The sequence below is a fragment of the Suncus etruscus genome, chromosome 11, assembly GCF_024139225.1.
Source record: "Suncus etruscus isolate mSunEtr1 chromosome 11, mSunEtr1.pri.cur, whole genome shotgun sequence".
Taxonomy (NCBI): domain Eukaryota; kingdom Metazoa; phylum Chordata; class Mammalia; order Eulipotyphla; family Soricidae; genus Suncus; species Suncus etruscus.
In genome coordinates, this window is record NC_064858.1 from 20,229,385 (window position 1) to 20,301,275 (window position 71,891).

Sequence of the window (71,891 nt, forward strand, 5' to 3'; positions counted from 1 at the left end):
TACTCCTGACTCTATGCTCAGAAATCGCTCTTGGTAAGCTTGGGGGACCATATGGGATGCCGGGATTGGAACCACCATCCTTCTGCATGCAAGGCAAATGCCTTACCTCCATGCTATCTCTTTGGCCCCATTCTGTGTTATTTTTTAATTAACACTGTGCCCTTAGCCATGCACAGTTATGTGGGTTATGGTGGATTTACCTCTGGGTATGTCTAATTGAGAGGGTAAATGCTCTGAATCCAGAGCAGAATAATTTATGAATTAAAGATAATGGTAAAGATCAGAGGGCTGAATTGGATAGTTTCTCACATATTTTTCTTCTTAATGTTCTTAAACCTTGTGATTGTAGAATATTCCTTATTCTTTAGAAATACTTATTTAAGGGGTGAGCCTCATGTGATTTATGACATGTAAGTGAGTGAGAGCATTTGAGAGTATCAGTGTAAAAAGTATATATGACTATGAGTATGAGTACATATGTGTGTACTCAAGTAAGTATGTAAGTATGTAGAGGGTAAAGTTATCATTGGGATTGTATATGTGAGAGTATAGGTATGTGAGACTACGTGAGTATGAGAGCCTTTATGGGGGGCATATGTTTCACTGAATTGTGTATGTGAATGTGAATAAAGAACATATGTGAAGGGCTGATGTTGCACTTATACTGGAATTACTAAGATGTCACATCTTAATAGTCTGCAGTGTGGAGCTTTGGACAATATGGTGATAGCCTTTTTGCTGTGGCTGTGGCACCATCTCAGTGACAGCATTTACTTTTTTCACTAGTACTCTTATTCCTAGAAATTGAGTCCAAAAATACTCGTGGAAATGTAAAAATGCTGTGGAATGTGCTACTCATTCTGCTGTGATTTGTAATACTGGAGATTATAAATCAAGTGGTCCATATTGGAGGAGAAAGTGTCTGCTTACTCACATGAAATTATGTTTAGGATGTGTCTAAGACAAGAACTACTTAGATTTTCAACTTGTTGCTCCTGTGCACTGATTGGGAATCCACCTACAACCCATACATAGGAAAAAAAAATAGAATAAACCATTATTGTGAATGTTGGTACTGTCCAGAGTAACATTTGAGGGTTTCTTTCTATGTTGTAGCTCATAGGTTAAAGGGAAACCAAAGCAAGTGAAATCTCATTGTTTTCAATTTCATCGTGGAAATTCTGGGAATATTAGCAAACTCTTACTATGCAAAAAAGTCAGAATCCTAGCCTATGTTTTAGGTGAAAGAGGAATTTGCTTGATAATGGTCTTGATCAGTAGGAAACTTGAAGAGAATATGACCTTTTTGAAAAAATGACAATGAATGCTTCTGTGAACTTTATTTCCTTGTTACCTTAATACCCACAAAATACAGTGATGTTCCTTAGGGAACTCAGGTGACCCTGTCTTGCAGGACAGGGCTTGGTGCCATCTGTGACCATGACCAGATGGCCTGAGGAGTTTCCTGTCTATTAGGAGCTTGTCATCAACCACAAGGCTGGCAGCCACGAAGTCTGTGGCATCTATTCATGAAGTACGACCTGAGCTTACTCATGGTCACTGTGATAGAAGGGAACATGCCCTTCTAGCAGTGCTTTGTGAGGCTGTGCAGGTTTGTCAGAGGGATCTTCTCCACCATAGGTCAGGACTCATTTCTTCAGGGTGTTGCTTATCTGGACATGGGGTGCTCTTGGCATGGTAAGGAATCCCTAGGTTCTGTGTTCAGGATGTTTCTACTGTGCATTGTTATGATTCTCTAACCAAAGATAAGGAGTTTCTGATTTGTGGGGCTGACTTTGGGGTTTGTTTGATCTGTGAATCATGTCATGTCCAGGTGATGCTATGGATGAGATGGAGCCTTGGAGAGGCCACCTGCCCTCATGGCAGCTGTAGTGTGTGACTTTAAACCGTATTGGAAAATTTGTGGACAGCCTAGAATGTATTCTTTTTGTTTTACTTAAGGTATCTTTAATTGTGTGATAGGTAAAACAGAAGCTTGTATACTTTGAAATATCTTTTATTTTCCTATTACTCATTCTAAACTTTCAAATATCTTAACAAAACATAGTTTGTGAGCATACTTTTCAGTCAAAAAGTTATACTTTATATATGTTCATTCTTTTATACCTGAGATTACAGATTTTTCTCAAAGACTATTTATAGTATTATAGTTATGCATGTTTGAGAGTAGATGAAGCAGAGGAAGTAAAAGACCAGATCTTTCCTTTCCTCTCAGTAAGAACAACTTGGAGCTTTCAGTGTCTGTTACTCTTTTTGTTTTTTTCAGGAGAGGCACTTCTAGCTCTGCTATTGGACTCAGGGAACCCTATTGCTTATTGGACATCAAACCCAGGTTAGCCACTTGCAAATCAAATGCCCTCATTGCTATCTTACTTCTCTGACCTGGGTCTGTATATTCTAAATTATACTTTTCCTCCTCTCCTTTCTTTTTCTCTCTTCTCCTCCCCTTTAACTCTCCTCTCCGATCCCCTCTCCTTTCCTCTCCTCCTCTCTGCTATTTCCTTCTTTCTTTCCTTTTCTTTCTTTTTTAAAATTTTTATTGAGATCAATGTGAATTATGTCTTTCACAATTATATTTAAGGTATGTAATGACAGTTATTTAGGGCCATTCCCACCACCAGTGTTGACTTCCTTATCACAATTTTTCTCAGCATGCATCACATATCTCCACCCATAGCCTCCTGGACTGCTAGTGTAACAGATGCCTTTTGAGTATAGCTTGTTGTGGTTCAGGTCTCTTGATTCTATTGCCATTATTTTGGATTGTGTATTTAGTTCTGATCATTTTTTATTTCCACTCAGTACTCATGATATTGCTTTGCCCCTGGTACCATACACTTTTATTTTCTCTGTTTAAAGGAAGACATTGAAATAGAAGGCAGAAGAAAATAATTCACGTACTATGGTTCTGATAAAAAATAAAAGGAAACAGGATTGGAGCCCCTATCTAGAAGCTACAAATATACATTTTAAAAAAGGGGAGGCTGTTTTGATAAGTGTTTTTTTGTTTTGCATAGGCGCATCAAGTACTGGGGGAAAATTAGAAAGAAAATTCACTGGTTTAAGAGATACAGGATGTCTCCACATTTGACTCATATTATCACATAACTGACTACATGCTTCAGACATGTTGATTGTCAAACTCCAAGGTTTAATGATTGTACCAGAAAATGTTCTGCTCAGTAGTGGTTGTCAAATTGAGTCCTCTGTAATTAGAGATTTTGTTTTTTTTCACAGATTCAAGGTGAACTCTAGGTTAGAATTTATGGTTCCAGATGTTCTGTCTCAGTCACGGTTGTTGTAATCAGTCTTCTGTATTTCGTGATCTTGATTTTTGCACAGATAAAAGGACAGAGTGACTTCTGATTTTATCTCACCATTAGGTAATGAATTGGGGCAGCCTGCCCTTAGATCAAGTTCATGCGTTTCCTCATCTACAGATTTTCATATGAACCTACCCTGAGCAAGTTGGTGCCAAAGCAGTATTAGGGACTCCCCCAGTGGGTGTTTAATTCCTGGTTCTGCTTCAGGAACTGTGCCAGTTCTAAGGTCGGGATCTGGGATTTGATGTAAGGGTTGACATATGATCACATGAAGTCTAAGTCAAGTTCCTATGACATATGTTCAGGGTGAAAGGTGCCCCAGTATTTTAAAAGTTATGGTTTCTTATCCCTAGTAGATAAGAACTTGTTTCTATACATAAGATTTTCCCATTTTAGTGTGCCTACACATAAAGGAATGATGCCATATTATATTGTTGGTGCATTTGAAGGTAAAAGATGACAAGCTATACAATTCCTGTGCCCTGGTTTTGACCTGACATTTAATCTCAAGCAAGACTATTATTCTATAATTTCATACTAAGCAGAACCAAAACAGACAAAAAGGAAAATTAAAATAAAAATGGATGGAGGAGACCTTTATATTTGGAAATAAATATACAATAAATAAATATATTATTTGTAAATAATATACACTAAGAGGTATACTATTAAGAAATTAAGATACAAATAAAATATAGATATTCCCATTAAGTCTTTTAAGATATTCTGGGGGCATGAGATCCAGGGCACATTTTTTTTCACAATGAAGACAAATTGAGTTTTAGGTCATAGTAGACTCTGACTCTGAGAAACGGCTTGCAACAGTAAGGGATCAGGTAGTATACTAGAGTTAGGGATCCCTTTGGAGTTGAGTACAGTAGCATGCAATAATACACATTGGGGGAGGGGAGAAAAGGGCAGCATGGAATGCATCAGCAGGAGTGATATTTGCAGCTTCTTGCCAGGGTGACAGATGTGGGGCTGAGATGGTGTCCTTTCACTTTGGGAGCTGGGTGGCAGCTTACTGGGGCAAGGGGAAAGTCTCAGTTCCTAAAGAGTTAAGAACTAAGGGTTAAGAAGGTTAAATAGGGAGTATAAGAGTATAGAAGTAAGGGGATAGAAGGAGTTCTGAATGGAGGCAGGGGAAGAGGGATAATATATAACGGGCTATAAGCAATATAGGCATGGATTTTCTACATTATAGATTAGGCAAACATAGAGGATTACACTCATAGCATATTAGAGATCTATTATTAGGATGTAGTTGGAGGCCTAAGCCTTATAGGATGGGCCAGAGTGCTTAAATATAATTGAATTAATAAAAATATAAATAAAAATATATTAAAAGAAAGAAGAAAGAAAAATAGATACATAAATAAATTAGGCCAGCACACTGGAGGAAAAAGGTTTTCCAATTCTACGCACTTCATCAATGGCAGGGGTGAACTTTGTTAAATGAAGCCTTCAGCATTAGATTTTGCATGGAGAATTTGGAATAAATATAATTTTCACATCTAGAATTCTAAGCAATATGATAGTGAGCACTATGAGAAGTGTATCCTCTGTAGTATTATCCACCGTGCCTTGTGCATCAAGGTTCCTTTACTGAAAGTAAACTGACAGCATAAGAATTATGATATAATGGTAACATAGATTGAATTGAAAAAGGATAAAAAAGTAGAAGAGAAATAAAATTACAAGAAAAAGAAATAAAATAAGATGAAATAAGAAAAGAGAAGGGATAATGGTAATTTACAAAATCATACTCAATAAGTGGGAAGCAAATGTCTCTGTGATATGAAAAGCAGACAGATACATCACCCTAAAAGAGAATAATGGGGCAATATACTTAATGATCAAGGATGCAAAGATCTTCAAAATATACTAGCAAGTAGAATACAGCACTTAATCAAAGAGATTATAAACATGACCATGTAAGATTCATCCCTAGAAGCATAATTAGTTTAACATATGCAAACCAATCAACAATGTTAGAGTGGCAATTATCGTTTGCATGGGCCCACCAAAGTATGGGGGACATGGAAAGGAAAAACTTTGGCCTAAATATGAGACCCTACCCCTGAAGTTTCCTGACATAAGACCAATTCTAGGCTCCAGGCAAACTAGTTTGTCCAATCCAGGTCATTGTCTGTAGTGCCCATACAGTTTTATTTTTCACACAGTCTCTGTTGTTGGTATGATGTTTCTGTATTAAAGATCCTGGAATCTGTATATACATTGAAGTCAGGATGGTGCGGAGCAGCGTCTAATTTCAACTCACAATTAAAGGGTAATGAAGAAAACCCTGTCCAGTACGCAGGTCGTTGTTTTTGTTTAAATCTTCTCAGTGTTAAGGGAAAACTCTTTTGAGTAAATCGATGTCAGAGCAACAGTAGGGTCTTCCCTGGTAGAGGATTGCTTCTTTCAAACTTTTAAAGAGGACCTACTGTTTATCTTTTTCAGGATATTACAGGAAATTGAAGAAATAAAAACATTATCAATTACTTTGAAGCAAATATCTCTGTGATATGAAAAGCAGACAGATACATCACACTAAAAGAGAATAATGGGACAATATACTTGATGATCAAGGATGCAAAGATCTTCAAAATATACTAGCAAGTAGAATACAGCACTTAATCAAAGAGATTATAAACATGACCATGTAAGAGTCATTCCAAGAAGCATAATTAGTTTAACATATGCAAACCAATCATATCAGTAAAAAGAGAATTCATATGATCATGTCAACATACAATTATATCAAAACATGAGCATAGTGAATGCTTTTGCTAAAGCGTTTGACAAGGTACAGTACCCATTCATGATAAAAATTTACAACAACATGGGAAATGAAGAAACTGTTTTCTTTCAAAGACATTTACCACAAGCCCATAGCAAACATTATACTCAATAAGGAAAAGCTCAATGCTTTTTCTCTAAGATCTGGCACAATGCAAGTTTGCCCACTCTTGCCGCTTCTATTCTATTTAATATAGTATTGGAAGTACTTGCCATAGTAATCCATCAAGGAAACATTATCAAGGGCATCCCAGATAATAAAGGTAGAAGTCAAGCTCTATTTGTGGATTACATAATATTATATTTAGAAAATATCAAAAACTACAAAAATGTTTATAGACATAATAGATTTATGTAATAAAGTGGAAAGCTACAAAATATGAAAAAATCCATAGCTTTCTTATTTAGAAAAAACAAGAGAGAATAAAGAGGTATTAAAAACTATTCCATTCATAATTATGCCTCAGGAAATCCAGTATCTAGGAATTCACTTGATCAAAGAGGTAAAAGATATATACCAAAAAAACTACAAAATACTATTTAAAGAAATAAAAGGAAACAAAAGGACATGGAATCATATTCCTGCTCATGGATTGGGAAGATTAACATAATTAAAATATCAATATTCCACAAAACATTGTACAGAATTACATAGTTTTTATAAATCTATGACCTTTTTTTAAAGAAATATATCAAACACTCCTAAAATTCATATGGAACAATGAAACATCACAAATACCTAAAGTAATTAACAATTGATGTTTGGAAAACTTGTCAGCTACATGCATAAAAATAAACTCTATTTTATTTTTATTGTTCTAATTTTTGGGTCACACTCAGCAGTGCTCAGGGGGTATTCCTAGCTCTGTGTTCAGAAATGGTCCCTAGAAGGCTCATGGGACCAAAGGGGATGCCAGGAATAGAAATAGTGGTACATCTACACAATGAAATACTACACATGTACTATGAAAAAATGAAGTCATAAAAATTTGCTTATATATTGATGTTTATGGAAAGCATCATGCTGAGTGAATGAATCAGAGGGAGAGGAACAGGCATAGAATAATCATACTCATTTTAGGACAAGAAAAATTATATAGTAATTATAAACAAAGATAATATGACAAGGGGCACTAGGACTAGTCCATGGTAGGAAGCCTACACAAAGGAAGAGGTGGGTGGGGTGTAGTTAGGACAGAAAGGAACTATTATGATAATGATAACTGGAAATTATCACTCTGAACAAGAACTGGGTACTGAAAGTAGGTGACGTGTAACAACAGAGTAAGTAAGAAAAAAGAACAGTAGATGAAGGAGAAGGAGAAGAAGAAGAAGAAGAAGAAGAAGAAGAAGAAGAAGAAGAAGAAGAAGAAGAAGAAGAAGAAGAAGAAGAAGAAGAAGAAGAAGAATACATGGATGTACATGGAATCTATTATGCTGAGTGAAGTAAGTCAGAGGGAGAGAGGAAGATGCAGAATGGTTTCACTCATCTATGGGCTTTAAGAAAAATGAAAAACATTTTTAACAGTATCTCAGAGACAAGAGAGATGAGGGCTGGTAGGTGCAGCTCATGACATGAAGCTCATCACATAGAGTGATGAGTGCAGTTGGAGAGATGACTACACTGAAAACTATTATACAATGTGAATGAATGAGGGAAGTAGAAAGCCTGTCTCAAGTACAGGTGTGGGGGAGTGGGGAGGAGGGAGATCCGGGAAATTGGTGGTGGGAATGTTGCACTGGTGAAGGGGGAGTTCTTTACATGACTGTAATCATACAAATATAATCATGTTTGTAATCATGGTATTTAAATAAAGATAATTATAAAAAAAGAAGAGGAAGAAGAAGGAAGAAGAAGGAAGAAGGAGGAGGAGGAGGAGGAGGAGAAGAAGAAGAAGAAGAAGAAGAAGAAGAGGAAGAAGAAGAGGAAGAAGAGGAAGAAGAATACATGGATGTACATGGAATCTATTATGCTGAGTGAAGTAAGTCAGAGGGAGAGAGGAAGATGCAGAATGGTTTCACTCATCTATGGGCTTTAAGAAAAATGAAAAACATTTTTAACAGTATCTCAGAGACAAGAGAGATGAGGGCTGGTAGGTGCAGCTCATGACATGAAGCTCATCACATAGAGTGATGAGTGCAGTTGGAGAGATGACTACACTGAAAACTATTATACAATGTGAATGAATGAGGGAAGTAGAAAGCCTGTCTCAAGTACAGGTGTGGGGGAGTGGGGAGGAGGGAGATCCGGGAAATTGGTGGTGGGAATGTTGCACTGGTGAAGGGGGAGTTCTTTACATGACTGTAATCATACAAATATAATCATGTTTGTAATCATGGTATTTAAATAAAGATAATTATAAAAAAGAAGAGGAAGAAGAAGAAGGAAGAAGGAGGAGGAGGAGGAGGAGGAGAAGAAGAAGAAGAAGAAGAAGAAGAAGAAGAAGAAGAAGAAGAAGAAGAAGAAGAAGAAGAAGAAGAAGAAGAAGAAGAAGAAGAAAAGATGAAGAGGAGGTCTGCCATACAGGCAGGCAGAAGGGAATTGGGGACATTGGTGGCAGGAAATGTGCAGTGATTATAGGATGGTGTTGAAAGTTTTATGACTGAAACTTATCATGAACAACTTTGTAAATGGTGATTCTATTAAAACAAATAAGAAAAAAAGGTTCACTTTGAAAAGATGTGAAAACAGCAACACTCATATGGACAGAGCTCTGAAGGAGTGTATGAAGGACATTTCAGACAAAACCATAATGCTATGGCTGCAGATTCATCTAACTGCTTTCAGATTTGAAAGGCTGGATTGGGTTTTCTTCTTAATTGTCAAGAACTAGACTTTGGGGAATATGAAGCTGATCTAATTTCTGCCATAAGAAAAATAATCATGGCTCTGATTTTATTGAGATACTACTTTTCTGTGCTGATTTAGGACATCAGGAAGAAACATTCCAAGATGAGGTGTACAGAAGGGCAGAGTTTTGGAGAGTACAGGTTCCACATTCCCAATTGAAAATCTCCAAATCAGGAGTTGAGTCATGACCTGTCTTCCTTGCAGTAAACCTACCACCAACAAAAAGACCTGCATCAAGCCTATGGTCCAACAGAGCAGCTGATGTGGCTGCTGTCACTGCACTTAGCCAGGAATAGATAAGCAGCTACAGTTACATGGCCCAGTAACCGTCATGCAGGCTAGACCTGGCCCCACATCCCCATGTATACATACCACAAAAATGAGCCCTTTGGGTCCATTCAGTTTATCCATCCAACCCTGCAAGGAGAAGGCATCAGTTGACCTAATGGCATCTCAAACAGCACTGTCCAGTCTTCCCCACCCCAACAATAGTAATAAGGGAATGCTGAACCCATAACCTCAAGACCCTCAAGACAATGGAATGCCAGGTGCCATTTTCACTCTGTTTGGCATGAAACACTTCATTCCTGCACCCTAAGAGTACCATGGGTCACACTGCACAACTGTCTGGGTCTTGTGACTCAACAATGTTCTGATCATTCACTGTTTCTCACTGCCTGTAACTAACTTAGCTCCCATAAGGAATATCTCAGATGGGATGCACACAATATGACACATTTCCTGCCACTGATAAGCACTGATGTGGCAACCATGAGCAGTCCTAGGCACATGTACCATATGTTGTACTGCATGGTGATTCTATGTGGTACAGAGAAATATGGGCACGTCAGAGGGAATATAGTAGGGACACATCAGAGGACATCTTTTGCTAAGTAGACCCACTAAGAGAATTGTGGGTTTATTTGCAGGAGCCCAGATGTGCTGCCAGGGAAATAGTATAGTGGATGCTTGTGGTCACTCAGGATAGGGCCTCTCTCAATGAGCCTTGGCCAGCCACTAGGGCTCCTAATACTCAATTTTATGACCCCACACCTCACAGAGAGCTTCATGAAAATTGAATGCACTCAACACACTTCTTTGAAAAGATAAAAAAGAGCTAAAGCTCAGGTAACACAAACCACACACCCTGCATTTTATCTCCAGCACTGCCTTGACCCATAATGCCACAAAAAGGAACATGGAGGTGAAAAGAGGTAAATAATAAACAACTATTATTAGGGGCAAAGTGCTTGTCTTGCGTGTGGATTGTAATATGGATATTTATCTCTGGCACCCTATTTGGTCCCCAAATTTTGCCAGAAAAGGTCTTGATTACAGAGCCTGAAAAAAAAAAAAAAACCCTGAGCACTGCCAAGTGTTATCCCCAAACATAAACAAAGCAAAATAAAAATCACCATTATTCCCAAACTAAGGGTTTTGATGAGTTTTGTGTTCATTCTGGCTGAAAGTATAATGCTGCCCTCCCAGAGAAATGCCTCCCTTGTCCATTTACATGTAGTGCTAATGATCAGCTCTGGGTGGAACCTGGAACAGTCTTAGCATAGGCACAGGGGTGGAGATTGTGGAATGCTGTAGGCACACTTACTGGGATAGGTTCCTGCCATGTGGCTCCCTCAATGGAAGGCCTGACAATGACCATGTTGAGATTCCTACCATCTACCTGCACTATCTCTGCTAGAGCTTTGGTTTTAGGTATAGGTGTTGGGAAGATCACCCAGCAAGTTAGGGTGATTTAATCAATAATGGCATCATCTAATCATCTGCAAGAACGGAATTCAATGTTACCATACTAGACTGGAGACAGACACATGTATCTGACACATGTTATCCTAGGATTCAGTAATCAGGATGTCTTGGTGCCCACGGTGGAACATAGACTTACCTATATGACTATGCAGACAAAAGGCTGCCCCCCCACCATGCCCCCATGCACAACATAGCTTCCCAGAAAATCCTACTTAGTCCACACCAACAGGCTCAGCAGCACACAGCAGCTGCAGATGATTCCTTCCTCTCCAGGGGTTCCCAGGACCCCACAGCACATCCTGAATACAGGTAAGTGGATGTGAGCATTGAGTTGAAGGGGCAGCCCAGCTATTTAATGCCCAGTTGAAAACATTTTTGCTATAATTTACTTTTAAATTCTTAAAATTCCCTTTGGTGCCTATGCTCACACAAGTGACTTTTGCAGATATGCAATTGCTCCAATCAACGCATGGCACACATCTAGAAGATTTGTTTAGTGGCTATATAAATTGGTAATAATTTTCCAAGCTTCCCCAGGAAGTGCAGGATACAATGAACAGTATGACAAGTGGAGTGATGATGATACTGAAGTAACTTGAACCCATGATCTACTAGAAGGATCTAATAGTTGTCCCTAAAGAGGCGTCTACAGAGGTATCTCACAGTGATCTAACAGAGAGCTCTACCAAGAATCTAACAAAGGGATAAAAAAGTGACCAAAAACTGATCTACAATTGCTCTAATTGAAAGATTGACCAGTGTAATTGTCAAGCACCTCTGCTCCCCAAAATACATGTATGTGAGTCATGCAAGGTTGTATTATCAGCCCCATCTCTTCAGATATTTATAAGAGCTATGCTAAAAATGCTGAACTTTGTTAATAAGCTAACAACAGTCCTGCACATCACAATTTATGAGTCTTAGCCAGCAGTTATATTTGGTTCATTGCCAGCTACAGGAAGATGTTGGTGTATTTTCATGATGTGCTATGCACTCAATCTTTGTATGCACACAGAGCTCTGCAAACTCTTCCGAACACAGTCTCCCAGGACAAAGTTGAGTAACCAAGTTCCTGACAGAAACTTGGCTCTGCACTGTTACAGAGAAACTCCCTGGTATGGAGAGCAGGAACTGAGTGTGATCCAGAACATTTGGGATTTCCCTGGCATTTATATCCAACTGTGATTTTCACTTGGAACAGAATAGAGGTCTATAAGCCAGGAAGCATGAAAAATCCTTTGATCTCACATCTTCAGGATGGAAAAGAGATGGCAGGATGATTTAGAAGCCCTGTTTGGGGGCCTGATTTTGTGTTCGGGGGCTAAGATGGTGGGGATGGAAATAAGACCTCCTCCATGCAAAGTCTCATGCACCCTGAATCTCTCTCTGATTTTATGCTGAGCTCTTTTGAGATTCTATGCTGATCCTGTGTTCTCTGGACCTATGTTGAGTCTCAGACCCTATGCTGAGATCTGAGACACCTCATCCCCACATCGTTCACATATTAAGGATATTGGGGTCTATAACAATGATGAGTAGCCCCATTCTGTCCTGTGTCCTCACCCAAAGTCTTTTCTAAGCAGAGCCACAGCAGGAGTCATATGTTCCAGGAGACACTGGCTTGCACATAGATTGTGTGTGCCTCTGTAGGGACATAGGACCTCCTTTCTTCAGCTTGAAGAGAACGTCTGGGCTCCAGAAAGCTCTTCTATATCCACGATGCAAACCCTCAGTTATCAGAGACATCTTATCACTAGCAACTCCCCCTGCTTCCTTCTCTGTCTTGGAAATTTGATAACAAATGACAGAGCTGTTAGAGGATCTTCTAACAAGTAGTCCACCGTAAAGTGATTCCTAAGCTTACAGGAGAAATATGCAAGAGCACAGGACTGGTTATATGTACCTAGGACTGCTCATGATCACTGAATCATTTTTTTAAAAGACAGCTTAAAAACAAGCAACAAGAAGGGGCCAGAATAATAATACAGTGGACAAGGCACTTGTCTTTCACACAGCTCATCCAGGTTTGATTCTTTGCATTTCATATGGTCTCTCAAGTACCACCAGGAATGATTTCAGAGTGTGAAGCTAGAAGTAATATCCTGAAAATAACCACGTGTGGTTCAAAAACAAAACAAATAAATCAAAAAACCAACACTGAGAAAATCTGGTGTTGAGTGAGGTAAAACTAAAAAGCAGACATAGGGCACACCTCAGGAGGAGGGGTAGAGGTGGGGCACTATGGGCAAAGGCACAAGAACAGCAGGAAACAGCCTGCTGTGGAGACAAATGCCACCATTTATCTGTCTATCTATTTGCCCTATCAAAGTGTTCTTCCTGTTCTCATTACTATAACTCCTTCAAACCTCTGTCTGTCCCTACAGTGGCCTTGTCATGATAACTCCATGGACTGTTCCAGCTAGAAACTGGGAACTGTCATCTATCCTATTTCATCAGAGGGGGAGGGACTCCATGGTCACAAAACAATGAAATTGAGCAGGGCAGTGCTGAGCTCGTGAAGATGCAAGAAACATGCCATGTGAACACTCCTGCAGTCTGTTTAAACAACCGTTCCTGAGGGTCAGACAACTCTTATACCATTCTCCCATCACACACAGCAGGCATGTGGGGATGAAATGGAAAGAGGTTTAGTGAATCCCCTTTTTTAAGTCTTGTTCCCAGGTCTTGCATCCTCACTCAGCCTACAGGGTCAGCCAGACCCCCAAGGTCACTTAGTCCATGGAGACAATGATTGTATTTGAGGTTGGAGATGGAATAGGCTGTGAAGATGTGGACAAAGGCTTCCAGACTGGGAACCTGGCTGGCCATGTGCAGGAGCTGCTGTGTGGCGGACATTAAGCTGCATAGCATTTCTGCAGCAGAGACTAGTCAGGGGTTATTCAGACAACCAGTGCTGCCTCATAATCCCAGACTTTGCCGTGGAGCCTGGCTATAGCTGGCTGCGAGATACAGAAAGTACTTACTTGGCAAAGGGATCCCTACACCAAGCCTTGTGTTAATTGCCTGCAGCTTACTGGGCTCCTGACCATTCCAGAGTCAGAAAAATAGCTTTGCTTACTCATTCATTAAAAACCAACTGAATGGACACCTAGATGCTAAAGGCAATACCAACCAGACTTGTCCTTATTTTTAACTAAAAAAAAAATATTTGGATTTTAGGGTCACAGCTAACAGTGCTCAGAACTTACTCATAGATATAAGCTCAGGAATCACTCCTGGTGGGGCATGAGCGGACTATACATGGTGCTTGGACAAAACTAATGTTAGTTAAATACAAGGCAAGAATTACTCTGTCTTTTGTACTATCACTCTAACCCAAACTCCTAATATTTTTTTTAAACATGATGAAATTCATTTAAGTTTAATGGAGAAGCATAGGCAGATCAGAATAGTCAGTAAATTTCAATTAAAATGACATGTAAACTTGTATATACTGGCTATTTTAATACTGGCAATGTTAAATTTTACGTGTGTTGCTATGCATTAGTCTTAAATTTTGAATGAAAGTCAAGTAAGATAGTGTATTGTAGGTGTTAGAACTGAGATCCTTGGGTAGAGGTAGGTTAGCTGATGCCCCTGTGCCTGGATTATCATTACAAGTCAAACAAAAGCTCAGTGTCCTGGCTGGCCCCTCATAGCTGCCTTTCTGGAGCTCCCTACAGCAAAGGCCACCAGATCCAAGAAGACACAATTGCACTGAGGTGTGAGTTGGGCACTGTCATCGAAGTGGTGTACAGTGACAATCTAGAATCTCCCCCAGTACAGAAGTGACCTGGGATGGAATTAAATTCCATGTGCACATTACAAATTAGAGCACTGGGGCTAAAAGTTAGTACAGTGGGTAAGGTGCTTGCTGTGTGCATGGATGACTTCATATGGTCCCTTGAGCCTGTTTTCCATCTACTTACTCCTTTATTTGTGTATCCTCAAAGAGCTCCCAGAATGAGAAATTAATTCCCTTTTCCATATCCCCTTGTGGGGGGAGATCTTGGTAATATTTATCCGCAGCAAATGATTCACACAAACAGGAGGCTAAAGGGATAAAAAGGTTGGGTGCAGAGGGTCCTTTGTCAGCCTACTACCAGCTCCAAAAAAACACCTGGAGCCAGGCAGTAAACTCTGCCAAAAGATCCTGAACACCTCGCTCCTCAACTATTTATTCGGCTCTCTACAGCGCCCCCACCTGGAAGGTCAAGATGGGACAACAGGCAAAGAATAATCTTATGGAAATGTTTTTGTATACAACAATTCCTCATGCTTCAAGTTGCCCTTTCTCTGCTTTCCCTGAAGACATTAGATAAGATCACCCACCCCCAACACCCAGGGATCTACAACCCATTGGGAACAAGACATATCCCTTCAAGAAGAGCCAGAATTAACACTGGGAAGCAGGAGTCATGCAAAAGACTCAGCTGTGCTCCTAGCATTGCCCCTTCATCATCCCAAAGACCCTTCACCAGTTTCTTCAAACTGCCTGAAACCTCACCATCACCATCCATACCATCATCTTCCAAAATGGTAGGAATCATAGAGAAACCATGTGGGCAGAAAGACAAAACATAGCCGAGATGCTCTTTATAAAATGTAGATTCAGTTCCACTCTGACAAAACCCAGTGGGACAAGATCGTCAGCCTTCTGAACTCTGCTGGTGCCACACTGTCCCCTCAGCCTGAGGAAGAATGAGGGATCTGTTTTCTGTGGCTAAAGCCAGCATTGTCCCACTCCCCATAGTCAAACGAGCTGTTATCAGTAAAGCTGGCTTCCACCCCTTTAACATCTGACATGGGTCTGCTCAATCTCCTGGTAACAAATGTCACCTATGGATTCCCATGTACCATTCCAATGTTACACACTCCCCAGTGTGACCAGTCCCTCTTACCTCCCCCCAGTCCTTTACTGGAATGCTTCACACCTTTGTGCCTGAGCAGAATCTAACCAGCCCCTCCTCCATTGTCAAGGATTTCCTCTCTCCTGGACAGGTTACTACAGATTCTTCCCACTCAAGGTCCCCTTCTTATAACCAGAACTTAAATTCCTCACCTCTTCTGTCCATTTTGTTTTGGGGAGCTTGATCAACCTGTTTCCTTCTCCCAATGATTTTGCAACCTGTTTTTCCTTCTTTTTACAACAGCCTAGAATAATGACTATATGTGGGTTCTTAGGTAATTGCAAGTTAATACAGATTCTGCCTAGCTGTAGAAGCAATAAAACAAGATTCAAATACAGCTCTGTTCCCCAGAGCAGTGAGCGGTCAAAGAGACTGAAAGAGATTCTTACAAGGAGATGGTACAAAAAGGCTAGAAAGTGGAGACCCCCATCAACTTAAGGAAAATCTCCCTTGCCCCACTCCAAAGTCACAACCCCATAAGAATACCTGGGTTGAAATCCAGCAGGACAGAAAACAAAAGGTCACAATCCTACAAAACACATAAAACCCATCTGAGGGTCCAGGGTTCAGGTCCCTTTGTGTTGTAAGTCAGCCCCTGAAGAGGTTGACTGACAGAGGATGGAGCATGAGGTCTTTCCCCTCCAGCTCAGAGCACGTGTCTGCTACCCTGTCCAGCCGACGGTTCTGAGGTGAAACGGTGGGTAAACAGCTCGCAGACAGTCAGGCTGTGGAAATATTAGCTTTATTCTGTGGACAAGACTGAAGTCCAAAGACTCAGCCTCAGTTTCAGCCAAAAAGCCCCTCGCCTTCCACAGACCCTTGTTTTTATCCCCCAGAATCAGGTACCACCCAGTGGTGGGATCAGATACCACCCAATGGTGGAAGCAGAATCAGGTACCACCCTAGGGTGGGGGAGAATGCCAGGTCACACCCTAGGGTAGGGCAAATCACCGATCAGGGTAGGGTCAGTAACATAATAATCCCATAAAATGTTTACATACACAACAATACTTAAACTTACTCCAAGGGGAAAGTTACACTGCAGCAAAAAGACATTTTAAAGATGATATTCAGAGACAACTCATAAACCTATTTGGATCAAGGAGGATGAAAAATGGATAGCTGGATATCTTCTCCTAAGAAAAAGGGGTTATGCCTATGTTTCTACAAATGACAACCCTCCCAAGAAATTTTGGGTTCCATTACGCCTTGTTAGAAATCAGGATAGCACAAATGATCAGGTTCACACTATAAACTCCCCTTCAGAGCAAAAACAGAATACTCCAGACACTAACAGCAGTAATATTGCTGAGGTCTCTGGGGCAGGGAACAAGGATTTAGCCATCACACACCATACATTGAGTGAGACTGATGGTAATGATAAACCCTTACACTCCGAGATGCAAAAGGAAAGACAAAAAACACAACAGCAACAAAAACAACAACAAAACAATAATAACAAGAAAGAAAAATATAGGGGGAAGGAGGGCTGATGTGGCAAGATTTTGTGGGTTCTTTGTTTTGTTTTCTTTTGCATAGGCACAGTAAGTACTGGGTGTTGTGTATGTAAACATTTCCATGGGATTATTATGTTACTGATCCTACCCTGATTGGTGATTCTGCCCTACCCTAGGGTGTGACCTGGAATTTTGCTCCCACCATAGGGTAGTACCTAATTATGATGTATAAAAGCAAGGGTCTGTGGAAGGCTGGGGTTTTTCTCTGGAGCTGATTTTTGGGATTTTGTCTTCAGCCTTATCGACAGAATAAAGCTGGTATCTTCTGAAGCCTGACTGCCTGTTAGCTTTATACCTGCCACATTCACCTCAGAACCGCTGGCTGAACAGGGTTGCAGACAGTGGTCCGAGCTGGAGGAGAAAGACCTCATCCTCCATCCCTCCATCAGTCAACCCCATCAAGGGTTGTTTTGCAACATAATGATGTCTGAACAGACTGAACCTGCACCCTCAATAACTGTAAGTGAAATGTTTTTTTTTTTTTTTTTGGGTCACACATGGCAGTGCTCAGGAGTTACTCCTGGCTCTATGCTCAGAAATAGCTCCTGGCAGGCACGGGGGCCCATATGGGACACTGGGATTCGAACCAACCACCTTTGGTCCTGGATCGGCTGCTTGCAAGGCAAACGCCACTGTGCTATCTCTCCGGGCCCAAGTGAAATGTTTTATTGGAAATTTCCTCTGCTGACCATTAGATGGTTTCTTTGTTAGTCATGTGGATTCTGCCAACTTTTTTGCATACGCTTTGGTTTTCTATATTAGTCAAGCGAATTATTCTGTCTTGTTTTGAACTAATTGGTTTGGATCTAAGGAAAATCATTGACTTTGGATGGTTGTGGTCTATGTTTTAAATGAAATTATGCTCTTATACTTGCTTCTCCTGCATTGTCTCTACTAGTCATAGTTTGTAGAATTTCTGTGCTGTCTAAATTGTTATTGTGAGCATAGTTATTGGCTGGTGTTTAGGAAATAGAAAGTGTAGAAATAGTGAGGCTAAATCCAGTATGGATAATAAGAAAATCTATCTGACAAAAATTCAGTCTAAGGTGCAGGTTGACGAATCCAGCCCCACCATAAAAAATATAGGTATTTTTCCTGGAAGAAAAACAACTCCGAATAATAATTTGAATCCAAATATTAACACGAATGACCAACCTCCAGTGCTAACTCCACAAGTTAACCCTGATTCTAGTGAATTGCATGACAGTAGTGACTCAGACAATGATCAACCTTTGGTGCTAACTCCACGAGTAAGACCTGATTCTATTCACAAAATTGAATCGCACAACAGTGCAGATTCAGACAATGAATCACACACATGGCCACAGAGTAATTTTGCTAATCTGGCCTCATCCCCTTTACATGGAGTAAATGTTTCTAACTATGTACCCTTTCAGATGGAAGAATTAGATTGGCTTAGAAAAGCGTGTAAAGATTATGGTCCAACATCACCATACAGTGTGGAGTTACTAAGACTTTAGAGTCATAACTCTATCTTGGACTTTGTATGATTTTAAAGCAATTGCTGATTTATGTCTGTCATCTAAACAGCGAACTGAATGGGAAATGTTCTATTTAGAAGGTGTAAAAGCCAAATTATATAGCCCAGATGGTATGAAAAAACAAGTGGCAGGGGTTACTCTATTGAGCCGGCCTGCGGCCTCAGTTTATTTGCGGGTCGTGGAAAGGGCCTTCACCTGTGAAGAGAATGAGAGAGAAAGGGGGACCACCAACGCAAAAATTCTGATCAAGGTGGCATTTATTTTCAGAACTAACAAAGCTTATATAGTAAGAAATCACAAAGGGAGGGTCATGTGTGCAATGCTTTACATTCTTTCCAAACATTCCACGTTAGCCCATACCTAGCACAACCTTAACAGCTCCTGTGTTGAAGTTGTCCAGAACATCCCATTAGGGAGTACCTAGATGCCATCAGCGAATTTTTCAGGCTAGCAATTAGTGGTCTGCATTGTTTCATGGCCATCTGACATGTATTCAAGTTACAGTTCAACTGGAGGACAGGCTTGCAGCATAATGACTGCTGTAGTCTAAAATGGCTGTGCTTATGTCAAGCTTCTGTAAGGAAGCACTGACTCCCAACATTGTATCATATGAATTATTGATGGCAGAAAATCAATTTGCAAATATTCAGACACAAATTACTTTACCTAAAGAAATCTTAAATTTAATTAGGGATATTGCATTGGCTTCATGGGAAAAATTGATTCTAACAGCATTAGTAGAGGAAACTTTTTTAAAATGGAGTCAGCATGGTGGTACTAAAGGTAAGGTGTCTGCCTTGCCAGCACTAGCCTAGGACAGACCGCAGTTCAATATCCCGGTGTCCCATATGGTTCCCCAAGCCAGGAGCGAGCTATGCACTCAGAAGTAACCCCTGAGCATCACCGGGTGTGGCCCAAAAACCAAAAAAAAAAACAAAAAAAAATTACCCAAGGCCCTTATGAGACATTTGTAGAGTTTGTGGGTAAGCTTAAAGATGTGCTGAACTTAAAAATCAAAGATGAGGAGGTGAGAAACTTCCTAGTAAAATCTTTGGCTTATTATAATGCAAATCCGGTCTGTAGATTAGTATTGAATACATTAAATGAAAAAGCAGATGTGAATGATTTCCTTTATGCCTGTCGGAATGTCTATGGGGAACCCCAACACCCACCCCACTTAGACTCAATAGAAACCTTTGCAGTTAACAAGGGAACGATGCCATACTCCCCTCAGGGACAAAGCACTTTCCGTAAACCAGAGTTTTGCCTAAAATATGGAAAAGGCCGTCATTGGGTGAAAGAATGTAGATCCAGAAACCTCATTGATAATAATCTGAGGAGAGGTTTCAACACAAACCCTAGAAGGTAAATCAACTGTTATCATTGTGGGAAGCCCGGGCATGTCCAAAGACATTGCAGGCTCCTTTTAAATTCAATTCCTCAGGTACACGCAGACACAATGCAGGGAAACGCCCACAGGGCCTCCCCCCAGACTCTATCAAATCAGGGGCAAACTCCTCAAACCATAATTCTTCCAAGCCCAGCCCAAGAAAATTCATCACGATAAGGGAATAACTCATGCTAAATCAGGGAGCGCCGGATTAGACATATTATGCCCAGAGGACATTACAATTTATCCGGAAGCATGCTGTTACATGTTAGAAACTGGCATTGTGTGCCCACCACCCCCAGATACTATGGGTTTGATTCTTGGCAGAATTTCCCTCAACATAAAGGGTATATCAATAACCACTGGTGTCATTGACTCGGACTCTGGGCATTATAACAATAATGTCTTTTTTTTTCTTAAAACGCATAGATCAGTGAGATTATTTTGTCTCTCTTTCTGGCTTATTTCACTCAGCACAACAATTTTCATGTACATCCATGTATAGGAAAAACTTGTGACTTCATCTATACTGATAAAGATTCTACCACATTTTCTTTAGCCGTTCTTCTGTTGAAGGGCATCTTGGTTGTTTCCAGACTCTGGCTATTGTAAGTAGTGCTGCAATGAATATAGGTGTGAGGAAGTAATTTTTGTAGTGCATTTTTGTGTCCCTAGATTATTTTCCTAGGTGTAGTATAGCTGAATTATATAGGAGCTCAATTTCCAGTTCTTTGAGGATCTCCATATTATTCTCCATAAAGGCTGAACTAGGTAGCATTCCCACCAGCAATGAATGAGAGTTCCTTTCTCCCCACATCCCTGCCAGTACTGATTGTTCTTGTTCTTTGTGATGTGTGTGAGATGGTACCTCATTGTTGTTTTGATTATCATCTCCCTGATGATTAGTGATGTGGAGCATTTTTTCATGTGCCTTTTGGCTATTTGTATTTCTTCTTTGACAAAGTGTTGGTTCATTTCTTCTCCCCATTTTTTGATGAGGTTAGATGTTTTGTTTTTCTTGTTAATTTCTGTCTATACCTTGTATATTTTTACATAGCTCCTTGTCTTATGGGCATTGGGTGAATAGAGAAATTATTCTGCGAGTGGGTTTTGTATCCTAGGGACTATTTCCTTTGAGGTACAGAAGCTTCTCAGCTTAATATAGTCCCATCTGTTTATCTGTCCTTCCACTTGATTGCAGAGTGCTGTTTCCTCCTTAAAGGTACCTTTAGTCTCAATGTCGTGAAGTATTTTATGTACATGCTATTCTATATACCTTATGGTATTGGGTCTGATGTCAAGGTCTTTAATCCATTTGAATTTGACTTTTGTACACACACCATTTTATTGTATTTTTATGTCTTATCTTTAAAGAAGAAAAGCTTACTTGGGTCTGAGTGATAGCACAGCATTAGGGCATTTGCCTTGCATACTGCTGTCCAGGACAGACCTGGGATTGAACCCAGCATCCCAAATGGTTTCTAGAGCCAGGAGTAATTTCTGAGTGCATAGCCAAGGGTAATCTCTGAGCATCACTGGGTGTGGTCCAGAAACCAAAAGAAAAAACAAAGTGTATTAAACCTCCTACTATTGTATTAATAACTTTATTGGAGATACAATGCTTTTCACAATTATTCTTGCTTCTGAACATTTTCTTCTTTCTTTTTTCTGCTCTTCCGTGGGTTTTTTTTTTTAGTTTTTCTATTTTCTTTCAAACCTTTCAAGAAGAACTACTACCAATCCTAGCCAGGCTTTTCCATAAAATTGAAAAAAAACAGGAACACTCCCAAACACGTTTTATGAAGCCAACATCACCTTGATACCAAAACCAGACAGAGATGCTGCCAGAAAAGAAAATTGCAGACCAATATCCCTGATGAATACAGATGCAAAGATCTTCAACAAAATTCTGGCAAATAGGATCTTATGCATCATCAAGAAGATCATACACTACAATCAAGTAGGCTTCATCCCAGAAATGCAAGGATGGTTTAACATCCATAAATCTTTCAACATAATACAAAACATCAATAACAAGAAAAATAAAAATTGGGGCTGGCAAGGTGGCACTAGAAGTAAGGTGTCTGCCTTGCAAGTGCTAGCCAAGGAAGAACCATGGTTCGATTCCCCTGGCATCCCATATTGTCCCCCCCAAGCCAGGGGAAATTTCTGAGTGCTTAGCCAGGAGTAACCCCTTAGCATCAAATGGGTGTGGCCCGAAAAACCAAACACCAATTAAAAAAAAAGAAAAGAAAAGGCTGACTGAAACCCAAACACAATCATGTATGTAATCAAGGTGCTTAAATTAAAAAAAGAAAAGAAAAGAAAAGAAAAAGAAAAATCACATGATCATATCAATAGATGTAGAGAAAGCATTTAATAAGGTCCAACATCCATTCTTGAGCAAAACTCTCAGCAAAATGGGAATGAAAGGAACCTTTCTCAATATAGTTAAGGCCATATACCACAAGCCAGTGACAAATATTATCCTCAATGGAGAAAAACTAAAAGCCTTTCCTCTAAATTCTGGCACAAGACAAGGCTGTCCCCTCTCACCACTCCTCTTCAACACAGTACAGGAGGTACTTGCTATAGCGATTAGGCAAGAAAAAGATATCAAGGGAATCCAGATAGGAAAGGAAGAAGTCAAGCTCTCACTGTTTGCAGATGACATGATACTCTACTTAGAAAACCCTAAAGACTCGACCAAAAAGCTTCTAGAAACAATAGATTCATATAGCAAGGTGTCAGGCTACAAAATTAACACACAAAAATCAATGGCCTTTTTATACACCAATAATGATAGGGAAGAGATGGATGTTAAGAAGGCATTCCTATTTTCTTTCTATTTTTCAATAACTTTGTTTTCCCTTATCTTGAAACAAATGTATTATAATCGGTAATGTCAACTTTGTGATGCATGTTTTTTAAATAAAAAAGTATGTATACTTTCAATCAAGTATTTTTCAATTAGCAATAATTGAGTCTTTCATAAAAGTCATTGGCTATAATACATTCACTGCTCAAAGCTAGACAAATATTTTAATGTTTAACTACTTAAAATGCATTAAAAGTTTTTTTGGGGGGGGGATTTGGATCACAGCCAGCAGCGTTCAGGGGTTCCTCCTGGCTCTACACTCAGAAATCACTCCTGGCATGCACAGGGGACCATTTTAGATGCTGGGCTTCGAACCACAGTCCTACTACATGCAAGGCAAATGCCTTACCACCATGCTATCTCTCCAGTTCTATACGTTTATTTTTTATGAAGTAAAATACATTTTTATTAATAAAAAATATTTTGAAATTGCCCAAAAAAAAAGGAATTCCTGGAACTTGAAAGCTTGCTTTTGAGCAACAACATAGGGAAATATTTCAGTCAACACAGGAAGTATCAGAACATGGCTCCCTGTATAAAGTAGTGTCTGGACAACAAGTGCGTCTGAGCAGCAGCACCAGCTCCATTGCCCTGATACAGAATTTCTTTCTCCTTCGGATGAGGAGTATATAGCTCTGCCAAAGCAAGTGTCTTTCTCTGTCTCTCTCTCTTTTTCTCCCCACTACTCTCCTCTTTCTCCTCTCTCCTATCTTTGCCTGAATCTCTCTCCTCTCTCTTATTTATATAATCTTATTTTATGTGCAGTGACTCTATTCCTACCCAGAATCTTTGCCCACATGTCCACATCACCCCCTGTGTGAACTGTGTGTCTGCAAGCACAGAAAGCAAGAACTTCCAACCTGGCCAGTCTATTTCAGACCTCAAAACCAATTGCCAGGGAGCAGTTTTTACATTTTAGGAGTTTAAATGTGTGCCTGCAATGACCTCTTTTATAAATGACATTTTAATTCTGTCACAAACATGAAGGAGGTTTATTTTTATTTCCTTTCTTTTTTTGGAGTCAAGTGAACAAATTACTTCAATAACTAGGTTGATCTAAAGAACCTGGATGCAGTGATTTTCGCCTTCTTTAATCCTCAGTATGACAAATATAAGGCAAGTATTATGGCTGCTGTATTTTCTCTCCAGCTGCATAATTTCACTCTTAATTTTTTGTTTTATGGTCACACTCAGCAATGTTGAGGGCTTAATCCTGACTCTATGCTCAAGAGTTAATCCTGGAAGTGCTCAGAGGACACTCTATGGTGGTGGGGATTGATCCTGTGTCTACCACATGCAAAGTTAAGTTACTAACATTCTGGCCTGTAATTTCATTTTATTTTTCGTTTTATTTTTGTTTCTGGGCCACAGCCGGCAATGTTTAGAGGCTATTTCTGTATCTGGGCTCAAAAAACACTACTGGTAGTTTTAAGGGACTATATAGGATGCTGGGGATAGAATCGGGTTTGGCCAAGTGCAACATAAATGACCTACCTGCTGTGCTATTGCTCCAACTGATGTAATTTTATTTTTAAATAACTGCAGTGGAAGAGAAATTTCAGGACTGAAAGGCAGATTCTAGAAAACAAAACTTTTTAATGCATAGTTATCTAAAGAATAGCTCAATGATTTAAAAAAAATTTACAGTATTATTTTAAAATCAGTTTGTAGATTGAAAAAGGGGTGGCAAGCTATTACCTGGCTATTACCTGAGGGTATATTATTTCTGTTCAAGTACAAATAACGGACACTGCAGTTCATGAAAATGTCAGCCAGACACTGGTCATAGTCACCATCATGTATGACACTTAGTCACAGACACTGTCATATATACATGGGTTGTATATAAAGGGGATGAACTGCTATGTATGACACTTGATTACAAAGACTTCATAGATACACATGGCCATAGACATTATTACTTATGAAAATCACAATGTCATATAGAGATATGAGATAGAGGTATTATCTGGTGAGATGTGGTCATAGACACTGCTTTTTATAGATAGTGGGTTACAGAAACTCAGTCACACTGCCTTAAGCATTCAGTCACCCTGGAGCATTGATATCTGTACAAACATACTCATATCACTCAATATAGAAGGGTTGAAGGCACCTGATATACAGTGGTAAATCTGTGTTAATTTCAGTCTGGAAAATCCAGAAAAATTTATGTGAGTGAAAGGGGAAGACTATGAAGAACACAACAGAGTGGGTTCATGGAACCCAGGAGTGGGGCCTCCTGGCACAGGGGCACATGGCAATGCTGGATGTTGAAAATGTGCTTCCAGTACCTCCACTATTCTCCTACTGGTCATAATTACTATACCTGGATTAATATCAATGGATTGTAAATGCTAGATAACTCACAATCTGCCCTTACTAATTGAGGCCATAAGGACTCTTAGCCTATCTTTGCCCTGGAAACTTCAATGCTGAGCAGATTTTTCTATATAGCTCAGAGTCAGGGCATTGGCTAGGGTGACTAGTCTACCACAGATCCTGTCTCCAGCCCTACTTACTAAGGAATAGAGTCCTGTACTCTCTAAGCACCCACGTCACATATACGCACAAGCTGTGTAGCAGCCAGCAGACAAAATGAGGTTGACTACGGTATCCACTGGGATCACATCTGTCACGACCACTGGAGAAGCCTTTCCTGGAGTAAAGCAGCCCTTTCCCAATCTATGGAGGAGAAAGAACAGGACTAGGCCAAGACACCATGAACTATGACCACTCTATGTATGGAGTGAACATGGGCCTATGAAGGTTTCTGCCCCTCAACCCCATAGTGCAACACTTTCAGAAAAACAGATCCTGAGTCCTTCCTAAGACTCAGAAAATATGTTGTAAAAGTCTTAAAAATAATAATGCACCTTTATACACCATGTAGTAAGATTCACTCTGAGCACAATACCATATAACTAAGGCAGACAGAAAGAGTGACAGTTGGGTTCTCTTTGTTAGTCAGTAGTGCCATTTCTGCATCCATGACAGTACCACGATAAAAGCACAGCCACTGTTTTACTCCATGGCTGCACATTTCTTCCAGTCAGTCACCACAACACAATATAAACACCTATAGACTGCTAAGATTACAATAAGAAAGCAAAGGATAACTCCACCATCCTTAGTGACCAAAGATCCTAGTTCTAAAGAGCCAATCAATATCACCCAGTTTCATAGACTCTCTTAGAAGGACTTTAGAGAGAGGAAATGTTGAGGATTTTTAAGAAATTTAAAGAAACCATGGAACCAAGACTCAAGAGGATATAAAAGTAGAAATGATAAATGAGATGAAATAAATAAAAGCACTTCATAGGAAAAATGAAAATTTCATTGGAAGGCTTTATGAGAAAAATAGGAACTGCAGTGGACAAAATTGGTAGCTCAAAGATGAGCTGTATAACACCTGCAGACAATAGAATAGATGAAAAAAAAGTCTTAAAATAAATGAATGACTGACAAGAATTTGTGGCTGAATTCAAGAGGAACAACAAAATAATCAGAGGGCCAAGAAAAGCATGCCAGAGGGCCACAAGAACATTCCCTATAAAGAATCAACAGTCAAGACATCATTGTTGATATTTTTTCACGGAGAGCACATGAATGTATACATAATACATATCTACAGATGTATACATATATATACTAGAATATGCCTATATGCCAATATACTAGTATATGTATATATAGGAATTTTATTCTCCAAAGAACAAATACACAAAATTCTCCAATGCACATTGAACACCCTCCAAGATAGACCACATATTGGAACAAAAAACATACTTCCATAAAATCATGAGCTTATAAATTCTATCAATTATCTGTTCAGACCATAAAATAAACTCTGTTCAGACTCACTAAAATAGAAAGGAGCTACAAACAAAAATGGACAGATAACTATAATACCCAGAAATTAAATAGTAGGTCAGAAAGGAAATAAAAAAATTTCTAGAAACATACAAGAATGAGAATAGAAGTGACCAGAATTTCTAGGACACAACAAAATCTATGTAAAGAAAGTCTGTAGCTTTGAAAGCTTTCATCAAGGAGAAAAGAGCCCATATAAATAAACTGACTGCAAAGCTTAAGAAATTGAAAAAATGAGGAGGGGGCTGTTGGTGAGAAGGCCGAGCTTCTTGGTCTTCCCTGTGCTTGGCCGGGGGGCCTTTGGCTTAGAGCCATGCTGTTCCCCATGCTGCCGGGGCTTCTGGTCCCAGAGGGAGGAGGCTGGTTCCCTGGTTGTCCTGGAGGTCGGAGATTTGCTGGCCTGCTCCCCACCCCCACACCATTTGTGTGGGGTAGGGCTTCTGGAAGGCCTGGTGTCCCCTTTGGACTGCTCCCTGGCACCCACCTTGCTGGCTCCCTGGCCAGGATCTGGGGAGGCCCTGGATTTCCGGGATTTGGGGGCTGTTGGTGGGGAGGAAAAGCCCTGTGGTCTCCCCTGGGCTTGGCCGAGGGGTGTTTGGCTTGGAGCTGTTCTGTTCCCCATGCTGATGAGGTTTCCAGTCCCAAAGGGAGGGGTCTGATTCCCTGGTTGTGCTAGGGACTGAAGTTTGCCAGCATGCTCCTCACCCCCACCCCCACACCATTTGTGTAGGATAGGGCTTCGGGAGAGCCTGGAGTTTCCTTTGGGCTGCTCCCCTGCACCCATTTTGCTGGCTCCCTGGGGCAGGGCCGAGGGAAGACCTGGGATTCCGGGAGGAGGGGGAGCTGTAGGTGGGGAAAGGAAAGCCCCATAGTCTCCCTTGGGCTTGGCCAGAGGGCATTTAGCCTAGGGCCATGCTGTTCCCCATGCTGCAGGGGCTTCTGATCCCGGGGGGGGGGGGGCTGGTTCCCTGGCTGTGCTAGAGGCCGGGGGTTTGCCGGCCTGCTCTCCATCTCCACCCCATTTGTGCAGGGTGGGACTTTGGGGAAGCCTTTGGAGGTGGAGGAGGAGGAGGTGGTGGAGCAGGTGGTGGAGAAGAAGGAAGAGGAGGAAAATAAGGATGTGGAAGTGGATGAGGTGAAGGAAGAGGAGGTGAAGGAGGATAAGGAGGAGGAGATAGAGGAGGTAGATGAGGAAGTGGACGAGGAGAAGGTAGAGTACGAGGAGGGGGGGAGGTGGAAGAGGAGGAGGAGAATGAGTAGGTAAAGGAGGAGGAGTGGAGGAGGTGAGGAGGAGGAGGAGGTAGATTAGAAGGAAGTGAAGGAGGAGGTAGAGAGGAGGAAGTGGAGGAGAATGAAGATGTGAAGAATGAGGAGGTGGAGGAGATGTGGGGGAGGAGAAGGAGTTGGAGGAGGAGGAGAAGAAAAGAAGATGAGGGAAGAAGAGGAGGAAAAGAAGGAGAGGAGGAAGAGGACTACCATTGAGGTAGGCAGAATGAGGGTAGGAGGAAATTGGGGACATTAGTGGCAGAAAATGTGCAGTGGTTAAGGGATGGTATTGAATAATTCATGACTAAAACTTATCAAGAACAACTTTGTAAATGGTGATTTGATTAAAACAATGAAAGAAAAAAGGTTCATTTTGAGGTGATGTGAAAACAGCAACTCTCATATGGAGAGAGCTCTGAAGTAGAGTATAAATATTTGGGACAGAACCATGATGCTGTGGCTGCAGACTCACCTAACTGCTTTCAGGTTTGAGACCCTGGAATGGGTTTTTTCCTTAACTATCAATAACTAGACTTTGGGGGAATATGAAGTTGATCTAATTTCTTTCATAAGAAAAATCTTCATGGCTCTGATATTAATTGTGATGCCACTTGCCTGTGCTGGCTCAGGACATCAGGAAGAGCCATCCAAGTTGAGGTAGGCAGAGAGCATAAGGGCAGAGTTTTGGAGTGCACAAGTTCCACATTCTCAATGGCAACTTTCCAAATCATAAATTGAATCATGACATGACTTTCTGGCAGTAAAACCTACCACCAACAAAAGTGCCTGCATCAGGCCTATGGTCTACCAGAGCAGCTGATGTGGCTACTGTCACTACATTCAGCCAAGCCCCTTCACAGGAGTAGATAAGAAACTGCAGTTATATGGCCAGTAACCTTTATCCAGACTAGCCTGGACCCACACCTACATAAATACCTACCACAATAATGAGCCCTTTGGGTCCATTCAGGTTATCCACCCAACCCTGCAAGAAGAAAGCATCAATTACTTGGTGGCATGTGGAACAACACAGTCCAGTTTTACCCCACCCCAAAAATAATAATGAGATGATAAACCCAGAACCTCAAAACAATGGGATGCCAGGTTCCATTTGCACCTTGTTTGGCATAAAACTGTTCTTCCTTGCACCCTAGGAGGGTCACACAACACACAAAACATACAGCTGTTCCTTGCTGTCTCCCAGAACACAGTTGAGCATCCAATCTGGGTTCCTGACAGAAACTTGGCTCTGCACTGTTACTGAGAAACTCCCTGGTATGGGGAGCAGAACCTGAGTGTGGTCAAGAACATTTGGGATTTCCCTGGCATTTATACCCACCTGTGCTTTTTACGTGGAACAGAATAGAGGCCTATAAACCAGGAAGAATGAAAAATCCTTTGATCCCACATTTTCAGGGTGAAGAAGAGATGGCAAGATGATGTGGGATCCCTGTTTGGGGGCCTGATTTTGTATTCAGGGCTAAGGTGATGGGGATGGAAATAAGACATCTCTCTGGTTTTATGCTGAGTCTCTTTAAGCTCCTATACTGATCCCCTGGTCTCTGGTCCTATGCTGAGTCTCAGACCCTATGCTGAGGTCTGAGATCTGAGACACTTTGGCCCCACATAATCCACATCTTAAGGATATTGGGGATCATAAGAATAATGAGTGGTCCCACCTCTGTCCTGTGTCCGCATCCAAAGCCTTTTCTAAGCAGAGCCACAGCAGAAGTCATATGCTCCAGGAGACACTGGCTTGCACATGAATCATGTGTGCCCCTGCAGGGACACCTCTAGAGAAGGGGTAAAAGTGGGGCACTATATGGGCAGAGATACAAGGAGAGCAGAAAAGATCCTGCAGAGGAGGCAAATGCCACCATCCGTCTGTTCATCCATTTGTCTGCCCTAGCAAAGCATTCCTCCTGTTCTCATTACTCTTCAACCCTCTATCTGTCCCTAGCCCATGATCTTGTCATGGATAACTCCATGGATTGTTCCAGCTAGAAACTGGAAACTGTCATCTATCCTATCTCACAAGGGAGGGGAATCCACAGTCACAAAGCAATAAAAACTGAGCAGGGCAGTGCTGAGTTCCTGAAGATGCAAGATACATGCCATGTAAGCATTCCTGAAGACCATTTAAACGACTGTTCCTGAATGTCAGACAACCCTCATCCCCTCTCCCCCCATATGCAGCAGGCATACGGGGATGAAATGGAAAGAGGTTTAGTGAGCTCCTTTTCTATATCTTGTTCCCAGGTCTTGTGTCCTCACTCACCCTACAAGGCTGGCCAGTCCCCCAAATTTACTTACGTCTTGGAGGCAATGATTTTCTGGGGATCCACAGGACATGGGCACACCACCTCAACTATGTGCTTAAGGTTGCAGTTGGAATAGACAGTGGTGATATGAACGAAGGCCTCCAGACTGGGCATCTGGCTGGCCATGTGCAGGAGTTGCTGTGTGGCTATGACATTAAACTGCACAGCATTTCTGTAGCAGAGACAAGGCAGGGGTTACTCAATCCACCAGGCTGCCTCAAAGCCCCAGACTCTGTCTTGTGGCCTAGCTACAGCTAGCTGGCTGAAGAGATGCAGGAAGCATGTACTTGGCACAGTGATCCCTGCACTAGGCCTTGTGCTAATTGCCCGCAGCTTACTGGGTTCCTGACCATCCCAGAGTTAGAAACTATAGCTTTGCTTACTCATTCATTAAAAACCAACTGAATAGACACCTAGATGCTAAAGATAATGCCAACCAGACTTGTCCTTTTTTTTAACTAAAAAGAAATATTTGTATTTTAGAGTCACACCTAGCAGTGCCCAGGGCTTACTCATGGATCTGAGTTCAGGAATCACTCCTGGTGGTGATGAGGGGACTAAATATGGTGCCTGGACAAAACTAATGTTAGTTAAATGCAAGGCAAGAAGTACTCTGTCTATTGTACTATCTCTCTGACCCAAACTCCTAATAATTTTTAAAAACATGATGAAATGTACTTAAGTTTAATGGAGAAGCATTGGCAGATCAGAATAGCCAGTAAAATTCAATTAAAAGTGACATGTAAACTTGTATATACTGGATATTTTAATACTTGATGTTAATCTTTCTGTGTGTAGCTCTGCATTAGTCTAAATTTTGAATGAAAGTCAAGTAAGATAGTATACTTATAGGTGTTAGAACTGAGATCCTTGGGTAGAAGTGGGGTTAGCTGATGCCCTGTGCCTGGATGGCAACTAAACATTACAAGTCAAACAAAAGCTCAGTGTCCTGGGCTAGACACTCATAACTAACTTTTTGGAGCTTCTTAAAGAAAAGGCCACCAGATTCAGAAAGCAGAAATACACTGAGGTGTGAGTTGATGACGTGACAATCGTCATCAATCAATCAAACAATCAAACAATCAAACAATCGACAATCAAAGTGATGACGTGACAATCGGGGAACTTTCCCAGAAGAGAAGTGACCTGGAATGGAATAAAATTCCATGTGCACATTACAAATTAGAGCACTGGGGCTGTAGAGATGGTACAGTGGGTAGGGTGTTTGCTGTGCACATGGATGATATCATATGGTCCCTTGAACCCTGCTAGAGTGAGCCCTGAGCACAGAGCCAGGAATTAGCTGAGACATAAATATCTGTTCCTACTTATAATAAAGTTGTTCCCAAAAAGTGGCACTTGATGATTTTTGAATCTGGAAGCTCTCTGCTTGCCTGGAATTTGACTTCACCAGCCTCCATTACAGGTGTGTGTGTGTGTGTGTGTGTGTGTGTGTGTGTGTGTGTGTGTGTGTGTGAGTTTAGGTAGTGATCACCTCCAGTTTGGAAGAAACTTGAGAAAGGGTGGAATAAACTTGGGGTTCAGGTCAAGTCTGGAGAGTTCCCTGAAAGCAGTTCACTGGAGTCCAAAAGAGTGTGTCCTTGGCATAGAGACATCAGGTCCCTACAGCTGTCCCATCCAGCCTGCAGTTGTGCCCACTTGCCTTAAGGAATCCTTAAGCCTTGTCCAGTAACACCCACCTTAGAGCTGAGCATCTGGTCCGCCCTTTGCTGCAGCGTCTGACCAGCCTTGGGCCTCACCAGGATGTAGATGACTCTAAGGCCAGGGCACATGCACAGAAGTTCTCCAGAAGCAACTTACCCAGGAAGCCAGTGACCCCAGTGATGAGGATGGACTTGCCCTTATAGAAGTTTTCTATAAAGGGCTGGAACAATGGCGCAGTGATAGGGCATTTGCCTTGCATATGCTTGACCCAGGACAGATTGCTGTTCTATCTTCTGAATCCCGTATGGTCCCCCAAGCCAGGAGCAATTTCTGAGAGCATAGTCAGGAGCAACCCCTGATTTGTTGTGACCCAAAATAAAAACAAAAGAAGGTAGGAATGATGGACATGACTGCACACACAGGTCTCAGAGCACTGAAAGGAAGAATCTCTGGGTAGAGAAGTTATGGACATGGCCAGCCCACCACAGAATCCCATCATGGGTGTCCCAATCATGGGGTGATTTGGGGAAAACAGTGCAACTAAGTGAGAAAGCTTAATCTGGCTCAATGGTGCAGCCCCCCAGAGACCTCATCCAGGCTGGGGACCACAACAGTTATTCACGGTTCACGAAGGGGATTCCGGACTGAAAGAAAAGAGGGATTGGGAAGACAAGGAGACTCAAGGCGAAAAGTTCCGATCAAGAGTCCGTTTATTTGGGGAGGGGGGATAGCCTTTTATAGTCAGGCCAAACAAAGAGAAAGGGGCAAGGCATTCTTGGAATAATTGTAATTTCCACAGGCACATCATGTTTTTTTCAAAATTAACAAGGCTGTACATCATGAAGCTGGCATTCATCAATCATGAGGCCCAAGTTGTTAGAGCAACAAAGTATAAGATCTAATCTCTGCCCAGGCCCACCAGCCTCTATCTTTATGGGAACATCTTGGTGCCTGTGGTTGACTCCCCTAGCTTTGAGGTGTGCAGCGACTCCCCTTTTCTTTAGGTCCAAGGGCAAAGGCCACATCTTGCTAGCTGCTCAGGCTGGTAGCTTGTGCTAATTGTCATGTAGGCACTTTTGCTCAGACTTTCAGAGACTCCATTTTGATTTTAGAATAAAGGACTTTTAGTTATGCCAAACAGTCTCCAACAAATTCCCCCTTTTTTATTTATTTCAAAGATGGGTGGAAACCCTGTCTTAGGCTACCTGATGTGCTCTCAGTGTCAGCACCCCAAAGTAAGGCTATGGCTCGGGGAGCACGCAAGAAATTCTTGCATGAGTGCATATAGGCTAGGTCGCCCTACCCCTTTAAGAGCCAATGCAGATTTTAAGAATGGGGTGTGCTTCTGACAACTGACACCAGTCTAATCCCGTCCTATTTCCACAGCTGTGAAAGGAGGGAGTTTTTGCACTTGGCAAGCTGTTCTAACTCCTCAAAGTCCAGTGTTTCAGGGGCGCCTGTTTCGCCCTCTGGGACTTCAGTTATTGGGGGTTTGTGAGGCTGGATATGTTGATAATGTACGCCCACAAATTTTTGGAAGCCTTATCAATCTGGGTTTTTATAAAGCCAGTTATATGGTGAAATGCCCATGGACCAAAAGAAACAAACAGCATGATCCCAATGAATGGGCCAAGCAGTGTGGGCAGCAGAGTAGATATCCAGGGGGAAGCTGAAAACCAATTTTTATACCAATTTTCCTCCCTGTCTAAGGTTTTCTTGGTTTCAGCTAGACTTTTATCAACCTTTTTGATGCTATCCCTAGCAGGGCCTAATTTATCCTTAAAGAAGCAACATTCTTCCTTTAAGGCAGAATATATACCCCCATCTTTTAACAAAGCAAGATCAAGGCCACGACAGTTTTGTAGTACCATTTCAGCTAAGGAACCAACAGTTTCTTGTAAATAGTCTAGACCTCACTTAAGCTCCTCTATATCTTTAACAACAGTGGTGGTTAGGAAGCCTATAGATTCCTCAGTGCGAATGAGGGAATAAATACCTGTACCTGCACCAGCGGTGCCAAGGCCGACAAGGACGGCCAGGGTGATGGCTGTAACAGGCTCATGTTTGGTGCGAGAAAGACCGGGGGAGGTACCAGAGTAGAGCAGTAAATCTAGTTCGGGTCGAACAGTAAGTTTGGGCATTAGAATTATCAAAACACAATAATCATGATGAGTAAGAAAGACATCAACAATAATGTGTGGTGTCAAACCAGAAGAGCAAACAAAGAATGTTAAATTTGGTGCAATAAGAAATTGAGCATGTCTATCGACATGCAGTGTTTGATTACAGGTCTCTATTAATTGAACGGGAGGGATCATGTTGGGGCCAAGAAGGCAGAGTTCATAGCCACGACCTGCCCAACAGTGAGTCCATGACGCTGAGGCTGAGCTCCCCAGCGAAGGAGTCCAGAGTCATTGGTGTAGATAGGAGATTCAAAGGTTGTGATGCTTTCATAAAACGGCAGAACCAGTGAATAGCAGATCCAACAGTGTTCATAGCTGGTGCTGGAGAGCACCTGGGCACAGGCATTGACCATTTGCAGGATGAGGTCCGAGGTGGAAACTGGACCAACGGGTTTGATGGTTAATCTAGGCATTAACAAGGCTAAAACACAATAATCATGATAAGCAAGAGACATTTCAGTAACAATATGGGGAGAAAGTCCAGTGGAGCAAACAAAATAAGTGGAGTTGGGGGCTTCAATGAAGATGGAAGAGTTATTAACCACAATGGTTTGATTGCAAATGTTTGATAGTTGGACAGGGGGGCGCATATATAGTTTGAGTAAGCAAAGTCCCATGCCCGTGACCTGCTTGCAATGGAGGTTGTTGGTGGCAGTGGGAGAGTCAGTTAGAAACAGGTCCGGCAGGAATGGTGGGCTGAAGGACTGGAACAGTGGGTGGGTAGCACAGAGGTGGCTGGATGGGTGACAGGCTCTTTTGAGGTGGATGAAGACAGGACTGCGGAAGGCTGCGGAGGTCTTCTGTCAGACTTCAGCATTTAAAAATTTTATAATTAACAATCACCAATTTTTCAAAAACTTTTAAACTGAACCTAAATGATTTTTCTTAAACTTCTTAGTTATTATCTTAAAGCTAGATGCTTCTCTCTCTAGCCACATATTCATATTCTTTTGGCCTTAGTTTACACATAGCAGGAAAGCTGGGTGACTGCAAAGTCCAGAAATTCTCCAGGGAAAGTTATCCCCGATGGCCATTGAGAAATCTGGGGTTTGCCATCCCCCACACCCTCTGCTATGTTCTTAGAAGGACAAAGCTAGCTTAATACATAATTTTAACACATGATTTTTAGTTGCAAGATGCCAGTTTGTCAACTGACCAGACTGAACCAGGTTGAAAAAAATTAATTGAAATTTGAAAAATGAATAAGGCTTTGAAAATTGTATTTATCATGAAATGTAGAAATACAAATAAACAGACAAAACAAAACAACCTAAACACAACATTGTATACTAGTGGCCACTTTCATTCATCACAACACACACATAAACAGACAAAAGGATCGATCCAAAACTTATTTTAGAAAAATTGACAAGCGCTTTTAAATATTTAGTCAGCATGTTTGTAAGAGAAAAAAATTTTTTTTGTAGAAAAACCTGTAGTTTTTTGAAGTACTTAATGTAGATGGAGTGGAACTTTTCTGAAAATAAAAGCTTTAAGGTTTAAATTTAGCATAAAACATTTTTAAAACAATTCTAATTTGAAGTTTAAAACATTAAGTAAAATGCAGTAAGCAGTTAAAATTTTTTAAGTAAAATGGTTAATGAGCACTATAGAAGGAGTCTCCACTTTGAAGTATGATATCTGCTGTAAATGAATGGGTTTCCTTTAAATTAGTTTCACAGTAGAACAGTAAGACATCTGCAATAAAGTGTTAACATTTTTATGATGAAACACAATAGCATGAACTATGATTATTAAAGGTATGAAAAACTGACTTTAAAAAACAAACAACTGTTTTTACTTTGAAGACTTTAAGTGAATAATCTGTAAAAAAATATTGTATACCAAATTAACAAAATGTTTAGAACATTATAAAATATAAAGACATCTGACGCATTTCCACACCTAAAGCTTAAGACCAAAATTATTTTTGATACTTCTTGTTAAACTGCCTATATATTTACTTTTATAATATTACTCATAAAATTAAATGCATATATTTTATCAATACTAGATTTCTTCACTTTGACACAAATATACAGATCTGTATAATGTGCTGACTTTCTGTATACACTTAAAAGGATAGATCTTTCAATGCAGAAGTAAAGAACCACCATTGCTGTAGCACAAAATTAAAACCAAGGGTACTACAAAGCACACCTGGGTGTTTACTGTGCAGTAAAATTAACTATATTATTTAAAAAGACTAACCACATCATTTTTCACATAATTTTTCAAATACATTAAAAATCAAAATAAATTTTCTAATAAAAATATAAAAGACTCAAATTCTAACACTTTTGTGTCCATTTGAATTTTAAAACACCAAGAAGTTTTTCTTTTACCAATATTTTGTTATTACAAGTCAAGTGACAGAACTATGACCTTGCTCTAAAATTTTCTGAGAGGCATGAACAAAGGGAGTTTATTGCTATTATCTCCCTGTTGCTTTTTCTCCCTAGAGAATTTTTTAACCCTTACAGACCTGAATTTAGAAGGTTTTCTAATTTCCAAAGTTTTAATAATTACTTTAAAACACCCAATGCACAAAACTTAATTACACAAATGCTTTTAGAAAAGGCAAACTTATGCTGCATAATTTAATTCACAAACTTCACAATTATTTGAGGCCTCTTATGAGACGCAACAAAATTCTGACAATAATTCTTACTATATATTTCACATGAACAGTTTCTGAATCCTTTTAATTCTACCCCCGTTACTCTCTGCCACATTTAGCAGGGCAATCAAACTTGTAATTACTAAGACACACACAGGCTAGCACTATTTTTCTGAACTTAAGCCAAATTTTACCAACTTTAAGAGAGAAGTGATATTTTTTCTTCAAAATTTTTGTTTGCATTTTGACTGCACAGAATGCATAGATTAAAGGGCTTATTATAACATTTTTGAACACTTTTAAAACCTCATAATTTTACCAACTGTAGTCTTTATCTTAGAAAAACATTTTAGGGCTGCATTTCTACCCTAAGGGATGGGGGGTGGCTAGCTTATTAGGATCTTAAAGAAAAATAGACTTTGAGTGAATTGGGGGTATATGGCCTCTTCCTTGAGCGGGGCCAGGACTTTATCTTTCTGTTTGTGCTGATCTGAGGTTTTGATATTCAAAATGAGAACTTTTAAGACCAGGAGGTGGGGGGTACCTTGTTGTTACTGGCTTGCTACTTTTTGTTTCTTTTCACAAGCATCTTTTGAAAAACTGTATAAACTTATTAGCTGGATAATGAATATCATTTTTTCCTTAAAGGAGGCACATGCCGAAGGCCAATTATTTGTATTTTGCATCAGCCAATTAATATGCTGTTTTATTTTAAGGTTGAATAGGATAATTAGGTTTATTTTCAAAATATTTTTTACAAAATTTATAACCTGAGCTACACATATTTGACAAAGTGTAGGGCTGACAAGGTGAAGCAGAGCCTTCCACTGATAACTCGGGGAGGGGCCAGCACAGTTAATAGCAGGAAGGCTAGAGCCAAATCCTTTACAGTCAGCAGGGTGTAACGGTATAGAGAATAAAAGCAATCTTTTAAGATCAATTACTAATTTATTGGAATTAGAGGGAATGCCAACCGAGGAGGGGAGTCTGGGTTGCAAAAGCACCCATGGGGATCATGGTTTTATTAATTGATTTGAGAATATGCAAGAGATGCCACTTTTCAGATTTCTTTTGAATAACAAAGATTGGGGTATTTCAAGGTGAATTGGAAAGCTTAAAGTGGGAGTGGCGGGGTCTGAGTTGGCTGTTCCCCGAGGCCAGCAGGAAGGAGGCTCAATGAGGGGCTCAGGGCTGGCCCAAGCAAAATGTACTGAGTAAAGTGTGCATTAGGCCCAGAAGTTTTAACAGCAAAGTGCAGATATCGCAAGGTTTTTATGGCTTAGCAGCTGATACTTTGTAATTATCCTGCTCACTGGGCCCTTAATTATTTGTAGGCACCGCAGCAGTTTCTGTTTTATGGCACTCAGCCTCACCCTCATCAGCCTGTTCCTCTGAATTATGAAAAGGGGGGCCTGGCCTTGGGATCGGGTGGGCAGAGGACAGACAACTTTAGATTTAGGAGGGCGGGGGAAAGCTTGAAGGGCAGAAACCTGTGAATTAAGAGAAGTAGCCTGTTCTTGAAGGCTTAAAATTTTTTTTAAGATCTTCAATTTGGCCAAATAGTTTCTTTTCTATAGCTTTAAGAAGGGGAGCAGTGGCCACAGCGGGATAAAAGCCTTTGGAAGGTTCCAAATCTATGAGGCTTTCAGATTTAGGAGGGGCACTACTGGCCCGGGACTGGCTGCGGGAGGCTATTTCTACGATGGCTTCAGCTTTCTCAATAATTTCTTTATTGATGGGGCTCTCCCCAAGGGGCTCTAATTCGGCTCCTGTGACAATTTTACCCAGAATAGTCCAATAAAAATGCATAACCTTTTTATCCTTTTCTTTAACATGTTTGGTATAATATTGTATAATATCATCACCAATTTGTTTCCAGGTACTTGTAACTATACGGGGTCTAGTGACCACAAACCAAGGACAAATTTCATGAACACATACAAAGAACTTAATTAAGTCCTTTTTCTTAACTTTAATTTTTCTTTCACCCAAAGTTTCTTAAGATCTTTAATGAAAGCCTCCTCTTTTGATAAAGTAGTCCCCATTTTCTCCGGGGACAAATGAACGGCGGTGATAGTGATCACTGTTAACTAACCTCCTTGCACCCTGCCCTTTATAGAGACTTACCGATGACTTACAGCGAGGCTCTGGACTCGCGCCTTTGCCGTTCGACCAGGTGATCCGTACTTTATGCCCCGCATTTGGGCGCCACTCTGCGGCCCCCCAGAGACCTTGTCCAGGCTGGGGACCACAACAGTTATTCACGGTTCACGAAGGGGATTCCGGACTGAAAGAAAAGAGGGATTGGGAAGACAAGGAGACTCAAGGCGAAAAGTTCCAATCAAGAGTCCGTTTATTTGGGGAGGGGGATAGCCTTTTATAGTCAGGCCAAACAAAGAGAAAGGGGCAAGGCATTCTTGGAATAATTGTAACTTTCCACAGGCACATCATGTTTTTTTCAAAATTAACAAGGCTGTACATCATGAAGCTGGCATTCATCAATCATGAGACCCAAGTTGTTAGAGCAACAAAGTATAAGATCTAATCTCTGCCCAGGCCCACCAGCCTCTATCTTTATGGGAATATCTTGGTGCCTGTGGTTGATTCCCCTAGCTTTGAGGTATGCAGCTGTAACTTCCTCTGCTCCTGCCCTTTACTGGGAGAGATTTCCGGCCAGCAGCTTTCTCTCAACCGGGACAGAAGGCAGAAAGCAGCTACAAATAATTCGCGAGTGTTAAGCTCTTTTGTGAACACCTAAAAAATTAAGCTGTAGAAATTAGTAGAATGCTCAAGGTGTATTCCAGTCAAGAGGTTTATTGAGGGAGAGAGCAGGGCTTTTATGCCCTGCTTCAGTGGGAGGAGCAGCAACATAGGATTGAAACTTAAACCAATCAGATTTGTACAGGTACAACGATTTTAACCAATGGGAGCATAAACACATTTTGATGGCGGGAAGGATAAAGAGGAACCTGGCAGGATGGGGGGAGGGGGAGCAAATCCTTAAACAAATAGTTAATAGAGCTTTCTTTTGTGCAAGCAATAAGGATTACAGTTTAAACCTTACAAAAACCTATCTATAATTACGTTTTTGAGAGCAGTTACAAAAACAGGTTCCATGGAAAGGTTAAGGAATCTGGTTTAAGCCAGATTCTGTGTGCCGGGCTAAATTTATTTGCAGAGTTTCTTTTTGGCTCGGGGCTAAGCAAACTTATGGCTTGAATCAGGCAGCGGTGAAAAATTCATTCAGAGTTCCATTGAATATGTGGGTGTACGGTCGCCCACATCTCCCCCTGTTTAGTATACAATATGGAAGGGACAGACGTGCCTCGGTGGACTGGCCACACTGGGTGAAGAGGTGTGGGGCTTCCAGTTACCGCATCTGCTACCCTTGAGTCAGTCGTTTCCAAAGCTTGGCAAGGCGCAAGCACACAGATTGAGGTCTATGCGCCAGCTCCTCGATAACTTCAAACTTAAGTGGCGGAGAGTTGGCAGGAGGGGAGATGTCAGGCGTCAGCTGGTCTTCTGAGGTGCATAGTTGTAGAACTTGAGTTCTTTCTGGTTGCTTCATTCACTTGATTCTTTACGAAGGTGGTGAGTTTGCGAAAAGCCCAAGGACCAAAGGAAACTAGCAACATGAAGCCAATGAAGGGCCCCAAAAAGGCTGGGAGCACTGTTGTTATCCATGGAGTGGTAGAAAACCAATTTTTGTACCAGCTCTCACTCTGCTCTATATCTTTTTGTCTATTTACTAAATCATCCTCTATACGTTGAATGCTATTTCTAACTAAACCTGTTTCATCCTTAAAAACACAACATTCTTCTTTAAGGGCTACACAGACTCCCCCTTTCTTCAAAAAAAGGAAACCAAATTAAACCACGGTGGTTATGCTGCACTATCTTTGCTAGGGATTTAACAGTGTGCTCTAAGTATTGTAAACTTAGTTTAAGTTTGTAAACATTTTTAACAACAGTTATACTTAAGGCATTAACAGATTTTAGAGTAGGAATTAATGAATAAATTATTGTGCCAGCATCAATAATACCCAGGCCCATTAATAAGGCAAGGGTAAGAGCAGTAACTGGTTCTTTCCTGCGGCGGGAGAGAGACACAGAGTTATCTTTAAGGGGTAATAAATTAGTTTCAGGTCTAACAGTTAATTTAGGCATTAAAACAACCAATACAGTAGTTCTTGGACTGAAAAAACAAATGTAAAACAATGTGGGGAGATAAACCAGTAGAACAGGCAAGAAACGTTAAATTGGGGGCAATCATGAACTGAAAGGAGAAATTAACGACAAGAATTTGATTACAATTTTAGGGGGAATCATATTGGGTACCAAAAGGCAAAGTCCAAGTTTCACCACCCGTTCCAAGGTGATGCCGAAGTGAGGCTTGGGGCTGGATCGCAGAGTGAAGGGGTCAGAGACAGGCAGGGGGTTACCAAAGCAGAAGGGCGGTTGAGATGAATAGCAGATAGGCAGGGTCAGTGATGGTGGAGGTGTTGACCAGGTGCAGGATGAGGTTCGAGGTGGAAACTGGACCAACAGGTTTGATGGTTAATCTAGGCATTAACAAAGCTAATAGTTATGATAAGCAAGAAACATTTCAGTAACAATATGGGGAGAATGTTCAGTGGAGTTGGGGGCTTCAATGAAGATGGAAGTGTTGTGCCTTGATGAGTTTCAGCTTCCCAGTGGAGATCAGCAGGGTCGTTGGTAGCAGTGGGCATGCTGAAGGTTTATAGAAGGGCTGCCAGGCAGAGTATCATTCAGCATTCCCTTTAGGCAGAGTCAGTCAGAAACAGGTCCGGCAGGAATGGTGGGCTAGCAGGAGGGGTGACAGGCTCTTAAGGAAACTGCTTGGCAGGAGGCAAAATGGTTATTTTTGAATGCCACAGGAATGCCTCCTGACTTTTTTAAGACTTCAGCATTTAAAAAATTTCATAATTAACAATCGTCAATTGTTCAAAAACTTTTAAACTGAACTTAAATGATTTCTCTTAAACTTGTTAGTTATTATTTTAAAGCTAGATGCTATTCTTCAGTTACAAATTGATATTATATAGGCCTTAACTTACACATAGCAGGAAAGCTGGGGATTGCAAAGTCCAGAAATTCTCCAGGGAAAACTTATCCCTGATGGCCATTTGAGAAATTTGGGGTTTACCATCCCCTACTCTTTCTGCCATGCTGATAGGACAAAGCTAGCTTAGCACAGGATTTTAGCAGGATTAGATGACCAGACTAAGCCAAGTTAAAAAAATTAATTGAAATTTCAAAAATGGATAAGGCTTTAAAAAATGTATTTATCATGAAATGCAAAAATAACAAATAAACAGACAGAACAAACAACACGAAACACAACATTGTGGCCACTTTCATTTATAACACACACATGAACAGACAAGAGGATTTATTCAAAACTTGCATTAGAAAAATTGACAAGCGCTTTTAAATATTTAGCCGGCATGTTTGTAAAAAAAAATTGTTAACATAGCTGGAGTGGAACTGCTGAAAATAAATTTTAAGGTTTAGCTTTAACACAAAACATTTTTAAGACAATTGTAATTTAAAGTTGAAAACATGAAGTAAAATGTTAGCAGTTAAAATTTTGTTAAGTAAATTGCTTAGTGAGCACTGTAGAAGGAGTTTGCACTCTGAAGTATGATATCATTTGCTGTAAAGGAACAGGTTTTCTTTAAATTAGTGTAACAGGAAAACAGTGAGGCAGCTGTAATAAAGTGTTAAAATTTTTAACAACTGTTTTTACTTTGAAGACTTTAAGTGAATAATTTGTAAAAATTATATACCAAATTAGGAAGGTTAAGTACATCATTTTTACCTTATTTTTTAAATACCTTAAGAATTAAAATAAATTTTCTAATAGAAATATAAAAAGACTCAGATTTTAATACCTGTGTGTACAATTAAATTTTTAAAACACCAAAAAGTTTTTCTTTGAACCAACCACCTTTGGTCCTGGATCAGCTGCTTGCAAGGCAAATGCCGCTGTGCTATCTCTCCGGGCCCACTGTGCTATCTCTCCGGGCCCTTCCCTTATGTATAAATTTTTAAAACACCAAAAGGTTTCTCTTTCTTTCTTTTTTTTTTTAACCCTCGCAGACATGAATTTAGAAGGTTTTTTAATCTCAATGTTATACTAATTACTTCACAACACCCAATGCACAAAATTTAATTACACAAATGCTTTTAGAAAAGGCACACTTATGCCACCTAATTTAATTCACAAACTTTACATTTGAGGCATTTTATGAGACGCAACAAAATTGTACCTCCGCTACTTTCTGCTACAAACACTACGTTTGCATAGATTAAAGGGCTTAGTATAACATTTTTGAACACGTTTAAAACTTTTTAATTTTACCAACTGTGGCCTTTATGTTAGAAAAAACATTTTAACTCAGGCATCCCAACTCAGGAGAAAGGAACATTTGTTACAACAGAGAGACAACCATAAAAACCTAAGGGAAGATAGGGCTGCATTTTTATTGTAAGGGATGGGGGGTTTCCGCCCTGCTTGCTGAAATTGTTGAAGTAGCCGCCTGGCCAGGAGGGGGGTGTAGCAAAAGTTTGTTGCCACGTGTGGAACCTGGGCTCAAGCTGGGACCTGGAAAATGTGCACTGCACCTTTAAGGCAAAGCCAGCCATAGAAGCTGAGAGATTAGAATGTGTGCCTGCTTGCCTGAAGGAATTTACAGCGGAGAAAAAAAGTTAGCTTTGCAAGAGACAAAGAGTTCAGCTTTAAGCGCTGTGTAGACAATATTGCGTGATTCAGTGGGGGAGACAGCGTCGCCCCCCAATAGATTTTAAGCAGGAGAGCGTGTAAGGGGCTTGGGGTCATAGGAGGTTACGGCTTAAAACAGCTCTCTGAGGCTTATTTCAATTAAAGGCTTTGTGCTGTTTGAGCCAGCAGAACCGTGGCTTGTGTACTTTTAGGCGTGCCTTTTTAAGCCTGGAGGCAACAGCCAAACAAGCAGGGGAAAGCTTTTGTCCTAAGGGAGGGAAAGGTTGTCATGCAGGTAAGCTGTGTGAGGTGCGGTTAAAACAAAACAAGGGCAAACATCATGAGCGAGGGCAAAAAAAAATTTATAGAGATTTTGTTTGGAGATTTCTACGAGTCTGGCTTTTAACTCAGACTGAATATTAGCAATGAATTTGGCTTCTGTGCTTGAGGGGGTTGCCCATAGTAAAAAAGCACAGGAGTCCCAAAGGCCAATTGCGGGACTATGAGGTCGGCACAAATTGAAAGTGTGCACACAAGGAAGGCTGACTACTACGCATCGTCACCCCTGATGGGGGCTTGTTACCCCTGATGGGGGCTTACCCAACGTTTTATGCGTAAACTCCTGGACTCGCCTGCTCCAGCCGACCGGATGATCACATAGGATTCGAAACACTCATGTGGGGCGCCATTTTGAAACTTCCTCTGCTCCTGCCCTTTACTGGGAGAGATTTCCGGCCAGCAGCTTTCTCTCAACCGGGACAGAAGGCAGAAAGCAGCTACAAATAATTCACGAGTGTTAAGCTCTTTTGTGAACACCTAAAAAATTAAGCTGTAGAAATTAGTAGAATGCTCAAGGTGTATTCCAGTCAAGAGGTTTATTGAGGGAGAGAGCAGGGCTTTTATGCCCTGCTTCAGTGGGAGGAGCAGCAACATAGGATTGAAACTTAAACCAATCAGATTTGTACAGGTACAACGATTTTAACCAATGGGAGCATAAACACATTTTGATGGCGGGAAGGATAAAGAGGAACCTGGCAGGATGGGGGGAGGGGAAGCAAATCCTTAAACAAATAGTTAATAGAGCTTTCTTTTGTGCAAGCAATAAGGATTACAGTTTAAACCTTACAAAAACCTATCTATAATTACGTTTTTGAGAGCAGTTACAAAAACAGGTTCCATGGAAAGGTTAAGGAATCTGGTTTAAGCCAGATTCTGTGTGCCGGGCTAAATTTATTTGCAGAGTTTCTTTTTGGCTCGGGGCTAAGCAAACTTATGGCTTGAATCAGGCAGTGGTGAAAAATTCATTCAGAGTTCCTTTGAATATGTGGGTGTACGGTCGCCCACATGCAGCGACTCCCCTTTTCTTTAGTTCCAAGGGCAAAGGCCACATCTTGCTAGCTGTTCAGGCTGGCAGCTTGTGCTAATTGTCATGTAGGCACTTTTGCTCAGACTTTCAGAGACTCCATTTTGATTTTAGAATAAAGGGCTTTTAGTTATGCCAAACAGTCTCCAACACAATGGGATACAGCAAAATTAACAGAAGCTCCTCACAATTTTAAGGGAAAAACAGTCACATCCACAAGATCAACAATTTCCCTTTATGGTCCGAGTATCCCAGGGACTCCTGATGCTTTCAGTCCTGAATATATCCTGCGCTAATCTTCCTTGCTTCCCAACCTGACCCTGCTCTGGTGCTCAGAACTGAAGGCCCTGACTCAGAGCAGGAAGAGTCTGTAGCCATGTGGATACTCATACTGATAACCCATCATTCTCCTGCATAAGTGTTGCCCTGCACTGTTAGGAATATGCAGTAGTGGAAATTCAACACAGGCCTCATATTTTGTCAACTCTGCTGCTTCAGCTATCTCCTGAGATCTCAGGGTGTTTTTTGTTGGGGGGGGGCACACCCAGCAGTACTCAGAGACTACTCTTGTTTCCACACTCAGTAATACTTGGGGAACTATATGAGATGCTGAGGATCAAACTCAGGTTGGCTGCTGTGCTATCACTCTGGCCCCTCTGATTCCAGTTGTTAAGATTTTAAACTGGACTACACTCTAACTGCACCTTCACTTCTCAGAAATGCACATGTATACATGCACACACGCATATGTACACACATACACTTGTGCACACCTGTGCAAGTCATGATCCCAAGATGGGTCTCTCACCCCCATTTCAGAACACTTGAATGGACTGTGTCATGTAAGAAAGGAGCTCACCTCAGAGTTTCTTTAACACTCTGAACGTGGGACCATTGTTCCCACAGACCTGCCCTCCTCCCAGGTCCATTGTTTACCCCCTCTTTGCCCAGTCTATTTCCCAAAGCTGAGAAGAAAAAAGCTCACTGATCTTTAAATGCTGCTCCAGGCAGATTTATTCATTAAAACTATTAAGCCAGCTTAAAAGAAATCTGACACAAAGGTCATACTGATTTATCTGACATAGATTTTTATCCCTCCAGAAATTAGATCAGATTATTATCTTCTCCAGGGAGTAGATTAGATTCTTATCTCCCCATAGATTAAATTAGATTTCTATCTTTCAAGAGATTAGATTTTTTTTTGTTTTTTTTTTTGTTTTTTTTTTTTGTTTGTTTTTTTTTTGGCCACACCCGGCAGTGCTCAGGGGTTACTCCTGGCTATCTGCTCAGAAATGCTCCTGGCAGGCACGGGGGACCATATGGGACACTGGGATTCGAACCAACCACCTTTGGTCCTGGATCGGCTGCTTGCAAGGCAAACGCCACTGTGCTATCTCTCTGGGCCCGAGATTAGATTCTTAACTCTCCAGATATGTATTGAGAAATGTGGTGCATTTGGGGTTAAGAATGGCAGGCTATATATTCTCTGTGCCATGGTTTTGACCTGAGCTTTCATCCCAAGCAAGACTTTTTCTTCTAGATTTTCATACCAAGCAGAACCAAAACAAGTAAAATTAAAATTATATATAAAATTCAAATTAAAGAATAATCTAAAAGGAGATGGAGGAGGCTACCTTTACCTTTGGAAATAAACACACTAAAAGGTCTAACTATTGAGGTATTAAACATACAAAGAAAATATATATGTACCCATTAAGTCTTTTGATATATTTTGGGAGGTTTGAGATCCAGGATACATTTTCATCCCATGCTTACTGAGTTTGAAAAATGGTTTTTACAGCAAGGGATCAGGTAGTGTCCTTGAGCTGAGGGCCCTTCAGGAGCTGAATCTGGTAGCATACAACAGTCCACATTTAGGAAGTTGTGTGAGAATAAGGGCCACGTAGAATGAATCAGGAGGAGTGGGGGTTGCAGCTACTTGCTGATGCGTAAGATTTGGGACTGAGAAGTTTTCCTTTCACTTTGGAAGCTGCGTGGTGGCTTATTGGGGCTAAAGGTCAGTCTCAGTACCTAATGATTTAAGAACTGAGGGTAGAGAGGATTAAATAGGAAGAATAATGGATCAGGATTGGGGGGATGAAAGGATAGAAGGAGTTCTGAAGGGGAAGGAGGGATGATGTATAAGAGATACTATCTACAATATAGGTATGGATGTTTATAATATAGATTGGGCAGGTCTAATAGTGGGAAGTTGACTGAACTCTTGTTCACTTTAAACAGCTGTATTCATTGTTGATGGTTCTTATGGTATAAAAGATAGTAAAGGCTTTATGTTCCCCCTCTTCCACTTTATTTGCTCACTTCTCCTGGCACCTATGGTGTTCAGAGTTTCTACCATTTAGACCTTTGTGTTTCTTCATGGAGTAGTATATGTATATATTCTAAGTAGCTCAAATAAGTGATATTCTATATATATCCTTCTGGTTTACTTCATTTAACATATTTAGTTCCATCCACGCTGCTGCAAATTGTATGATTTTATCATTCCTTACTGCTATGTAGTATTACATTGTGTATAAGTACAGCATCATCATTTTCCACTCCTCTGTTGTTGGACATCTAGGTTGATTCCAAATCTTGGCCATTGTGCTGAGTGTTTCAATAAATAGTGGTGTGCATAAATATTTTGGATAAATGTCTTTCTATCTTGGGGATAGACACCTGTTGTCTTAATATAAATTAAAGAGTCCTGGGGTTGGTGTGGGGATGGTGAGGCCTTTCTGGGCTCGACCCAGCTCCTGCAGCCCCTATGGTCTGGGGGGTTTGAAGGTTACAGGGTGAGGGCAGAGAGATTCACAAAGCAGTCAAATGAAGTTTCAGGAGTCAGCCAGCTTTATTTCTTAGTCCCTACCACCATGCACATCTCCTCACATGGCCTCTTATACTAAGTCTTTTCCTAGCAGCTACTTCTCTACTCCTACTGGGTTCTCTTAGTCTCTGTCTCCCTTTCAGCTGCTTTTACCAGGCTTCCTAACTGGCTTCCAGGGTGACTAACTCCCTTTGGTGATGTTACTAATGCTGCTTCCCCGATGATACTGAATTGTTGATGCTAAATCTGATGCTGTATCTCTGATGATGATGGCTCTCTCTCCTCATGATGCCTCTTCCCTTTCTCTAACTCTCCTTCTTATCCCCTCTCTTATAACAATACACAGGAGTGTGATTGCTGGATCATATGACAGCTCAATTCTGAGGTCACTGAGAACCCTTTATACTGTTTTCCATAAGGTTTGTACCAGGCAGCATTCCCACCAGAAGTGAATGAGAGTTTCTTTCTTCATCCCTGCCAACAGAGATTGATCCCATTATTTTTGATATGTGACATCATCACTGGTATAAGATGGTACCTCATTGCTCTCTTGATTTGGATTTCCCTAATGAGTGCGTGATAGTGAACATGTTTTCATGTATCTATTAGCCATCTGTTGGTCTTCCTCATAGAAGTATCTATTCATTTCTTTCCCCCATTTTTCTATGGCTTTATTAGGTTTTGTGGAGCTAACCTTTCTCAGTGCTTTGTTATATCCTAGATATCAACTCTTTATCTGATGTGTTTAGTGTAAAACTTTTTCCCATTCTGTTAACTCTCTTTTAGTTCTAAGCAATGGTTTTTTGTTTTTTGTTTTTTGTTTTTTTTTGCCATACAGAAACTTTTTGCTTTATGTAATCCAATTTATTTAGGTTTCATAATAAAGCTCCTCTTGCCATTGACATGTTTTTTTGTTTTTCGGGCCACACCCTTTTGATGCTCAGGGGTTACTCCTGGCTACGCACTCAAAAATTGCCCCTGGCTTGGGGGGACCATATGGGACGCCGGGGGATCGAAACGTGGTCCTTTCCTTGGCTAGTGCAACAAGGCAGACACCTTACCTCTAGCGCCACCTCGCCAGCCCTGCCATTGACATTTTATCATCAAAGATTTTTTGAGATATAAGACTTGAACTGTTCTGCCTATTATTTCCTCAAGGAACTTCATAGTTTTGAGTCGAATTTCAAGGTCTTTAATTAATTTTGAGTTGACTTTTGTGTAATATGTGAGATATAGATCAATCTTAGTTTCTTAGAAGTGGTTATCCAGTTTTTCCTACACCATTTGTTGAAGAGACTGTCTTTGTTCAATTTCAGATTCTTAGTTCCTTAGTACCATGCTATTTTAATCACTATGGCTTTATAGTAAAGCTTCAGGTTAGGTAAAGAAATGCTGTCCAGTTTCTTGTTTTTCAGTATGGATTTGGCTAACATATATCTCTTGTGGTTCCAAAAAAATTTTATAATTAATTGTTCTAAGTCCTTAAAAAAGATGTCTAAACTTAGATAGGGATTGCATTGAATCTATATAGTAAATTAGGTAAGGTAGTCATTTTGAGGATGTTGATTCTTCCTGCCCATGAGAATTGGATATTCTAACAATTCTTTAGGTCCTCTTCCATTTCTTTCTGAAGCGTTTTTAAGTTCACATGGTATAGGTCTTTAATTTCTTTGTCAGGATGATTTCTAGGCACTTGATATTTTTAGACACTAGTTTAAATGGGACGGACTCCTTAGTCTTTCTCCTTTGCTTCATTATTTGTATAGAGGAATGCTACTGTCTTTTGTGTATTGACTTTGTAGCTGACCACTTTGCTGTATTGGTTTATTGTTTCTAGATTTACTGTGAACTCTTTATGATTTTCAATGTGTATTATCATACTACCTGCAAAATGAGATAGTTTGACATCCTCTATACCAATTTGAATTTCTTTCTCTTGTCTGATTGCTATTGCTCAGATTTCTAAAACTATGTTGAATAAGAATGGAGATAGTGGAAAGCCTTGCCTAGTGCCTGACCTTACTCACTGGATATGCTTTCAGTTTTTGCCATTAAGGATAATGTTGGCTGTGGGCTTTTTATAGATAGCTGTAACTATCTTTAGGAAGGTTCCTTCCAACCCAATTTTGTTGAATGTTTTCCTCATGAATGGCTGTTGGATTTTGTCAAATGCCTTCTCTGTGTCAATTGATATGATCATGTGGTTTTTGTCTTATTTTATGTGTTAATATGGTGTATGATGTCGATTGTTTGGTGTATGTTGAACCATACTTGCATCACAGCGATGGTCATGGTGTATAATCTTTTTGATGTTTTGTTAGATTCAGTTTGTTAAGATTTTGTTGAAGATTTTTACATCCATGTTCATTAGTGAGTTTGGTCTATAGATCTTTTTCTTGGTGGTGTCTTTGTTGTTTTGGTACAATTAGGTGTTTGGACATTGTAATTCATCTCTGAGTAGTTCAATTAGAATCAGCTTTGGGAATGCCTCATAAAAGAGTTAGGGAGAATTCCTATCTTTTTGATGTTTTGGAAGAGCTTAAGTATCAGTGGTAGTAATTCTTCTCTGAATGTTTGATGAAATTTACTTGCAAAACCATCTAGTCATGAAGTTTTGCTCTTGGGGAATTTTTTTTTTTTTTTTTGGTTTTTCGGGCCACACCGTTTGATGCTCAGGGGTTACTCCTGGCTATGTGCTCAGAAATTGTCCCTGGCTTGGGGGACCAAATGGGACCGGTGGATTGAACCACAGTCCTTCCCTGGCTAGCGCTTGCAAGGCAGACACCTTACCTCTAGCGCCACCTCACCAGCCACTAGGGGAATTTCTTAATTACTGTTTTAATGTCTTTAGATGTGATTGACCTGGTTAAGCTTTTTACATCCTCCTTATTAAGTCTCAGAAGATGATATTTTTTCCAGAAGTCTGTCAATTTTTTCTGGGTTCTCTAACTTAATTAAGTACACTTGTTCATAATAAGCCCTTATGATATATTGTATATCTTGAGGTTCCATTGTAATCTTTCTCCTTTTGTTTGTGATCTGATTTATTTGGGTATTTTCCCTTTTTATCTTTGTGAGTCTTGCCAGTGAATTGTCTATCTTGTTTGTTTTGTTCAAAAAACCAGATTTGGGTCTTATTAATTCTTTGAATTACTTTTTTGTTTCTATGTTGTTTACTTCTGCTCTGATTTTTATTATTTCTCATCTTCTACCTGTGTTTTGGTTTCTGTGCTGTTGTTTTTCTGGCTCCTTAAGGTGTTCCTTTAAGCTGTTGATTTTGTCATTTTTCTCTTTCTTTACGTAGGCCTGTATTGCTGATTGCTATAATTACTGATTTTTTACATGTCCCACATGTCACCCCACCCCCATCTTCTACATAACTTTACCTCAGGATAAGACCTGCCCATTTCTGGGAGAGGTCTTAAGGAGGTCTCAAAAGTTTTGGCCGGAAGGCCAGGAGAGAAGATTAGAAGATTTTGGAGGATAGAGGGAGCAGGAGGAGAGATGACTGAAAGAGGCTAAGATGCAGGGCAAGCTGAGGAGAGCATGCTTAAATAGGTTTAAGATTATAGGCCACAGATGTGGTGGCTAAACCATGAATAAAGCGGATATTTCCTGAAGACTGACTGCCTGTGAGTTTTTTACCCGCTGCTATCTTGAAGCTGCGGACCTGCCGGATGAAGGGGGTTGCAGGCTCATGGCCCGGGCTGGAGGAGAAAGGCTTCTCATCCCTTCATCACCATCCATCACCATCCAACACAATCTAAGCCTATCCAAAGGGCTTTTATTCTACATATTGGCGCCTAAAATGGGATTTGGACCCTGGACCCAAGAGGACAGTGATCATGGTGAGATTCCTGTTTTTGTGTTTGATTTTGGCTCTTTTCAGCTGGAGTGAGCTCAAAACATTGGACCACGTGGAGCCATTTTTAAAGATGGCCCAGACCCCTTCTGGGGGTAGAAGGGTCAGTGAAACATGGGAGATGAAAGCTTAGATCACCCCCATCCGAGACCCAGGACTGAGACTTTGTTGCAAAATATTCTCTTTCCAAAGACCTCAGCCTCCTCAGTGATTGATGCAGAACTCTAATTGGAAAAAGACCAGGAAGAAAAAGTTTATCTAAATGGACTGATTTACTGAATATTACCTTCAGCCTGAAAATAGATTTCGACGTTGGAAATTTCGGACTCTCAGTTTGGATCACTTTGAACTCTGGACACCCAGATGCACCTGATTGAGAAACTGCAGTGGCAGCAGTGAAACCTGCTTCCAAAAAACTGTCCAGAGACTGACCACCCCTCCTGATGCTGCCACTTGGGTCCTACTCCTGCCATTAGGCGGGGCAAAAAAAGTGGCAGAAAATTCGCAAGTGGCCAGAGGTGGCAAGCACGTGGGCTCCAGCCCAGACCCATGGAAGTAAGCCACATGGTGAGAGTGGCCTGGAAGAAGCCCCCTGTCTGGACAATTTGTTTTAGGTGATGTGATAAAATGGGAAGTCAACAAAATTTTCACGTTTGGACAATTTGGTGATGGTCTAAAAATTAAATAGAAGGAGGGGGGGGGGGGAAACAGCATAGCCCAACTGAAAATCTGATTTAGAGCCGCCTGCATCTAACCTTGATCTAAGTCATTTTCTTGCTAATTTAAATGTGCTTTGTAGTTTTCCATAATTATGTTCCCAATTGTATAATGTTTTACTGTATATTTTGATGTAGTAGTCTATTTTCAAAATGTATGTTCTGTATAAATTATCTTTTAATTATACCTAGGGAAAGGTTAAATAAGAACATGAAAGTTTCCAGGAAAAAGATGCTTGTTTAATAGTATTAAGAAAAAATAGGGCCCGGAGAGATAGCACAGTGGTGTTTGCCTTGCAAGCAGCGGATCCAGGACCAAAGGTGGTTGGTTCAAGTCCCAGTGTCCCATATGGCTCCCCATGCCTGCCAGGAGTTATTTCTGAGCACACAGCCAGGAGTAATCCCTGAGCACCACCGGGTGTGGCCCAAAAATTGAAAGAAAAAAAAAAAAAAGAAAGAAAGAAAAATAGGAACAAGTAAGTTCCAGGATAGTGCTTGGTTAAAAAAGCATTAAGAAAATTTTAAGTTACAGGTATATTTTGCAGAAAAGGTATGTTTATATAAGAATGGTTGTCCCTGGTTTTTTTGTGGGGGCTTTCATTGGCTTAAATAATTAATGTCCATCCTTCTATTTTAAGCTTGTGTCTATCCTGTTCTTTTAGGTGTGTTTCTTGCAGGCAGAAGATATCTGTTTTTTGTTTACTTTCCAAATCTCTTCTGTGTCTTTTAATGAGGGAGTTTAGTCTGTAGACATTTAAGGAAATTATTTACAGAGAAGGTTGTATAGGGTTGTTTTAGTACAATTGTGTGTTTAGACTGTGTAATTCATCTCTGAGTAGTTCATTTAGAATCATATTGGTAAGCATGAATAGTGTTAGTTCTTTTTTGTCTGAGAATGTTTTTAGTCCTTTCTCCATGTGAATGAAAGTTTTGCTGGATAGTGGACCCTAGGTTGGAAGATTTGTTCAGTAGTTTAAATATGTCATTCCACTGTCTTCTTGCTTGAATTGTTTCAAATGGGATATCTGGTTTGATTTTTATGTTCTTTCTTTTATAATTGAGAGTTTCTTTTCTTTTTTATTGCCTTAAAGAATTAATCTTTCTCTTTATTTTTTTCTTTGTGTGTGTGTGCCATTTTTATTACTATATATCTTGGTGTTTGCCTATTAGGGTTTATTTTATTTGGAAGTCTTTCACTTCTTGGATTCTAGTCCTGTTATTTCTGGCTTAAGGCTATAAAATAGCACACGAGGCTTCCTAGCCAGGCCTCTCCCAGAACCTCCATCTTGCCAGGTCAAGGCACTCTCAAGGAATATCTGGAGGAACAGGCCTTATTTTCCAGACCACCAAAATGTTGATAACATAGTCCAAAAGACCACTGGAAAGTGGGCTAGGGTGTATGGTGTTAAATGGGGCTCTAGGGGATTGCGCATTTTTCTATCAGCAATCATTGGTTAGTTTAAGCTGTAATGCTTATGTGAACCTATGAAATGGTTTAAAGTTTATGACTTCATTTCTGTAAGAATCTGGGGATGACTCGGCTCAGGGTTTCCACTCTTGAACCAAAGCCTGCTGTGCCACGTGGGTGTCAGTGGAAATCCAGAGCTCTGGAGGAAATAAAACTCTATGTTGCTGTTTTCATCTCTGAAGATTCATGAACTTTATTGAGGCAGTGGTCTTTTCCAGGACACTGGGGCATCCCTGGACCCCTGGGCTTCCTCTGGGCCTTAGGCATCCCCTGACCTAGGGCCTTTCTTTCACAGGCCCTAGGCTTTCCTGGTCCCTTTAACCAAGGATACTATATTTGGAATGAATTCAACAAATTTCATATCATTAGAAATCATTAATAAAGTTTGGTTTTTGAGATGATGCCTGCTGAGTGAGGATTTACAAGCTTGCAGGCTGATTGGACTCCGAGACAGAGCTTGGCAGATGACATGCCAGACTCTCAGAGCTGAATTTGGATGGTTGATGCTGCTTGCTTAGTGAGCACTGGGGCCTTTGCTCCACTGCTTGTGCTCTGGCATAGCCTTAGTCTCTTCAGAGCATCCTCCTAGTTAACTTCCTGTTCTCCCAGGCAGTTTTTTTGCTTCTTCAGAGTAGGCAGGAAACTCTCACTCCTAAACCCTTTCCAACTATCTGACCCAGTTTAAGGCTGTAGCCTGAGGAACCTCCCTCTTGATTCATGTAAAGTCAGCTAATTTGGGGCCTTTGCTTTTACCTATAAACGAAACTTTGGGCTAAAGCCCCAAACAGTAACTGTGCCACTCCTTGGGCAGGTGGCAATGGTTGCAATGGCCTTTAGAGGAGCTTGAGGTGCTGGCTCAATTCAGACTCTCATCAGCCCAATTTCTTCCAGTGACAACAGAGGGAGCATGCCAGAACAAGACAACGAAGTGTTCTACTTTACTCTCTTTCCACAGGAAAACTGTTTTTTTTAATTTCGTGATCATATTCTAAAGCAGCTTGAGGTGAAGTTTTAGGAAACTCTTTTGATTTTTTATTGAGCTAAGTAGATCTGTAAAAATCATGTAATGTCATGAACAATTTTGTAAATGTGTTACAGGAAAAGAATAAGCTCGTCTTGTGGTAAATGTGACTACATTGGGCAGAATGTGTAGGCCCGAACCTTTAAAACTTATACACTTTAGTCATGCACCTAGTTTTTATAGACAGGTAGTGTCATGTATTATAAAGTAACCTCTTTATATTGCAAATGCGGTGATCAGCTACTTAATGGGAAGGATAACTTGATATGTTTAGGATTCTAAATTTTCTAGGGAATTAGCATGTTTTGTATTACATGAACTGTTAAGTTTTACAACAGTAATATAGTGAGAACTTTGTTAAACCTCGGAATATGTAAATTCTGACTATACAAAATGTGATTCTTTGCTTCGAGCCAGTAACTCATTCCATCCATAAGTAGTCACTTTAGTTACTTTCTTATTGAAGTAGAAGTTCCTCATATTTATGTAAAGGACCGACTATAAAGTTTGGGGTTTTTTTATCTTAAGATATTCTTAAAAGACTTGTATTTACATTACTAAGTTTTATTTTTTATATTTGATAACATAATATATCTGAAATGTCTACATCACTGATTTGTCTTTTCTTATAATGTCCTAATGTCTTACTAAAAACTTTCTCAAGAACTAACAATATTGCTTTCCTTGATATCTTAAAATTATTTTCTTATATATTAAATAATAAATAGGTTTAAAATTTATGTTAGATGAATTTAATTGTTAGGAGGATATTGTGACTATGTTGCTTCTGGATTGATGAAAGAACACATTTTGGTTTAATTCTAGACAACCAGAATGCTTTGGTATTTTATTATAGTTGTGCCAACAAAGCTCCACACATACAAAGTATCAGGAGACACCCATCAAATTTCTGTGGCAGAAAGAGTAAGTTGAATTCAGTGAGTAAGATACATTTGCAAACAACTGTAGTCATGCTAAATATAATACTGGTTTTGTAGGTGATGCCCATCCCCTAATAGAAATCTGTGGAAGTGTATAAGTGCTTTATAGGAATTTAGTAAGATTGCAATTTGACTGATATCTCTATGTTATATACCAGCATGTTCTAGGTCAGAAAATTTTTAAAGTATTTTTCCAGTCCTTTTAATAAAAAGTATAAAAAGTATGGAACCAGAGAGAGAGAGCACAGAGGGGAGGGCACTTGCCTTGCACAAAGTCATCGTGGTTAGATCCTTAGCATTTCATATGGTGTCCTGACCTTGTAGAAGTAATTCCTGCTGCTAGAGGCCAACAGTAAACTCTGAATGTAGCCCAGTATGGCCTAAATAGAAATTTTTAAGTATCTTAATTTTTGCAATTTTTTTCTTGGGTGTTTGATAAGTTCTATGGTGGTAGCTTTTTTTTTTCTGTGCTATTTCTTTTTTTTGTTTGTTTGTTTTTTGGGCGGGCACACCCGGTGACACTTAGGGGTTACTCTTGGCTATGCGCTCAGAAGTTGCTCCTGGCTTGGGGGACCATATGGGACGCTGGGGGGGGGGTTCGAACCATGGTCCGTCCTAGGCTGTCAGGGAAGACACCTTACCTCTAGCTCCACTGTCCCGGCACCTCCTGTGCTATTTTTTAACATACCTGCTCCAGAGTCATGCAGTTTTGTGGGTTCTGGAGGATTTGCCTCTAGCTATGTCTAATTGAGAGGACAAATGCTCTGAATTGCAGTGAAGAATAATTTATGAATAAAAGACATAACAATAAGGTTCAGAAACAGAAATTGCGTAGTTTCTCACATAGGTTTGTTATTATAGTTAATATTAGTGAAGATCTAGAAAAATCTCTAGTCCAAATTCCACTGCTTTTGAAAAACTTGCTTTCTTTCATAAGGAATTTTTAAATGTTTTGATAACATTATCTACTGTGAATATAGAATATTCCTTACTCTTTAGAAAATGAGCCTCACATGATTATGATATGTGAGTGAGAGTGAACATGTGAGAGCATGAGTGTGTTAAAATGCATGTGTGATTGTGAATGTATTGTAAGTGTATTTTTGAGTTTGTGTGAATATGAAAATATGTAGAGGTTATATATTTTATTGGGATTATATATGACAGTATATGTATGTGAGAATAAGTATGTGAGTAAGAGAGCGTCTTTAGGGGCCATAAGTTTTGCGGGAATTGTGTATGTGAGAGTGTGTACATAAGAACACATGTGGAGGACACATGTTGCACTGACAGTGGCATAACAGGGTTGTCACACCTTCATAGTCTGCAGTATGGGATTTGGGACAAACATGATAATTGTCTCTCTTAAAGTTTTTCATTGTTGTGGCTGTGGCATCATTTGCAAAGTAAACAGAATTTATTTTTTTTCACCATGCACTCACTTTCTTAGAAATTGAATACAAAACTACTTGTTAAAATGTAGAAATGCTGTGGAATGTGCTACTCATTGTGCTGATTTGTAAAAGTAGAGACTGTAAATCAAGTGGTCCCAGATTGGAAGAGAAATATTTCTTCTTAGTCACATGAAATTATGGCAGAACTTCAAAGACTTTCAATTCTCATTCCTGTGCCCTGTTTGAGAGACCTGCCTCCCACCCATCCACATAGGTGAAAAAAAAAAGTGTAAATCGTTTGCGTGAATGTTGGTACTGTCTAGAGTAATGTTTGATGGTTCCTTTCTACATGGTAGCCTCATAGATTAAAGGGAAAAGTCAGCAAGTGAAATAACCTGTTTTCAATTTCATCATGAAAATTCTGGAAATATTAGCAAAGACATACACCACAAAACTTTCATAATACAAGCCCCAATTTTTAGGTGAAAGAGAAATTTGCTCTATAATAGTTAGCTCTTGATCAGTTGCCATAAAGGAAACTTGTAGATAATGTGACCTTTTTGAAAATATGGCAAAGAATATTTCTCTGTTGATTATTTCCTTGTTACCACAAGCCTGAAGAATAGAGTGATGTTTCCTAGGGAGCTCGGGTGACCCTGTCTTGCAGGAGGAGGTTTTTGATTCATCATGTGACCATGGCCAGATGGCCTGAGAAGTTTCCTCCCTCTTGGGAGCATGTTATCAACCATGAGACGCATAACCACAGAGTCTCTGTCATCTTCATGAAGTACAACCTGAGTTCATTCATGGTCACTGTGACAGAGGAACACATGCCCTTCTGTCAGTTCTTTGTGAGGACTGTACAGGACCATTGGATGATCTTCTTCATCACAGGTAAGAACTGTTCCCTTCAGGGTGCTCATAAGGACATGGAGTGTTCTTGGCATGATAAGGAATCTCTAGGTACTGGGTATAGAACATTTTTACTGTGTCATGTCATTATTCTCTAAACCAAGGACAAGGAAATTCTGATTTGTGGGGGCTGATTTTAGGATTCATTCAATCTGTAAATCATGTCCTGGTGATGCTGTGGAAGAGATGGAGCATTGGAGAGGCCATCTACCTTCATGGCAGATGTAGTGAGCAAAATTTAAAATGTGTGGAGAACTTGGTGAACATGCTTAGAATGTAAATATTTTTTTTACTTCAGGTATTTTTATTGTGTGATAGGAAAAAATAGGAGCTTGAAATACTTTGAACTATCTTTTATTTCCCTAACCCTCATCCCCAGAATTTGAAATATTTTAATGTAATATAATCTGTGAGGCACATTTTTCACATAAAAAGTCATACTTTATAAATGCTCTCCTTTTTAGACCTGAGAATACAGAATTCTCTTATTTATTTTATTTAAACACCTTGATTACATACATGATTGTGTTTGGGTTTCAGTCCATGTAAAGAACACCACCCATCACCAGTGCAACATTCCCATCACCAATATCTCAAATCTCCTCCTCCCCACCTGACCCCAGCCTGTACTCTAAACAGTCTTTCCATTTCCTCATACATTCTCATTATTAGGACAGTTTCAAAATGTAGTTATTTCTCTAACTAAACTCATCACTTTTTGTGGTGAGCTGGAACTTCCAGCTCTTTTCTCTTTTGTGTCTGAAAATTATTATTGCAAGAATGGTCTTTCATTTTTCTTAAAACCCATAGATGAGTGAGACCATTCTGCGTTTTTCTCCCTCTCTCTGACTGATTTCACTCAGCATAATAGATTTCGTGTACATCCATGTATAGAAAAAATTTCATGACTTCATCTCTCCTGACAGTTGCATAATATTTCATTGTGTATATGTACCACAGTTTCTTTAGCCATCCGTCTGTTGAAGGGCATCTGGGTTGTTTCCCAGAGTCTTGCTATGGTAAATAGTGCTGCAATGAATATAGGTGTAAGGAAGGGGTTTTTGTATTGTATTTTTGTGTTACTAGGGTATATTCCTAGGAGTGGTATAGCTGGATCGTATGGGAGCTCATTTCAATTTTTGGAGGAATCTCCATATCACTTTTCCATAAAGGTTGAACTAGACACGGCATTCCCACCAGCAGTGGATAAGAGTTCCTTTCTCTCCACATCCCCGCCAACACTGTTTATTCTCATTCTTTGGTGGATGTGTGCCATTCTCTGTGGTGTGAGGTGGTATCTCATCGTTGTTTTGATTTGCATCTTCCTGAGGATTAGTGATGTGGAGCATTTTTTAATGTGTCTTTTGGCCCATTTGTATTTTCTTCTCTTGTCAAAGTGTCTGTACATTTCTTCTCCCCATTTTTTGATGGGAATTTAGATGATTTTTTCTTGTAAATTTCTGTCAGTGCCTTGTATTATTTGGAGATTATCCCCTTATCTGATGGGTATTGGGTGAATAGTTTCTCCCACTCAGTGGGTGCTCTTGTATCCTGGGCACTATTTCTTTTGTAGGTGCAGAAGCTTCTCAGCTTAATATATTCCCATCTGTTAATCTCTGCTTTCACTTGCTTGAAAAATGCAGTGTTCCTACTTGAAGCTTGCCTGTAGTCTCAATGTCCTGGAGTGTTTTGCTATGTGTTGTTCTATATATCTTATGGTTTTGGGGCTGATATTGAGGTCTTTAATCCATTTAAATTGACCTTCGTACATGATGTTAGCTGGGGGTCTAAGTTCAATGTTTTGCAAGTGGCTATCCAGTTGTGCCAACACCACTTGTTGAAGAGGCTTTCCCTGCTCCATTTAGGATTTCCTGCTCCTTTATCAAAAATTAGGTGATCATATGTCTGGGGAACATTTTCTGAGTATTCAAGCCTATTCCACTGATCTAAGTGCCTGTCCTTATTCCAATACCATGCTGTTTTGATAACTATTGCTTTATAGTAAAGTTTAAAGTTGGGGAAAATAATTCCTCCCATATTCTTTTTCCCAATGATTGCTTTAGCTATTCGAGGGTGTTTATTGTTCCAAACAATTTCAAAAGTGCCTCATCCACTTCTTTGAAGAATGTCATGGGTATCTTTAGAGGGATACCATTAAATCTGTATAAATGCCTTGGGGAGTATTGCCATTTTGATGATGTTAATCCTGCCAATCCATGAGCAGGGTATGTGTTTCCATTTCTGCGTGTCCTCTCTTATTTCTTGGAGCATAGTTTTATAGTTTGCTTTGTATAGGTTCCCATCACATTTTTAGTCAAGTTGATTCCAAGATATTTGAGTTTTGTGTGGCACTATTGTGAATGGGGTTGTTTACTTAATGTCCATTTCTTCCTTATTACTAATGGTGTATAGAAAGGCCATTGATTTTTGTGTGTTAATTTTGTTAGCCTGCCACCGTGCAGGCTATGAGTCTATTGATTCTAGAAGCTTTTTGGTAGAGTCTTTAGGGGTTTTCTAAGTAGAGTATCATGTCATCTGCGAACAGTGAGAGCTTGACTTCTTCCTTTCCTATCTGGATTCCCTTGATATCTTTTTCTTGCCTAATCGCTATAGCGAGTACTTCCAGTGCTATGTTCAATAGGAGTGGTGAGAGAGGACAGCCTTGTCTTGTGCCAGAAATTTAGAGGGAAGGCTTTTAGTTTTTCTCCATTGAGGATAACATTTGCCACTGGATTGTGTATAGATGGCCTTAACTATATTGAGAAAGGTTCCTTCCAATCCTATCTTGCTGAGTTTTGATCAAGAATGGGTGTTGGAAACTTATCAAATGCTTTTTCTGCATCTATTGATATGATCATGTGGTTTTTTATTTTTCTTGTTGATGTTGTGCATTATGTTGATAGATTTACGGATGTTTAAAGCAACCTTGCATTCCTGGGATGAAACCTACTTGATCATAGTGGATGATCCTTCTTTAATGAGGCATTGAATCCTATTTGCCAGGATTTTGTTGAAGATCTTTGCATCTGCATTCATCAGCAATATTGTTCTGTAATTTTCTTTTTTCATAGCATCTCTGTCTGGTTTAGATATCAGGGTGATGTTGGCTACATAAAAGCTATTTGGAAGTGTTTCCGTTGTTCAATTTCATGAAAGAGTCTTGTCAAGATTGGTAGTAGTTCTTCTTGAAAGTTTGAAAGAATTCATTAGTGAATCCATCTGGGCCTGGCTTTTGTTTTTAGGCAGATATTTGATTACTGTTTTAATTTCATCAATGGTGATGGGGGTGTTTAGATATGCTACATCCTTTTTCTTCAACCGTGGAAGATTATATTAGAGTCCAAGAATTTATTGATTACTTCCAGGTTCTCATTTTTAGTGGCGTAGAGTTTCTCAGAATAGTTTCTGATTACCCTTTGAATCTCTCTCATATCAGTAGTGATCTCTCCTTTTTCATTCCTAATACGAGTTATCAAGTTTCTCTCTCTCTTTCTTTGTTAGTGGTCTATCAATCTTGTTTATTTTTCAAAGAACCAACTTCGGCTTTCGTTGATCTGTCGGATTGTTTTTTGGGTTTTTCACTTCGTTGATTTCTGCTTTCAGCTTTGTTAGTTCCTTCTGGCTCTCTATTTTTGGGTCCTTTTGTTGAGCACTTTCTAGTTCTATGAGCTGTGTCATTAAGCTACTCAGGTAAGCTCCTTTCCTTCCTGATGTGTACTTGCAAATCTATAAATTTTTCTCTCAGTGCTGCTTTTGCTGTGTCCCATAAGTTCTGATAGTTTGTGCCTTTATTGTCATTTGTTTCTAGGAACCTTTTGATTTCCTCCTTGATTTTATCTCAGACCCACTGGTTATTCAGTATGAGGCTGTTTAACTTCCAGGTTTTAAAGTGTTTCTTCTGAGTCCCTTTGGAATTCACAAATAATTTCAGAGCCTGTGTGGTCAGCGAAGGTATTCTGCAAAATTTTCTATCCTCTTGATCTTATGGAGTATGTTTTATGTGCCAGCATGTACTCTATCCTGGAGAATTGTCTCATATACATTGGAGAAGAATGTGTACCCAGGTTTCTGGGTATGGAGTGTCCTATATATATCCCCTAGGCCTTTTCTTCCATTTCTCTCCTCCGGTCTAGTATATTCTTGTTGGGTTTCAGTCTGGTTGACCAATCCAGTGTTGACAAAGCCGTGTTGAGGTCCCCCACAATTATTGTGTTGTTATTGATATTATTTTTCAGATTTGTCAAGAGTTGTATTAAATATTTTGCTGCCCCTCATTATGTGCATATATGTTTAGGAAGTTAGTTTCTTCCTGCTCTACTTATCCTTTTATTAATATAAAAATGTCCATCTTTGTCCCTTACAACCTTCCTGAGTATAAAATTTGCATTATCTATATTAGTATGGCCACTACAGCTTTTTTATGGGAGCTGTTTGCTTGGATATTTTTCTCCAGCCTTTTATTTTGAGTCTATGTTTGTTCTGACTATTCAGATGCATTTCTTGTAGCAGCAGAAGGTTGGATTGAGTTTTTTGATCCATTAAGCCACTCTGTGTCCTCTTAACTGGTGCATTAGTCCATTGACATTGAGAGAAAGAATTGTCCTGGTATTTAATGTCATCTTTATATCGAAATTTGTGTGTCTTTTGGTTAGTCTTGTCTTAAATTATGTCTTTCAGTTTTTCTTTTAAGACTGGTTTTGGTTCTGTAAGTTTCTGAGCTGTTTTTTGTCTGTGAAACCATGTATTCTTCCGTCAAACCAGAAAGTGAGTTTTGCTGGGTATAATATTCTGGGTGAAGCATTCATTTCATTCAGTCTTGTCACAATATCCCACCACTGCTTTCTGGCATTGAGTGTTTCTGGTGACAGGTCTGCTGTATATCTCAAGGATGCTTTCTTGAACCTAATTTCCCCTTTTGATCTTGCTGTTTTCAGAATTCTGTTCTATCTGTGGATTTGTCATTGTGACTAGGATATGCCTTGGGGTGTTTTTTCTGGGGTCTCTTTTGGTTGGTACTCTTCGAGCATGCAGGATTTGATCACATATATTCTTTAGCTCTGGAAGTTTCTCTTTAATGATATTCTTGACCGTTGATTCTTCCTGGAAATTTTCTTCCTGGGTCTCTGGGACTCCAATGATTCTTAAGTTGTTTTCTGTTGATCTTATCATATACTTCTATTTCATCTGTTCCCATTCTTTGACTAATTTTTCCATTGTCTGTTCATTTGCTTTAAGGTTTTTTTCCCAATCTCTCCTGCTGTATGGAATTGTTATGTATCTCATCTTCCACAGCACCAAGTCTATTCTCAGCTTCTGATACCCTGTCCAGAGCTTATCCATTTTGTCATTCACTTCGTTGACTGATTTTTCAGGACTGTTAGTTGACATGTTATTTCAGTTTGGAGTTTTGTGATTTCTGTCTTCATATTTTCTTGGTTCTTATTAGTGTTATGTTCAACTCGATTCATGGTTTCTTTGAGTTCTTTGAGCATCTTTTATATTGCTCGTCTAGAAGTCCTTATCCTGAGAGTTTTATTAGTTGGTTGGTCATTATCTGGTCATCAGAATTGTCATCTTCATTCCCTATGTCTGATGCTGGCCTGCGTTTGTTTCCCCATTGTCCACACTTGTATTGTGGGTTTTTCTATGTGTTGTGTGGTATTCATTGGCTATATGATGCAGGCAGCACACTCCTCTGGCTTCACCCTTTCTGGATGGGCCGACTTGCTCCAAGTGTGGGGAGTCCTCCATGGATGAAGCCTCACACAGGATCAAATCTTAGGCCCTAGCACGCAGCAGAGAAGGCAGTCTGGAGAGAAATGCTTGCTTCAGTGATCCAGCACAGATCTTAGTGTGATTTTTTTATCTTCTTGTTGCAATGGTGTTCTTTTCTTAGAAAGAGCACAGGGCCGCATAGTGAAGTGGAGCTAAGTGCTCTGCTGGAGCCTTTTTTTGGCCCACTCCCAAGAGTTTCACGCAACAGTATAGTAGACAGACACACAGGCCAGCACTCAAATTTTTCACAGTTGGGGCCCCACTGGGCAGACGTAGTTTCGTGGATTTTCCCAGCCTGATGTCACAAACAGGGGACCCGGCTTCTGCAAAGCATAGCCGTTTTCACGTTATGGCTTCCCCGCCCTGGAAATGGCCTCTGGGAGAGCGAGTTTTCTGGAGCCTCTTTTCGGGCCCACTCCCAAGAGGTTCACCCAAAGGATAGTAGACCAGACACACACAGTCAGCACTCACAGTTTTTCACAGCCGGGCCCACTTGGCAGGCGTAGTTTCGTGGATTTTCCCAGCCTGATGTCACAAAAAGGGGACCTGGCTTAGTTTTTTCACAGTCGGGGGCGCAGAATTCTCTTAAAAACAATTTATAGTATTGTAATTATGTGTGTTTGAGAGTAGATGAAGTGGGGGAAATAGGGATCAGATCTTTCCTTCCCTCACATTAAGGACAGCTTGAAAACTTTCTCTATTACTCTTTTTTTCTTCAGGGGGAGGCACATGTAGCTCTGCTATTGGTCTCAAGGGATTCTTACTTTTCTTTATTTAAACATATTGATTACATATATAATTGTGATTAAATTTCGGTAATGTAAAGAACACCCCCTTCACCAGTGCAATATTCCCACCACCAGTGTCCCAAATCTACCTCCCTCCCACCCCACCCACCTGTACTCTAGACAGGCTTTTCAGTTCCCTCATTCATTATATGATTATGGTAGTTCTCTGTGTAGTTATTTCCATAACTGCACTCACCACTTTTTGTGGTGAGCTTCATGAAGTGAGCTGGAAGTTCCAGCCCTCCTCTCATTGTCTCAGGATTGTTGCAAAAATGACTTTTATTTTTCTTAAAACCCATAGATGAGTGAGACTATTCTGCGTCTCTCTCTCCCTCTGACTTATTTCACTCAGCATGATAGATTCCATGTACATCCATGCATAGTTAAATTTCATGACTTCATCTCTCCTGACGGCTGCATAATATTCCATTGTGTATATGTACCACAGTTTCTTTAGCCATTCGTCTGTTGAAGGCATTTTGGTTGTTTCCAGAGCCTGACTATTGTGAATAGTGCTGCAATAAATATAGGTGTGAGGAAGGGGCTTTTGTATTGTATTCTTGTGTTCTTAGGGTATATCTCTAGGAGTGGAATAGCTGGGTCAAATGGGAGCTCAATTTCCAGATTTTGGAGAAATCTCCATGTCGCTTTCCATAGAGGTTGGACTAGACGGCATTCCCACCAGCAGTGGATAAGAGTTCCTTTCTCTCCACATCCCCGCCAGAACTGATTGTTCTCATTATTTGTGATGTGCACCAATCTCTGTGGTGTGACGTGGTATCTCATCGTTGTTCTGATTTGCATCTCCCTGATAATTAGTGGTGAGGAGCCTTTTTTTCATGTGCCTTTTGGCCATTTGTATTTCTTTTTATCAAAGTGTCTGTTCATTTCTTCTCCCCATATTTTGATGGGATTAGATGTTTTTTTCTTGTAAAGTTTTGTCAGTGCCCTGTATATTTTGATATTATCCCCTTATCTGATGGGTGTTGGGTGAATAGTTTCTCCCACATGGTGGGTGACTCTTATATCCTGGGCACTATTTCTTTTGAGGTGCAGAAGCTTCTCAGTTTAATGTATTCCCATATGTTGATCTCTGCTTCCACTTGTTTGGAAGTACAATTTCCTTCTTGAAGATGCCTTTAGACTCAATGTCATGGAGTGTCTTACCGACGTGTTGTTCTATATACCTTATGGTATTAGGTCTCATATCAAGGTCTTTAATCCATTTGTATTTTACCTTCATCATGATGTCAAATGGGGGTCTATGTTCAATTTTTTGCAAGTAGAAACCAGTTCTGCCAGCACCATTGTTGTAGAGGTTTTTTCTGCTCCACTTAGGATTTCTTGCTCCTTTGTCAAAAATTAGGTAATTGTATGTCTGGGGACGATGTCTGAGAACTTAAGCCTATTCCACTGATCTGAGGGTCTGTCTTTTTTCCAATACCATGCTGTTTTGATAACTATTGCTTTGTAGTACAGATTAAAGTTGGGGAAAGTAATGCCTCCCATTTTCCTTTTCTCTAGGAGTGCTTTAGCTATTCGAGGGTGTTTATTTTTCCAGATGAACTTCATAAGTGTTTGATCTACTTCTTTGAAGAATGTCATGGGTATTTTTAAGGGGATTGCATTAAATCTGTATAATGCTTTGGGGAGTATTGCCATGTTAATGATGTTAATCCTGCCAATCCATGAGCAGGGTATGTGTTTCCATTTCCGTGTTCCTCTCTTATTTCTTGGAAAGGGCTTTATAGTTTTTATCTTGTATAGGTTCTTCATGTCTTGTGTCAAGTTGACTCCAAGATATTTGAGTTTGTGTGGCACTATTGTGAATGGGATTTCCTTCTTGACTTCCTTCTTTTCCTTATCATTATTGGTGTATAAAAAGGCCATTGATTTCTGTGTGTTAATTTTTGTAGCCTGCCAACTTGCTATATGAGTCTATTGTTTCTAGAAGCTTTTTGGTAGAGTCTGTAGGGTTTTCTAAGTACAGTATTATGTCTGCAAACAATGAGAGCTTGACTTTTCTTTCCTATCAGAATTCCCTTGATATCTTTTTTTTGACTGATTGTTATAGTAAGAACTTCCAGTACTATGTTGAAGAGGAGTGGTGAAAGTGGACAGCCTTGTATTGTACAGAATTTAGAGGGAATGCTTTTAGTTTTTCTCCATTGAGGATTATATTTGCCAGTGGCTTGTGATAGATGGCTTTAACTAGATTGAAAAAGGTTCCTTCCATTCCCATGTTGCTGAGAGTTTTGATCAAGAATGGGTATTGGACCTTATCAAATGCTTTCTCTGCATCTATTGATATGATCATGTGATTTTTATTTTTCTTCTTATTGATGTTGTGTATGATGTTGATAGATTTATGGATGTTAAACCATCCTTGCATTCCTGGGATGAAGCCTACTTGATCGTAGTGTATGATCTTCTTGATGATGCATTGGATCCTATTTGCCAGGATTTTGTTGAACATCTTTGTATCAGCATACATCAGAATTATTGGTCTGTAATTTTCTTTTTTGGCAGCATCTCTGTCTGGTTTTGGTATCAAGGTGATATTGCTTCATAAAATGTTTGGGAGTGTTCCTGTTCTTTTCAATTTCATGGAAGAGCCTGGGTAGGATTGGTTGTAGCTCCTCTTGAAATATTTGAAAAAATTCATTAGGAAATCCATCTGGGCCTGGGGTTTTCTTTTTGGGCAGATGTTTGATTACAGTTTCAATTTCCTCAGTAGTTATGGGGTGTTTAGATATGCTACATCGTCCTTACTTAAATATGGAAGGTTATAATTGTCCAAGAATTTTTCCATTTCTTCTAGTTCTCATGTGTAGTAGCATAAAGTTTCTCAAAGTAGTCTCTGATTACCCTTTGGATCTCTGCAATATCTGTCGTGATCTCCCCTTTTCATTTCTAATATGGGTTATCAGATTTCTCTCTCTCTCTCTTCATTGTGACTTTTTCCAATGGTCTATCAATCTTGTTTATTTTTTTCAAATAACCAACTTCTGCTTTCTTGATCTTTTGGATTGTTTTTTTGGTTTTCATTCATTGATTTCTGCTTTCAGCTTTGTTATTTCTCTGTCTCCCTATTTTTGGTTCCTTTTGTTGGTCATTTTCTAATTTTATGGATCTCAAGAGATTCTTTTGCATGTTGGGATCAAACCCAGGTTGGTCATTGCAAATCAAATACACTCTCTGATGCCATACTGCTCTGCGCTGAGACAGTATACTCTAAATTCCTCTTCTTTTTTTGTCTTCTCTTCCTTGTGTTCCCTTCTCTTGTCTTGTCTTGTCTTGACAACTACTCTCCTCTCTTTTCCTCTCCTCTTCTCTCTTCACTTTCCTTTTGTTTTATGTTTAGCATCACACAAAAAAGGATTTCATTGGTTGTGATATTTCAGTCTTACTACTACTTTATGCAGCTACCATAAAGCAGTTCTTGGGACTGGGAGCCTAGGTCATTCCAGTGTTTTTAAGCCAAGATTGCAAAGTTCATTTCCATGCTGTGGTAGCACCAGGGATAGAACATGGCGTTACATTGGCTGTGCATTTGCCCTATTATTTGAGCTCTATTTCTAGCGTTTTTTAAAAATTTTACTCATAGAAATAAATATGAAAATTACTTTTTCCCTCCTTAGACTGCTCCACTGAAATTAGCTCAGTTTTATTTTTATAAAGAAATCAAAGGAACAGTTAAAATTTATTCTCTTAATGACTGGAGGTAGTTCAATTGTGTGGAATGCATGTCTGACATGCACTAGACATTGATTCTGAATGCCGGCACCTCTGGGCATGGGGGATTTAGCAACACTGGAGTGAATATTCAGCTATCTGGCTTGCACAGTGGCTAAGTATCATTCTGCATGGTGGACCCAGGCATTTGCACACTGCTTCAGATACCTGTGCACCCTCCCCACTTCCAAAGCAATCTAATTTTAATTCAAACTTAGAGATATTTATATATTTTTATTTTTAATATCTTTAAACACTTGATTATAAATATGATTGTAGTTGGGTTTTGGTCATGGAAAGAACATCTCCCTTCACCAGTGCAACATTCCCATCACCAATATCCCAAATCTCCCTCCTCCCCACCTCATCCCCACCTGTACTCTAGACAGGCTTCTTACTTCCCTCATTCATTCACATGGTTATGATAGTTCTCAATGTAGTTATTTCTCTAACTGTACTCATCAATCTTAGTGGTGAGATTCATGTTCTGAGCTGGACCTTCTAGCCCTCTCTTTTGTCTCTGAGAATTATTTCAAAAATGTCTTTATTTTTTCTTAAGGCGCATAGATAAGTGAGGCTATACTATATCTTTTCCCTCTGTCTTATTTCACTCAGTATAATAGATTCCATGTACATCCCACGTATAGAAAAATTTCATGACTTCATCTCTCATGCCGGCTACATCATATTCCATTGTGATTATGTACCACAGATTCTTTAGCCATTCATCTGTTGAAGGGTTTCTTGGTATTTCCAGAGTCGGCTATTGTAAATAGTGCTGCAATGAATATAGGTGTAAGAAAGGGATTTTTGTATTGTATTTTTGTGTTCCTAGGTTTTATCCCTAAAAGTGGTGTAGCTGGATCATATGAGAGCTCAATTTCCAGTTTTTGGAGGAATCTCCATATTGCTTTCCATAAAGATTGGACTAGACAGCATTCCCACCAGCAGTGAATAAAGTTTCCTTCTATCCACATCCCCACCAGCACTACATGTTCTCATTCTTTGTGATGTGCCAACCTCTGTGATATGAGATGGTACCTTATAGTTGTTTTGATTGGCATATCCCTGATGATTAGTGATGTGGAGCATTTTTTCACGTGCCTTTCGGCCATTAGTGTGTCTATTCATTTCTTCTCCCCAGTTTTTGATGGGGTAAGCTGTCTTTTTCTTATAAAGTTCTGTAAGTGCCTTGTATATTTTGGATATTAGCACCTTATCTGATAGGTTTTGGGTGAATAGTTTCTCCCACTAGTGGGTGGTTCTTGTATCCTGGGCACTATTTGCTTTGAAGTATAGAAGCTTCTCAGCTTAATTTAGTCACATCTGTTTATCTACTTCCACTTGTTTGGAGAGTGCTGTTTCCTCCTTAAAGATGCCTTTAGTCTCAATATCATGGAGTGTTATACCTATGTGTTGTTCTGTATATCTTAAGTTTTCAGTCTAATATCAAGGTCTTCAATCCACTTGGATATTACCTTCAACATGATTTTATTTGGGGGTCTGAGTTCGCTGTTTTGCAAGTGGCTAACCAGTTGTGCCAACACCACTTGATGAAGTGACTTTCCTTGCTCCATTTAGGATTTCTTGCTCCTTTATCAAAAATTAGGTGACTGTATGTCTGGGGAACATACTAAGCGTATTCAAACCTATTCCAATGATCTGAGGGTCTGTCTTTATTCCAATATCATGCTTTTTTGATAAATTCCTTCTTTTTAATACTGTTCAAAGTTGGGTAAAGTAATGCCTACCATATTCCTTTCCCCAACGATTACTTTATTTATTCGAGGGTGTTTATTGTTTCAAATGAATTTTGAAAGTGTTTGATCCACTTCTTTGAAGAATGTCAGGGATATCTTTAGAGGGATCGTGTTAAATCTGTACAATGCTTTAAAGAATGCTGCCATTTTAATTATTTTGATCCTGCTAATTCATGAGCAGAGTATGTGTTTCTATTTCTGCTTGTCCTCTCTTATTTCTTGAAGCATAGTTTATATTGTTTTCTTTTAAGGTCCTTCATGGCTTTAGTCAAGTTGACTCCAAAATACTTGAGTTTGTGTGACACAAATGTGAATAACAGTGTTTTCTGTGTGTCCATTTCTTCCCTATATTATTGGTGTATAAAAAAAGGCTATTGGTTTCTCTGTGTTAATTTTTTGTAGCCTGCCATATTGCTATATGAATCTATTGTTTCTAGAAGCTTTTTGGTAGGGTTTTCTAAGTATAGTATCATGTAATCTGCAAAGAGTGCAAGCTTGACTTCTTCCTTTCCTATCTGGATGCTCTTGAAATCATTTTCTTGCCTAATCTCTATAGCAAGTACTTCAGTACTACGTTGAATAGGAATGGTGAGAGAGGACAGTCCTGTACCAGAATTTAGAGGAAAACTTTTTAGTTTGTCTTCATTATTTATTGAGGATATTTGCCATTGATTTGTGGTAGATGGCCTTAATTATTTTGAGAAAGTTTCCTTTCAGTCCCATTTTGCTGAGAGTTTTTTTTTTATCAAGAATGGGGCTGGACCTTATCAAATGCTTTCTCTGCATCTATTGATAACATCAATTTTCCTTGTTGTTGATGTGTATTATGTTGATAGATTTATAAATGTTAAATCATCCTTGCATTTGTAGGATGAATCCTATTGGATAGTATTGAATGATTTCTTGGTGAGTCATTGAATCCTATTTACCAGGATTTTATTAAGGATCTTTGCATCTGTGTTTATCAGGGATATTGGTCTATAAATTTAGCAGCATTTCTGTCTGGTTTTGGTATCAAGGTGATGTGGGTGGGCTTCATAAAAGCTATTTGGAAGTGTTCCCGTTTTTTCAATTACAAAAAAGAGCCTGGCCAGGATTGGTAGTAGTTCCTCTTGAAAGGTTTGAATGAATTCATTAGTGAATCCATCTGGGCCTGGGCCTTTGTTTTGGGGAGACATTTGATTATGGTTTTAATTTCCTCAATAGTGATGAGGTGCTTAGATATGCTACATCCTCCTTTTTGAACTGTGGAAGCTTATAAGAGTTCAAGAATTTATCCATTTCTTCCAGGTTCTCCTGTTTAGTGGCATTGAGTTCTCAAAGTAGTCTCTGATTACACTTCGAATCTCTGCAATATCTGTAGTGATCTCCCCCTTTTCATTTCTAATATGAGTTATTATGTTTCTTCTCTCTTTGTGAGTTTTGCCAATGATCTATCAATCTTGTTTATTTTTTTAAAGAACCAACGTCTGATTTCTTTGATCTTTCGGATTATATTTTGGGTTTCCACTTCATTGATTTCTGTTCTGAGCTTTGTTATTTCCTTCTGTCTCCCAATTTTTGATTCCCTTTGTTAATAATTTTATAATTTTATAAGCTGTGTCATTAAGCTATTCAGGTATACCCCTTCTTCTTCCTCATGTGTGCTTGCAAAGCTATAAATTTTCATCTCAGTACGGCTTTTTCTGTGTT

At 39.9% G+C, this 71,891-nt stretch overlaps 1 non-coding gene and 1 pseudogene across 1 annotated transcript; both read right to left on the bottom strand.

Moving 5' to 3' along the window:
* Positions 1–5,845: 5,845 nt before the first annotated feature.
* On the bottom strand, positions 5,846–34,227 carry LOC126022008 (fatty acyl-CoA reductase 2-like; annotated as a pseudogene).
* A 2,091-nt stretch (positions 34,228–36,318) lies between these two features.
* Positions 36,319–36,448, bottom strand: LOC126023102 (small nucleolar RNA SNORA22). The gene has a single exon (XR_007500314.1). It is a non-coding gene; the product is annotated as a small nucleolar RNA SNORA22 (small nucleolar RNA).
* Positions 36,449–71,891: the final 35,443 nt, after the last annotated feature.